General features: G+C 37.1%; 2 protein-coding genes across 2 annotated transcripts; one reads left to right on the forward strand and one right to left on the reverse strand.

Annotated features, from left to right (window-relative positions):
• Window positions 1-24,084: 24,084 nt before the first annotated feature.
• LOC133851881 (non-specific lipid transfer protein GPI-anchored 5) lies at window positions 24,085-25,561 on the reverse strand. The gene is made up of 3 exons (XM_062288492.1): window positions 25,146-25,561; window positions 24,503-24,610; window positions 24,085-24,391 (listed from the first exon to the last, which is right to left on the reverse strand). Exons 1-3 carry the CDS (start codon window positions 25,471-25,473, stop codon window positions 24,267-24,269), a joined length of 561 nt encoding a protein of 186 aa, XP_062144476.1. The 5' UTR covers window positions 25,474-25,561; the 3' UTR covers window positions 24,085-24,266.
• Window positions 25,562-26,364: 803 nt separating this feature from the next.
• Window positions 26,365-27,721, forward strand: LOC133851899 (non-specific lipid transfer protein GPI-anchored 16-like). The gene is made up of 4 exons (XM_062288524.1): window positions 26,365-26,769; window positions 26,893-26,919; window positions 27,048-27,113; window positions 27,332-27,721. Exons 1-4 carry the CDS (start codon window positions 26,427-26,429, stop codon window positions 27,547-27,549), a joined length of 654 nt encoding a protein of 217 aa, XP_062144508.1. The 5' UTR covers window positions 26,365-26,426; the 3' UTR covers window positions 27,550-27,721.
• Window positions 27,722-72,089: the final 44,368 nt, after the last annotated feature.

Consider the following 72,089-nt stretch of genomic DNA (forward strand, 5'->3'; position numbering starts at 1 on the left):
AACTCCCTCCGTTAGAGGGGGGCTGATGGTTCGAACGACTTCCCTCGTGTAACGACCCACCTTTTAAAAAAATGCGTAAGTGAAAAATTTTGATTTTTGCACATGCCGTTATGACGTCATTAGAGTTATAAAATGTCAGCAGAATATATTTTTACATAAAAGCTTTGGAATCATAACACATTGAGCTGACTGAAATACTTCTACACATTTATTAAAAGTCATTTAACTAAACACTAAACACATTTAAGCAAGTGTCATCAATGACACCAAAAACATACATGGGAAATCCTATTAAATATAATTATTCTTCTAAGTATATTACATATAAAATGACTTAAACACAAGTAATTACAACCAAATGCAATAAGCTATATTAACTTTATCTCTAACTCTTTAATGCTAGCGCAATTCAATCCTTGTCTCAAAAACCTGCACCAATAAGTATGTGATTGTGGGTACTTCCACAATCTCATACTGTGATGTGTGAGTCAACTGTTTTACATAATAAGATGCTTATAAATTTATTTAGAAAAGGGAAAGCACAATGAAAGATAACTTCATATTCATATGTATATGCAATTTATGGCCTATGGTTGCAAGTCATAGTTATAGATTGTTTATGCATATATCTATAAAGCAATGCATAATGATAGTTTTAAATTTAATATCTTAATTCTTCTTTTTTGCGCTCGTCTTGTAATAAATCCAACGGTCAGGATTAATGTGTTGTCTCGGGAGCCAAAGGTCCCTTCACTTAAAGGTTATTGGTTTGTTACTAGAAGCCAAAGGTCCCAACACCAGGTTATTTATTAAGTTAACACGGAATCCAAATGTCCCATTGGCCTATTCCCCTTCTACTTACTAGTTTTGTTATTAAACAGTTTAATTAAAAAAAAAAATATATGTAAATTCACATGCACAAACAATAAATAAATCTATAACTATGGTATTATGGAAAATTGGTATCATACTCAGCAAGTATTTTAGAAATACTTACAACCCTTTGGTGTAGTTTCTCAAGCATCATCTGCAATAAATACATTACACGTATACAGAATATTAATCTCATCACTCATGAATCAAAATCATATACACAGAGACACAATCATCGATTTACCTTGGAAAATCATTTACAAATATTTAGCCTATTTCACATATTAATTTCTAATGACAACCACTTATTTATTTTCCATAAATCATCATTTTTCATTTTATTTTACATACCCAGAATTCTTTTAAACAATCAAATCATAATAATCCTAAATCAGTCCACATCTTTACAACTAAATCCCAACAACATAGTTTATAATCAAAATCTAGAAATCATCAAACATAACACTCCGGCTTTCATTTCACTAACACATTGTCTGCATTAGCTCTAGAATACCACAAGTAACAGGAACCTAACCTCGACCGAATATACCAAAATTACATGACCAATAGTCAATAGGAACAGTGAATACATAAGACATGGAAATATTCCCAACTCACAATCCATTCAGAATAGAACTCCCTATCAAAACATATTTTGGTTTCCAAACCAACCTATTGGCCTAATCCACAAAACCAACAAAATATATATACGAAAATAATATGACATCTAATTAACCGTGTGTGTGTGAACAGTGTGCAACAAAATATTAAATACGGAATTTAAAGGAAACAAATATTTTGTTGACGAAGTGGAAACTCAGTTAAGAGAAAAACCACTTCGGGGCAGCCAAACCTAGGATATCCACTATTTAGAAGACAAAGCTAGTTACAAAGTAGTAGCACTCACATACCCTTGATGCAGTGGTCATACTTTGAACTTTGACGCATAAATCAATGCAAACGCCTTCCAACCAAGTCACCTACTTGAAAGGGTCTTCAATGGAATCCTTTACCTTAGGGCTCCTCCCTAAGATAGATTTCACAGCTGATCAAATCACACACTGGCAACAGCTAGAGAGCTAGCAGATCTTCAAATCTCCCTAAACACCCTCTTTAAGCTATAGAGAATTCAATACCGAATTCTGTACATAATATATGCCTAGATGCCTCTATTTATAGGCTACAGAAGACCTAAATCGAGTCTGAATCGATTTTCTCTAGGTGGCGTTTGGACGGTAGTTGAGAGCGTCCGAACGGCCAACTATGCAATCGGCTTTTCAAATTCGCTGATATTCTTTCCTAAATAGGGCCGTGTTCGGACGGTGTTGCTTTAGCATCCAGACGGTTGCACTTCAACTGCACGCAATTTCCATAACAAGGACTGGCATCCGGAAGGTGTTGCCCTAACGTTCGGACGATTGCAATTCTTCTCCATGTCTTACCTTATCAAGGATAGCGTCCGAATGGTTGCAACTGTCTTCCCATATCTGTGTCTGCGAAAGAAATCCTTTTACTTGTCGAACACTGAAAGGCATCCGGACGGTATTGCCATGTCATCAGGATGGATACACTTGAACTCTAGATTCTTCTGAAACTCTGAAGAGCGTCCGGACGTGTTAATGAGACGTTTGGACGGATACAACCTTGAACTATTCAAAACTTCTAGACACTTATGGGAGTTCGGACGGAATAACCACTTCGTCCGGACGGATGTTGTTGACTGATCAGAGTCCGAATGTTATACTGTTCCTTCCAGACGGAAGCTTGGGATCTGACTTCTTTAAGTTGGAATCTGCATAGAATTTTCCTTGAATTTCTGAAGTAGCCTTCTTGAAGCTTGTGACACTGCAACTGTCATAATAAAGCTCTTTCCATATCAGAGAAATAAACTCTGAATCTGAAGACTCTGAATCTGAAGACTCTGAAATATACGGCATCCCTGTGAAAGCAACAACATTATATGATAGTGATTTTGTCAACAGAATGCAGCCAATCAAAAACTAACAAGCTCCCCATTTGGCCATTCTGAGACAAAAATCACTTGACCAGTTTAAAAATACATTCACAGTCCAAAAACTAACATACTCCCCATTTTTTGTCTCAAAAGGACAAAGGGTAAATAGAGTAAAAAAACTACAGCAATAAAATACTCCCCCTTGATGTCTCAATAGGACAAGGCTAAACAGAGTATATAAAATTCACAGTTAGTACTAATATTCAACAAGGCATGAATAAAAGTAAACTGTCAGAAAGTAGCCCAAATAATCAGAAGTTTGTAAAACAACTGATAAAGAGATGAACAAGAATCCTTCAAATACCAAATCTTGTTGATCCACTGAAAGCAACTGACGGAGAGAAATCCGTACAAGAAGCGAGATTTGTGCTACTTTAGCTTCTAGCTCTTGAAGCCGGGTACCATAGACTAAAAAACTTTAGCCACTTGAGTTTGCAAAGGCTGAACCTGATTATCCCTAGATTGAAATCCTCTAGTCAACTAATCTGCAAGATAAAAGAGAAGATTCGCCACTGAAACTCTAACTGATGCAGATCTGAAGAAATATGTTGCGGAAGGCTTTGCATGAGCTGGGGAGAAAAGCACATCTAAGTCCTGAGACCTTTGGAAATTAAACACATGACTTCAACAACAGTCTTGTTTTCCAAAGAATCTATCTATCAAATATTGTGCTAAGAGTTGCTGGACAACATATTCCTGAAAATATTTAACAAAAATCTATCCAAAAATAACACCACAAGGAAATATTAGTTCCTATTAGTTCCAAAAAGAATGTGGTATTATAACAGCTTGCAATTTGGATGCATATGAATTACAAAAACAAATATAGCAATCCAAATAGCACGAATATATCAACATCCACCCAACACATAGACAGAAAAAGATTTTCATGCACAATATCTCGAGAAAATATTCCAGTCAACAAATTTTCCAATATTCTAAAAAGCACAATAACTTAAAAGAATAAGGAAGACACAACAAAAACATGGAATGAGAAGAGATGTACAAAGAATGCCCAAATCTCCAAAGAATTCTGCGAGAAAAACTCACAACATGACAAAAATAAGAGAACAATGCAGTGTAGTGTGAATGGCAAAGAAAGCAAGCAACAAAAAAAAAAAATACCTGTAAAGAACGCATCCGGACGTGGTACACACTCATCCAGACGGTCCATTGCCAGATTAGCAATCGGCAGGATCGCACGTGTCCAGAAGTGTCACTTAACCGTCCGGACGTTTGAGTTGCATGTGTCCGGACGCAAGAGTAGGTTTGTCCAGACACTTCACACAGAAAATCTGAAACTGGAAGAAAATTTGTAGAAAAAATATTTTCCCTAAAAATAGCTTCAGAACACGCATGTATAATCAACTAATAAAGCAGTCAAATAGCATTTCAAAAATATACAAAGATATAATTGAGAGTTAAGTATTCAATAAGCATAAATTTCTCTGCAGATAGAAATTTTTAAATAGATTACTTAATTCATGCAATGTGTGTGTGTGTGTGAAAGCTTTCTCAATAAGGTATGATGTTTGCTGCTATAATTTAAAGCAACTGGATTTTCTAAACAAGAGAGAAAATCAATGTTAGATCAGTCAAAAGTCAAACCTTATCTTACCAGGGCCTAGCCATCCTCATCTGATATACTCCCCCTAAGATGCAGCACTTTTCTTTTACTTAGTTCTTTAGTGACCGTCTATTTCTGCAATGATTTGGTCACTAACTGTTTCTATAGGGACAAGTTCAAGAACAGCTTTATAGCACAAAAGCAGTGGATCTTTTTATTTATCCATATTTATTCATTTTTTGAATGCCTTTTATCATTTGGTGCTGTAACCTAGAGATGATGCCAAAATTGTTAGGTTCTAGGTTCAACTAGCAAGTTGGTCAATTTGACCACTTTAACAAAAAAATAAAAATAAAAAATAAAAATCCCTCTTTTATCAGAATTTTCAGAAGCTAAAAATCAGACAGTAAAAAAAAAAAGTACCTTAGGGAAGCTTTAGATAGTGCACAAGTTTTCATCGTATGAGAAAAGCAACTATCTAGCATTAAGATGCATACTATTCACACACACACGGTTAAAAATACATTCTCAATTTAAAAATACATTCCTGGTCCTTTAAATTTCGCATTTAATATTTTGTTGCACACTCTTCACACATACGATTAATTAGAAGTCATATTTTATTTTCAATTGGTATCAGAGCAATAAATTATAAATTTCTGAAGACTCTGAAATATACGGCATCTCTGTGAAAGCAACAACATTATATGATAGTGATTTTGTCAACAGAATGTAGTCAATCAAAAACTAACAATATATATATCCAACACTAAATCTCACATAATCAGGACAGGGCTTCCTCACAACAAACCTACCAAAACACCACACAACTACTCACACACTCATCCAACTAACCGATTGAGTCTACACAAGAACACCACCAAAAACACTAATTGGCCGGAATAGAGTACAAGGCCAACACACACCCAAAACACCCACATGGCTAAAACAATCGGTACTCAAAATAGGAATCACACCTAACTCTATCAATAACCAAACTCATACCCAAAAAACACCCTACAAAACTGAATTCATCAAAACCTAACCCAAATCCACAATTAATTAAATTAAACTAAGAATACAAGATTCACTTAGTTATAATTCAAACAAAACAGGGGAAATCAATCCATTCTTCAAAACGTTTTCAACCGAAACAGGGAAGACAACCAAAAATAGGGGAATCGATTTTCAATGCTAAATTAGTTCGGCCAAGCAAATCAAATGGGAGACATCCTTTCAAAAACAACCAATTCCAATTTCAACAACAACAAACCAACTAAATCAAATAAATCACAAGAAATAACCTTGAGAATTTCTTAGAAATTCTACCGAAAATCTCCACTGATTTTCATCGAAAATTCCCCTTGGATCTACCAAAAATCACACCTCCTCTAACTTCACCGGCGAAGACTCACCGGAAGTCGAGTCCTCTAGCAACCCACCGAAGGATCGGGTCTTCTTCGATTCCTCACGGGTTTGATGGGTCACGGGTCATCTCTAGTTCACGGGCTAACCGGAAATCACACTGAAACTGCTTGAAATCGCAGAACTGGGGTCTCTAGCCGTGCTTTGGCTCGTTGGCATTGATCCACCGAAGATCGGACCTCACGGCTACCCACGGAAGATCGACCACCGATCTCCCTCTCTCTCGATTACTCTCTCTCTCTCCAATTCCATCTCTCTCGATCTCCTCTCTGCTTCCATCTCTCTCAACTCTCCGTTTGATCTCTCTCTCTCTCTCTCAACCTCCGTGTGTTTCAGATGAAGCAGAGGAAGAAAGAACAAGGGATGTTCGGGCAGGGAGAAGAAGAGGAGAAATAAAGGAAAGAAGAAGGGAAAAATAAGAAAGAAGAGGAACCGGGTATGCGTAAATTTCATAAGGTAGTGGGTTTGTTTTATAAGGATATTGAATGAGATATTTTCATACAAAATTTAGTAGTTAAGTTTTGTGAGATATTTCATATGAAACTTAATAGTTAAGTTTTGTAAGATATTTATTCAAAACTTACTAATTATGTTTTCACCGCAGATATTTTTACCTTGGGTCTTTACCATTTTAATCTAACTCCTTAAGATATAATTTTAAGTCCCTTTAAAGTCTAGTTCGTTACGTTGTAAATATTATTATCCCAATAATATTATATTTCTGACAATATTATTACACTAAAATATTGTGTCAATAATAAATATTATATACCAATAATATTATTAATTGGCTCACTTAAATATTCAGTCTTTCTATTTAATAATTCAGTAATATTTATTAGAGTCTAATAATATTCTTAGCTGCTGGGTGTGAGTCATTGCATGAGTCATAGCATGCAATGATTAATCACACAACTATTTAGGACAGGTGGCATGTGATTATGCTCTTATCAGAGCAATGTCGATAGAGCGACAAAAAGTGACTATCGATCGACATGTCGATCAAGCGATAGGTATTGTTGGTCGGGCCATTGGTCGAGCAATAAGTCGATCGATCGGTAGAAGTGGTTGATCGAGCGATTGGTCAATCGATCGACTAAAAGTGTGGAATATTTGCTACGAGTCTTAAATTCTATTTAAGACGTTATGTCTTAAAATCTGGGGCGTTACACCTTGTCTTAATGAAATCTGGCATGATGAAGGAGGTGAGGAAGTTCCCGAGGTGCCTCAAGAGTTGCCTTTCTTTTTATTCAGTCCGGGGCTTCGTTGAAGGCTCTCCTTAGCCTTCCTCCTGTCAGCTTTCCACTTCTTGGTCTAAAGAGGTTCGGCTACCGGAGACATGCCGCTAGGATCTCCTCCAGTAGCTCGGATTGCATCACCCATCAATTGCCCCTCATTAGATCGAGGCTCTATGGGAACTCCTTTGGTTGGTTGTGGAGCCTCCTCTTGTTGTGAAGAAAGTTTCGTCACCTGGGGCACCTAGGAAGCTTCACCGCCGGAGCCTGAGACAGAAGAAGGAACCTTCGGGGCCGGAGGAGTAGCTTTGGAGGATGCTATTGAAGCATCCTCCCTCGTTGGAGCCATCTTTTTTTCCTGCTCCTTTGTCAGTGCCCTTTTTGCAGGGGCCATCTTGGGAGTCTTCTGTTTTAAAGGCCCGAAAGCCTTGGTCTTAAAAGCCTTCTTTGGTTTCTCCCTTCTGTCTAGGAGAACTATTTTCTTAGGAATATCATAGTCGAAACTCTCCCAGAGAACAGCATAAGTGAAGATGGCGTCAAAATCCATCTTCATCACGTTCTCAGGGAGTAGAGAGAACCCGAGCATTGCCTTGACCCTTTTCCTCTGTTCCCGGGTCAAATCGGGATATTTTCCCCCTACAAATAGGGGGTGGGTATTGAGGGAATAGGTGACGGTAGTGGGTTTTCCGCCTACCGGCCCAACTTTGTTGGTGAAGTCAGTAATTTCACCAACTTCTTTCTGACTTGGTCTATTTCGACTGTTACTATCACCAGTTAACCAGTGACAATAACAATCGGTAATTAGTTAAAGAGTGAGGCTTTGCATCACAGTTACTTTGTTTTCAGACCGATGAGAAAAATGGCTTCCAATCTTCCACGTCCCTGGTTCATGAGGTGGCAAGGGTTATGGTTATGGTGGTGGTGGGAGTGGCGATGGGTTGGCAAATCGCAGAACTAAAAATCTAGATAATGTGTTTAGTGAAATGCAGCTATAACGTGGGTTTTGGTGTAGATGGGTTTGATGAAGTGCATGTAAGGTATTTGTTGAAATGCCATTGCGTGGCAAGGTGTTCAGGCCAACTAGCCAGACCCAACCAGCAAACCATTGTTGGTATCAGTGAGATTCAGTAGCCGTGTACCGATCAGTCAATTTGGTTAAACTAGAAAATGAGAAGTCACATCAGTAATGGTGGAAGGAATTTTCTAAGGCTTTTTTTGATGAGTTTTTCTCCTGAAGTATGAGTGGACTTGAAGAGAAGTTCACACCGAACGGATTTGTTTGAGTTTAATGTCGGTTTTGCTTTTCCAATCTACTCTGCCGCACCTGCCTGTTTCAGAGTTTTTATTGACTAAACAGTGTCGTGATGTGAATGAAGACATTTGAAAGCAACGCATGCTTGCCAAATCATCACCTCTCTCCAGGACATAACTTTATTAAAAATCATTGATGGCTCCTCAATACCCACTCCTTACAGAATACAGGCTGCTTGAATTAATTTTTTGTTTGGATTTTTTTGAAATATTATTTTATAGGCTTTAGAGTTTGATTAATTCTTTTTAAATACACTATTAAGGATATTGACAGAAGCTTACTAATGGGCGTTCCCTTACTGAGCATTGACTGCTAACTTTCATAATGAAAGCTAATAAATTATACATGGTTCCCATGCCTAAGACGTGTGTTTAGGAGAAAGTCTGCTGAGGTTAATAATTCAACCAAACCAATGTCTCCAAAAATGTGCATAATTAATAAACATCAATAGACAAATATATTTGAATAGAAAAACACATACATAAGGAATAAGGCATAAAACTAAGCACAGTTTACCCTTTTTGTTTTTTTGACAGAACAATGCAATGTTTGCCCTTAAAACTATATCACAGTTCAACAAGAGCGACTGAGAGAGAATGAATTCCAGTCTCAAAGTTTGATGGTGTTGGCAACAGCAAGAGAGACAGAGAAAATATGGGCTTCTTTTATTTTCAGAACGGCAACGGCAAAGATCGCTTTAAGCTTTTTATTTGCTGAGGTTAGGTTAGGTTCTTTTGGGTTTTTTTTTTTTTCCTAAAAAAAAAAAAAAAAAAAAAAAAAAAAAAAAAAAACCCAGTTTGGTTAGGTTAGGTTCTTGACTTCTTTCAAGAGTTATGAATATATAGGATGGACAAAAAGGTGTTGTTTTGATATATATATTTTAAATACCAGTTAGTTCGAGTCGGTGCGAAAACTGATTCCAAGGAATCCGTTTCGCCTACCGACCGAACCGAATGTCGGTAGAAGATTTTGTGTCGCCTCTACGACAGCCAATTTGCCCAGTGCAACCTACAAAGAAGAATGAGGAAAGTCATAAGAATAAAAGCATTTGAAATGACAAAGATAGGATAGACAAAATAGTGAATACTTACAGTCCTTTTTTAGCCGGCCCCACTCCTAAGGCACCCTATGATCTAAAGGCAAGGCCTCGAAAGAGGACGATTCCCATGAACCCGAGACATAGAATAACTTCGAGTGCCAATTCTTATTGTTGGAGTAGCTTTGCTTAAGCGTAATGAATTGAGTCTTTGCCTGGACTATGAAGGCCAGAAGCCCGTCCTTATAGTAAGATGACCAATAGATGGCAAAGAACTCCGGGATAGTCATTTGGTGCCCAGGATTCATCATCGGCCACAACATATGAGTAACGAGAAAGTACCTCCACCCATTGGGCATTATCTAGAACAAAGCCACTCGAAGGTAGCACAAACGATATCCTAGAATGGGAAGCACAGGCCGGTGAGAATCATCTGCTTATAGATGTAGATGTCCCTAAAGCTTGGATCCGGGATAGCGTTGGAGTCTGCGTTAGGGAAGTGGAGACGTACTGACGAAGGAATGTCATAGTTGTTCAGAAAAAGCGCTTTGTCTGCGGCCGTGAAGATGGACCGAAGTCTGCGGGCATAATCCAAGTTTGGTTGGGTTTATTCACCTGCGGGAACCTCGCTCGGGTTCTGGGCTTCAGCGCCTGAGTGGGTCTTAGCAGATTGAACCCTTTCGTTGTGGGCCGAAGAAGCAGGTGAGCTGTAATCGCCAGAGAGTTGGACGTCCTATCTAGAAGAACCGGCAGAAGAAGACATTTTTGTAAAAAGGAGGTTGGGTTACATAGAGGAGAGAAGAAGATTCAAGGACGAGGTCAAGTTTTTGAAGACGAAAGCAAGAATAAAAGGAAAGGTTGAGGTAGGTATTTATATGAGAAAGCCTTGGGAAGACTAATCGGTGCATTAAATCGGATGTGATGGATCGGAAGCTTTAACCGAGGCAATCTTTGATTGTCCCTCAAAAGGCATGCCCTGAGGAAAAATAGAATAGAGACACGTGTCTCGGACATAGCCATGCTTGCAACATTCTAGGGAAGTACAGAAGACGAATCACCAAGAAGGTGACACGTGGGTGATAGGACAGTGCAAAAATGGATAACAGACAAGTTTTATTGGTCCATCAAAAGAAGTCCTGGACTACCTAACCAATGGAGGACGCATGTTCCGGGCGTGCTCTGGTGTGAGACAGCCCCAAGAATTGCAAAGTACGAACCAAGCAAAAATGGATGCGTACAATAGATGTTGGAACCGAGAAGCTTTCTGCTTGGGGCACTAATGAAGGTTTTCACAATCAAAATATCTCTCAAACGGCGGAAATAATTGAAAGCTCCAAATGTTAAGTCCGAGACATTCTAAGGTCGGAGGCTAAGGTTCATTCAAGCCTCGGAGGAAGCTAGGCCTCGGTTTTCTCGAAACACAAAATTCTCATTATCCGAAAATGGCTTGGATAAGGGAATTAGAGGGTAACTGTTAAGAATAATCCCACTCCTACATGCCCATTTGAAAAGACTCGAGCCTCAAGGCCAGCACCGGCCCATTGGAAGAGTCTCGGCCCTCAAGGAGAGAACTGGCCCATGAAAAAGTGTGAGCCCCAAGCCAAGACAGCAAGAACCTCGAGTGGGCCTACCCAAGGGGATATGATTCCTGGCCGAAGTTGGATTCCTTACATCCCATTCTTAGGTCAAGTTGGAATAGAAGACCTAATTCGAGTCTGACTCTACTTCGTAACCTAAAAATACGCCTTATACCAGGTATGAACCCTAGATTAGATTGAATTATTGTGCTTTGGGAATATTTTTCTCTCAGAGACTTACTTAGGCATTGGAGTGAGATCTCGTCGGCAGTCCGGCGAGTTCTCTGTGATTTTAGTTGTTTTGCAGCGATCATGGGAATGTGAAAAACATCGAAGAACATGCTATTCATATCGTACCTAAAACTGTTCTAACATGTTTGATTTCATTCTTTTAAATATCTCTTTTGCAAATCCACTATTGAATCTATGAAACCCATCACAGATTCAAATGATAGATTTGCATATCTCTTGTACAAAAATTGATAAAAGATGTGCAAAAGAATGAAACTAAACATTTCTTGTAAATAAAAAGCAAAATACATTTAATTTAAAAAACAAAAAGAAAGAAGATTTTTAAAAGTTTGATTAATCATTTTACAAAAAAATTTAGGGTTAAAGACCAAACCACTCCCAAGGGCCAAAGAGCGAAGAAGAAAAAAAAATATTATCGGGTTTTGGCCCTTGAGGGTGGCCGAACCACCCCTAAGGGCCATGGGGGTGGTTTGGCCACCCCTAAACCAGCAGCCACCACACTTTTTTTTTTTTTTTTTTTTTTTTTTTATCAAATTTTCTTTTTAAAAGTTTTTAATACTTTAATTTTTTTAAGTTTTATTATTTTTAAATTTTCAGGTTTTTTTTTTTATTAATTTATTAATTTTTTATTTTTACATTATGACATATGTCTACTTTCAGGAGTTGACACGTGACATACAATTAATTTTTAGACGGGAAAACTAACAGAAGTACCAAGTTCATCTTTTTTCAAAACTAAAGTACCATTTGTGATGCGAATTGAAATTGTAGTACTAAAAATTAGAATTTTCAAACTAAATGTACCGGAAAGATCTTTATTCCAAAAATTTAAAATACATAACCATCAACTGATTCTATTAATTGGTGCAGGAAGTGGGTCCAACAACCATCAACCGACGATGACGAGGTGGAAAATCTACAAAACTGACATTAGCTCTGCTCCTCCTCCTCCTATACTACATTGAATCATAAATCATATGCCTTGACCTTCATCACCACCGTCAGATATATATTACTATGGATCTCTCTAATCTTTTTTCACATTTTACTAGTAATCTTCTCTAATCTTTTGTGACTTTCATTTCTTTCACATTTTCCGAAAAAATCTTTTGCAAGGCTTTGTAGCATACCTCGGCACGAAACGAAAGTTAATAATTATTAATTTTGTATTAAGAGTTCAAATTAGGTATTAAAAGAAACAATATCAAACTTACCGGGTTAAGAAAAAGGAATTAATTCAACCAAAAGAAAAAAGAAAAAAGAAATTCAATTATGAGAGATACATGAATTGATGTTAGCCAGAAGCTTCCAACAAAAGAGATAAATTAATCCATAAACATAAAATATGCAGCAGAAGAGCAGGAAAGTTTGACCCGCAAATCATTGGAGCTTACGGTGGCCTTCTAGACTAACTTCAATATTAATGCATTTTTTAGTCACACACGTGCAAAGTCTTTTTTTTTTTTTTTTTTTTTTTTTTTTTTAACGTAAAAACTTTCTTCATTACCGAAACAACATACTCCAAAGGGTTACAAAGACTAGAACCAAATACACAATCCAGAGTATCGAAGGCAATTACAATGCCTGTAGGCGAAACTAAACAAAGCCCGAAGGCTAAGGTAGCGACTAGAGGTAAAGAACCTCTACCCACTAAGCCAAGAAAATCCTAACTTAAAACAGCTACCGAAAACGGTAGGCTGTAATACAAGGTAAGAATATACATCAAACAATCAGAAAACCCAGGATACAAGCACTGAAAAAAAAAACAGCCGGAAAAGCCAGCTCGTACAGAACACGCGCCTTCTCCGAGAACCCCCCCATCGATAGATGACCTTCAGAAGTCCAGATCGGCACCTTACGAAGTCAGAAAATCAAGCCGTAACCTGCACACGCGAGGGCAGGAAGGAAGACCCCCGGCCTGTGCTAGTCACGCACCGAACAGGAGCGAGCTACACGGTCCCTCCAGGTGACCATCGTGACCGGAGAGGGCTGAAGACCGCAACAGGAAGGTTCTTATCGAAGAAAAACCAGTCAACGTTAATAGATCTAGCTTTGAACAACATCTCCACCGGCAATCCTCCAACACCCGCCTTTCTTCACAAGCTAAAAACCTGAAGTCCTCTGCTTGCACCAACAAAGACAAAGCAAAACAAAGAAAAAGAAAACAACAGCCTTCACCGGTGCTGCACTGGAAGGAAGAACTCCAACAGCCCTAAAAGTTTGGAGAAAACAGTCACCAATGAAAAACAAGCCAGGGGGAACAAAAACCCTAGCCCTAACGGCCAAGGAAAACAAAAAAAACTAAAACAAAGCTGGGAGGAGCCTCCTCCTCCCCTAATACAAGATTCACCCTTCCCCCTCTCTCTCTCAAGAAAACTCTAGAACGTTCTCTCTCTAAAAAGTCTTTTTGTTTGGCGACCCACACGTGCAAAGTCTAAGTTGTAGTCAAACGGAAATACCTTCCACACGTCTTCAAATTCTTTTTATGCAAAGTCCTTAAACCTGCCCCAACGCCAACGGTGAGTAGGTAACGTACAATAACTGCAAAGTTCCTTTTTATCTTCCACATAATACGTCATGTCTTCTAGGAAATGCAACATCTTATCAATGAGAATTTTAATTCTGTCCTCTGAAACAATCTGGACAAGTTTTTTTTTTTTACTCTTCATAAGTACAGTTTATTAAATAGAATAGTATACGCACTCCTTCAAATTATCATTTCTTTATTGAATTTTTTTTCAAACTTCTAATTATGTTAATCACTTTCCTAAACTTTCAATACAATAGAATAATTTTTTTTTCATTTTTTTTCTTTTTAAAAACTGATTTTATTTATTTTTTTTAAAAAAGAACAACAATAAAAAAAACCGAAAAAAGTGAAAGACTAAAGAGATCATTTTTTTTTCGGTTTTTAATTTTTTAAAACAATAAATTTTGTTTTTTTTTTTTTTTTTTTTTTTTTTTTTAATTTTTTTTTTAAAATTTGTAAGGATATTTTTGTCTTATTACATTTTTTTTAAAGTAATTTTTGTTGGCTTTGAGGGGAAGCATTGACATTGTTTTGGTAGTTCAAGGGGGAGATTAAGGAGAGCATATGTACTTTTTTCTTTATTAAACTAGCATGTGTTTTTAAAATATGTAATTCTATGTACATACATTTATAAAAAAATACATAAAAATCACATGATTTATTGAAAGTGCACATAAATAGTGACATGCTCTAAGGACACATAATGAATTGAGTGAATTTAGTCCCACCTATTATTTATTTATTTGTTCTTTTAAAATAAAAACTTTGTCCAAACCAAAAAGAGACAAAAAAAACAAAAACAAAAACAAAAAGACAAAGACCAAGACAAAGACAACACGCTATCCATTTTCATGCTCAGAAATGTTTGTTGCAAGTGATTTGGCAACCGAACATGAGACACCATGATTGAAAATTACAAATCTATTACTCGTTCAGACTCCATCTGAATATCTGATAGTCTGATGCTACTCATCACTTTTATTCTCAATTACCTGCATTGATATAAAGCCACTCTCACTCCTGTCACGACAAGATTTCTCTCAATTTTCAAAGGAAATTTGATAGTATTTATTTTATAGTTATAATTTAAAATTTGTGCATTTAATTGTTTTTAAAAACTTAAATGATGTGACATTATGTACACTGTAAAATGCATTAACTTTAAATTCTGACCATAAAATAGAGATAACTACATGAATTTACTTCGTCAACTTTAACTAACCTGGCAATGTGTGATACAAAGTAGTTTATATACGGCTAGGTCATTTAAAAATTTAATTTGGACCATGAAATAAATCATTTCCATTTCACTTCAACCTGTCTAACAATTTTAAATGATATGACATCACATATACTATTAAATGTAATAATATAATCCATAAAATGGTGATGATTTAGAGGCCTCACCTATTAAAAAAGAGTTTGAGCCTACACGTAAGAGTGAGTGTTGAAGTATTGATTAAATTTATCTCTTTCTATTAGCTTAAACTTTTAGGATAAGTGGTGATTTTTCATAGTATTAGAGCTATCGGCTAACGCCAATGTTTGATCCTAAAGTCCTATAATTTATTTTTTCTCCACAATATATTGCCATGTTCTCTATAGTCAGAACACCCCAAAGGTTTTACAATCTGTTCATCACATCATCCATCTGGTTCAATCAACGCCCTCTTTGTTTGTCTTCTTTCATATATATATATATATATTTTTTTTTTCGTCGAGCAATGGTGTGCGTGAGTTGGAGATAAACTTTCCTCCAACCCATGCCACTCGTGTCTTCTTTGTTGCAGTTCAATCAGAGGAGCACAGCAAAAAAGAAAAAAAAAACTTTTCAACACAAATGATGCAGCCCCAGATCTAAAAAGAGGCAGAAAAGCACGATGATGTCCTTTAAAGCGAAAAAAAAAGAAAAAGAAAAAAAGAAGAGAGACCACCATCGTACATGTTGATACTGGCGCCTTCGTAGCAGGTTCAGTTAAACCAGGCCCATCAACGGTCTCTGCCTCGCCGCTAAACCCTTGCTGGCATGCTGTGATTCCTTTTTGAAACCCTTGGGTTAGTATTGTAAATAAAAGTTGCCAAGTTGGTTTTAAACTTTTAATCTTTTAAAAAAAAAAAAATGATGAAGAAGAAGAAAATAGAGAAAAAAAAAATCGGTTGAAAAAAAGAAAAAGAAAATCAAACCCTTTTAGCCCACAGTTGGCTCTCATTTCAGCCCATAGTTGACTCTTATTTTGACTCATAGTTACCCACTTCTTTTGGCCTTTGTGGTATTGTATAAAACCCAGGTCTAACCTTTATGCTATAGTTTAAAACCCAAGTTCATTTCAGCCCATAATTGACTCTTATTTTGATCCATAGTTGGCTAATCTTTTTTGGCATTTGTGGTATTGTTTAAGATGCACATTTTAGCTTATATTTGGCTTTGATTTTGACCCATAGTTGGCCTATTGAAATTTAAGACGCATCTCCAATCATCGTCGCCTATCGCCTCCAGTCATCGACCTCGACCGTCTTCCATCGTTGTCATCTTTGACAGAAAAAAAAAAAAAGAAAAAGAAAAAAAAGAATTTATTGCAAACTCAACTTCCAGAATCCTTGCACCTTGAGTTTGAGGAGGGATATTAAAGTATATTTGGATTACCCTGAAGTTAGGAATTTGATGAGAATTGTATTGCCTTTAATAAATATTAGATTACCTTGAATTTAGAGATTTGATGATATTAAATCACCCTAAATTAAGGTATTTGATTATGATTATATTTCATCTGTAAGCTCTATAAATAGAGTATTTTGTCTTGTAAAGTTATTAAGAGAAATAAGAATATAAGTACCCCTTTGGTCTTTGAGAAATGATTTTTGTACATCACTTGTATATTTTTTGTACATTAGTTTTCTAAATCAACCATTGGATTTGTAAGACCCACAATGATTCACATGTGGATCCTACAAATCCAATGATTGATTTAAGAAAATGATGTACAAAAGATGTATAAGTAATGTACATATAACATGTCACTGTTTTTTCTATAAATATCAAATGGGGATTAGATTGTTTTAACATTATTTTCTTCAAACAAAATCGTTTTTCTTTTTCCTCGTGAATTTATACCATAATGGGAAAAATCCTTATGTTTCTTTTGTATTCAATCTTCATCAATTTCTAATAGTGGAATCAGAGCCAAGTTATGGAAGACAAAGAAAAAAAATTTAAAAAGTCAGAGATCATCTTACAAGAAGTTTACAAGACCATCAACAGGCAAGTGTTGAGTTTGGCATCATCAGTGACTTCACACGATCTCCATCAATCGATTGCCAAATCGGAAGAGAAGCCTTAATGGCCATTGTGGGTGGTCTAAAATTCATCGGGAACGTGGAGACGTTGAGGAGAAGGTACAAAATCGAAGAGGTTTTTTCCAAATAAAATTCTCTCACCAAAACCGAAGAAAAAACTCCTCCTCGGGGTTTTGAGAGTATTGGAGAGTCGTCCCCAATAAAAATTGATATCTTGGGATGGTTGGAAGAGGGAGAGTGGTCAAAAGTTGAGCTCTGCATCAAAAATAGAGCTGCTAGTATGAGTTTTTGTGTGAAAGAGGAAGAAGAAGAAATTGCTGGTCAAAACAGAGGTAGCCAATAAAAATGCGCCTTTTGCTCCCAGAGAAACGACGCTGTTTCACAGCTCACTGGAAAGGCTCCTTTCATGCCTAGTGAAGGTGGCAAGGTGCCTTCCAAAATCATCTCGAACTGGGTCATTTCAAAACTAATCTGAAACGATGCCGTTCTGCGGACTTTGGAGGCGGCTTGCAAGAAACGACACGACGTCATTTCAAGAAGCAAGCCAAATCCAATCCGTAGCTCGCCTTGACCTGACCCAAAGTGGAAGCACACGATCTGTAAAGTTTGTCCTGAAAGCCTAAGCCCAAGAACGAGCCCAAGCCCAAAGCCAAGGCCTAAGTCTATGTTAAGAATAGTTCTCTAAACTCCAATTAGTTTGTATATTGAATATAATTGTTTATTCACTAATTTATTTAATGAACATTAGACATATAATCTTCTTACATGTATTTCTTTTATGATCATTATTTATCATGCACATGTAAATACTTATAGAGTATATTGATTATGGTTTAAGGTGTGATTAATAAGATTATCACACAAAAGATCTTAAAATATAAACCTTGCAATTTATAAATTATTGTTCACACTTAGTAATGAAATTGGACATTCCATTTGTTAAGACTGTAACACATCAATCTTGATGATCTATCATGATCATGTGAAGTGGGAACTTCGGATTGATGTGTACATTGTGCAAATGCAACGCACTGAACGGAATAGATTTGTCATTCTTGTAAAACACTGTAAAAAAGAATGATGTGAAATTTTAAGACTTCTTGTAATATTGATTATAAATTAATCCTAACAAGATTGTGAATTCAACTGTGAAATAGAAGTCACTTTGATGCATTTAAAAGTAAGACCTTTACTTTATTTAGTCAACACACAACCTAGTCCAATTAATTTACTATAGCCCTAATGTTATTTCAAACATTATTTTGGCATATAAAATAAACATGCAAGATTACTACTATCTTTTAAGACACGTATTATTACAATATTCATTTTGAACACCTTTAAATTTAAGTGGGCATTATTCAAACTATTTTATATTTTGTACAAAGCAAAGTGAGTGTTATGACGACATTATTAAATTAATGCGTAAAATATTTTTAAATTAAAATGGGCATTATAACGGCATTATTATTGAAAGCATATACATACATTTGTATAAAATATGCATAATAACTTCATTAACATAAATAATGAGTTTTATGTTTCTAAAATAAATTGAGGACATAACGGCATAAATTAAAACAATCCTTATTTTAATTTATAAAATTTGGGTAGAGTAACGGCATTAATATAGCTAATGCCAACAATACCTTAAAATATTTGAGCAGCATAACGACGCTTTTAAAATAATTCAATTATCACAACAAATATACCATCTTTAAAAACATACATTGAGTATATATATATATAATAGAACCATGAGTTAAGGTCTAATATTTTAGAAGCTGTACTCGTACCAAAAATATCATCCCTGAGTTTAAAGCAATTAGAAGTTTACCAAGGGCTTTTAAAAACCAAATGAAAGGTGCACCACTTGTTGCCTAGCCAACTGAGAGACTGAGAGTGAGAGTGAGATTCTTTTGGTACTGTGACCGGTCGAGTGTGAGAGAAATACAGTGAGTTCATTACTAAAGAAAACAAACTGAAAAAAGAGAAGAGGAGCAGTGCTTAGCGAGAGTTTAAAAGAGACAGAGAGAGTTTCTATACTCTCTAAAAGAAAGGTACTGGCCAAATAAAGAGATCGAGGGAACTATTTTCTGAAACTTTTCTTTTGTATTTGAGTTCTTGGACGTGAAAACAAGGGAGTGATTGTTTTTGTTCTTGTTTCTTTATTTCTCTAGTTGCGAGCCGAATGAAAGAGGGAAGGGAAAACAATTTGGTCTCTCTCATAAGCACCGATTGGGAGATGAAAGGAGAGGAAAAACAGAGTTTTTATGCTCTGTTTTTCTGCTAGTCCGTAACACACAACAGGGAAGGGAAAATGGTGACTTTTCTGGGCTTCTTTCTATGTTCTGATTGGTGGAGAGATAAGAGAAGGAAGATTACTTCTTTGGTTTTCTACACTAACAAAAGAAAATGAGAGTTGCAAGAATTCTTTTACAAGAGAGGGAGCTTTGGCTTGGTTTTCTGAAACATGATCGATACTTGCCTTTCATTTATAGAGAGCTTGAAGGGTGGAGATCATTCAGCAAAACAATCTAAGGCTAGGGTAGAAGCAACTGTCTTGGTGATTTACCGCAGTAATTATCACTTCTCAAATATCTATTATCCTTAAGTAACTAGAATTAGGTTCTAACTAATTACTTACCAACCAAATTAACCTATTAGCTTTATTCTAGTTATGGACTTATTATTCACGTTCTGGGTTCATGCACAAACCGAAAATATCAACTGGGCAATGATGATAGAAAAAATCATCGACGTATTACGTGCGTTCAGGCGTCTCTGTGTCGCTATTGCACTCGAGCGCCAGATTCCTGGCGATCGAGCGCAATCAATCAGCCTAGAATCTCCTTTCTAGTGGTGGATTGATTCTGCTTGTACAATCCATATTGTTAAAACAATGCAGGTTTTTCTCAAAACAAAAAAAATCAGCAAGCAAAGAACAACAGGTTTATTTAGGAAATAAATTGTTTTCAAATGCGGAGGTAGTTGAGACTTTTAGATTAATTTTGAAAACTCGATATGTTTTGGATTTGGATAATGTATTTTTCATTCTCCTTTTTCTTTTTCTTTTTCTTTTTATATTTCTAGAAACTTGATTTCTGTTTCTAAATTGGATATTATTAGTTTTGGTTTTTTATTCATAAATTCTACCTTTAGTATTTTTTAAAGGTAAAAATTTTATTGGTGGTGGAATCAAAATTGATCTAGATCCCAACTTTGAAAACAACAATTTATCATTGCATACTAATGCTGGCATAAAGATGAGTCTTACGAATGAGAGCTCCGCTTTGTTATGGTATAGGAAATTGAGACATATCTCCATAAAGAGAATCAAAAGATTAGTAAATGATGGAATTTTAAAAACTTTTGAGTTTATTAATTTGGTAATTGTATGGATTGCATAAAGGGAAAACAAACCAACAAAACCATTAAAGATGCTAAAAGGAGTTATGAGATTTTTGAAATCATACACACAGATATCTGTGGACCTTTCCCTACTCCCTGCCTGAATGGTCAAAGATATTTTATATCTTTGATTGATGACTATACACGGTATATGTATCTCTATTTTCTAAATAACAAGGCTGAAGTACTAAATGCTTTCAAGACATATAAGGTAGAAGTAGAGAAATAAAAGGAAAAGAAAATGGACAAATGATAGGTTTCTTTGCACAATTTCTTGAAGAAGAATACTTGTTGCTCAATACACAATGCTTGACACACCTCAACAAAATGGTGTAGCAAAAATAAAGAATCGCACACTTATGGACATGGTTAGGAGCATGCTTAGTAATTCTCAGTTATCTTTATTTTTATGGAGTGAAGCCTTAAAAACTACTGTGTATGTATTAAACCGGGACCCATCTACGGTTGTCCCTAAGACGCCTTCTTTTGAATTATGGAATGGATGGAAACCAAATTTAAATCACTTACACATATGAGGTTGTCTTGCTAAAGTAAGGATTTACAATCCCAATATGAATAAATTAGACTCAAGGACAACCAGTTGTCATTTTATTGGCTATGCAGTAAACTTCGAAGGATTTAGGTTTTATTGTCCTTCTCATAGTACTAGAATTATTGAGTATATAAATGCAAAATTTCTAGAGGATTCTGAGTCTCTGACCATAGTGGGAGTGCTTATTCTTAAAAGATTGAATTAGAGGAAGCACAAGAGTTGACTGAAGCTTCTTCATCTAAAGGACATTTATTATGCTCAAAGAAATCTAAACTGATTATCTTGAACCACAATCAATTTCAAAATAGTCAACTCATGAAGAACAAGTTCAAAATGAACCTATTCAACCTTCTCCATTTGAAGGAAATATGATTAAGAGGATCTTCTAGAATAAGTAGACCAACAATCCCTAATGATTATGTTGTATACTTCAAGAAGTCCAATTTTGACATTGGGCTTAAGGATGATACAAAATCGTTTTCACAAGCCATGAGTGGAGATTAGTACTCCACATTATGTTTAAATGCCATGAAGGAAGAAATTGAATTCATGGCTAAAAATCAAGTTTAGGATGTCGTTAACTTATCGAAGGGACCTGTAGCCGTAGGCTACAAATGGGTTTACAAAATTAAGAAGGATGTTTTCGGTAATGTTGAACGATATAAAGTTTGACTTGTAGCCAAGGGTTTCACGCAAAAGGAAGGCATTGATTATCATGAAACCTTCTTTCTAGTATCAAAGAATGATTCATTTAGAAAAATCAAGGCATTAGTAGCTTATTTTGATCTAGAGTTATATCAAATGGATGTGAAAATAACATTTCTAAATGATGATCTTGGAGATGAGGTTTACATGAAACAACCTGAAGGTTTTGATGATAACACTCAGAAAGCTTGGAAGCCAAATAAATCTATTTATGGGCTAAAACAAGTCTCCTGTTAATGGTATATCAAATTTCACAAGATTATTACCTCATATAGTTTTATTGAGAACTTTATTGATCAATGTATATACTTTAAGGTTAGTGAGAGTAAAGTCATCTTTATAGTCCTATATGTAGATGATATTTTGCTTGTAAGTAATGATTTAGGTTTGCTAAACGAAATCAAACAGTTCATTTCTCAAAATTTTGAAATGAAGGATTTAGGTGAAACTTCTTATGTCATTGGCATAGAGATTCACAGAGACAGAAAACAAAGAATATTAAAACTATCTCAAAAGGCCTAAATTAAAAAGGTTTTAGAGAGATTCAGATTGAAGAACTGTTCGACTTCTATAGCACCTATCATTAAAGGGGATAAATTTAGTAATGATCAATGTTCCTGAAATGCATTATAACAAGAGCAGATGAAGAATATTCCATATGCATATGCAGTCGGCAGTTTATTGTATGCACATGTCTGCACTAGGCCTGAGATTGCAATGGCAGTTGAAATGCTGGGTCGATATCAAAGCAACACAAGATTAGAACATTGGAAAGCTGCAAAGAAAGTCAAGCGGTATTTGTAAGGAACCAATGACTACAACTTGACATACAGACACATTGACAATTTGGAGGTGGTTGGATATTCAGATTCAGATTTTGTTGGATGTGTAGATAGTAGGAAATCTACTTTAGGGCATATCTTTCTTCTTGCTGGAGGGGCTATATCCTAGAGAAGCAACAAACAAACTATAGTTGCTACATTTACAATGGATGCAGAATTTATTGTGTGCTATTAAGCCACAAAACGTGCACTATGGTTGAGAAATTTTGTTGATGGTCTCGAAATTGTCGATTCTATAGCAAGACCAATCAAGATCTTTTGTGATAATCGTGCTGCCATATTCTGCTCCAAGAATAATAAAAGTGGAAGAAGAAATAAGCATATCGACATCAAGTATCTTCGTGTGAGAGAGAACATCAAAAGGAATAAAGTTTTCATTGAACATAGTAGTATTGAATTGATGATTGCGGATCCTATGACTAAAGGCTTACCGGTAAAGCTGTTTAAAAGTCATGTGGAGTATATGGGCTCATTGATTCATTTTGTACTTGGTTCTTTCTAATTAGTCTATAGTTATCAAGTTATTGTTATAAAGTTTTATGCACATTTGTTATCTTATCTATGGAGATAAAATTAAAGTAGGACCTGAATAACTTATGAAAAGTTTATTCATAAAGTTTGATTACTCATATAGTACTCATTTAGAGAATATGATATATGTAATGCATGGAAGGAACGTTTTATTATATAAAGTTTTACCGCCATGATTCATGTGTAGTATTCCTTGTGTGAGTGGAAGGATTCCATAAATGGTTTTGAATAAATAAAATAATGGTTCTATTGTAGAATCGACTATCGTAAGGAATTATATGTGTCATAAGGGCTAAGAGAGAGAATGTAAGAAATTTAATATATGTCCCTATTTCACATATGTAATTATGGTATTCAATATGGCTTATTCCATATAAATGATTCATGGGAATTCATTAAGATATTATTCTGATAGAAAAATCAGCAATTAGTTTAACTATGTCGATTGAGGGTTCCTAACTTACTTATATATAAGAGTCCTGTGTAACCATCTATTGGTACGAGCAGGCATAGGTTAGAAGAACTTCTCTAAATTTTTATTTTTCAGACATTTTGATTGTTGTAAAAAAGTTTTCTTCACTTCGTTGAGCAAAACAATGGCTGAAGTTAATTATTCCGCTGCTCATTTACATTGGTAATTAGCATTTAATTATATATTGCTAATATGAAGAGCACATCGTAGCCCTTAGGGCAATTCCTTAGTGGTAGACTTAGGCCTCCAACGTCGAAGTACCCCAAAATTCTTGTCTCAATTTTCTCTTGCTTATGCTATTATCCCTGTATTTTCACATTTTATCACTGGAGTTTACATTAACATCTGGCTTCCATTTTTATTAATTTGTAATTTTCTTTTTTCGTACGTCCTTGTTGAGTTCGAGATGATGGCTAATATCTGCATGGTTAGTTAAGCTAATCTCCTTGAACGAATAATAGAAAGGCAAAGAGAAGTACTCCTTACTCAACTGTTGCATTAAACAATAAAAACGAAAAAAAATTAAATACAATCACATTTCTGCAAGTAACTTAATCTTCAACATCATAAAAGAAAAGACCAAAGAATCATTCATCTCAGACACTCTCCTAGCTAGAAATCTCGAAACAGAAGTGTCTCAGAATGAGGTGATGGTGGAAGCACAAGACATTATGAAGAGCCGGAAGAGCATAAACTGAAGAGGCGCTTTGACGATACTTCCATCAGAAGAACCTCCGTCTAATGATGGGACTGTTTTCGACCCTGTTCCAGCATTAATTTTTGACCAAGAACTGACCTTAATTAGAATCTTTTTACCAAAAGACTATGAAAATTTTAACGTTGTTTATCTCCGTTTATTAATTCTATGTATACCTGAAGGAGTAATTGCACCTTGAGGTGTTTCACTGGAAGAAGCGGCTGGAGTACTCGTTGGAGAACCTACTGGGGGAGGAGTTCCTGAAGTTGTTGGTCCATTGGCAGCTGCTTTACCATGGCATGCATATAAGTTTTCAAACAAACAAAAAATAAAAAAAAATAAAAAGACTTCGCTTACTATTTTTCATCATTTTTGCAATCGTAGTCATAAATTTTAACAAGTGTCAATTTAATGCATTAATCTTTCAATTTTTTTTTCAATTTAACTCATCCTTTAGGATTTTCCATCAAAATTCCAAAATACCTTTTTTTTTTAAAAAAATAATAATAAAAAAAAAAGACTGTACATGAATATTTTTTCAAATTCCATTAAATCTTAACCCATCTGTTAAGATTTAACGAAAAATTTTAACGATCGAATGAAATTGAAAGATGAATACATGTACACTGAATTGAAACTTTTTATAGTTTATGAATATGATTTCAAAAATAAGAAAAGATGAAGACTGCTAAGTGAAGTTTTATTCAAAAAAAAGAAAAGAAAAAGGGACAGGTATGTAATTTTCAAGGACCAAAATTACATGTAATCGCTTTGATTCAATAATGAATAAGGATAATTATATGTTAAACTTGGGCTCACCTTTACACTGGCTAATGGGTGGAGTTCGCATTTTACAAGCACTGGGTAGTGATAGAGCTAGAGTTTGATTTATAGTAATACCCAGAGAGGCAGCGCCACCATTTAGGACGGAGCAAAGGCACTGCGGTGATGTTTGAACAACTTTAGAGAGCTGTGAGCAGCATGAAGACGATGGGGTCGATGAATTTCCCGTTATGTAGTTCAGGCATGGTGCCAAATTCGTGAGCACAGTAGTGCAACCCGACTGGGCCTTGGCTCCAGCCGATAGCATGGCCACAAGGACCAGTACGTGTACTACTACACCCATTTCAATCCCTTTAGAAGCCATTTACTGATGTTTGAAACTATTGGCTGCCTGAAAAAGTCGACGGACTTTGATGGTCAATGTTAATTTGTTTCAGTTTGGAGTTCGAGCAAAAAAGCTGTATGAGATTTATGTAGGAAAATTATGTGGAAGCAGGGACAAACAAATTGGTATATTTCGGTGGCCAACTTCTACTAAACCAGGGGTGGTTGTGATAACTAAAAGATCTTCTAGACATTAAAGAAAACAAATAATAATAATTATGTAATCAAATTAAAAACAAACAGTTGAATTGGTCAAAACTTCAATTATTTTCCCATTTTTAATTTGTGGATTGTCGTCTGTCGCTATTATATATATCTAGAGATTCTAGACGTATGGACTAATGTATCAATCTCTGATAATCGATCTGGCCCGTGTTATATTTTAAGAAAGCTGCTCAACTAATGGCAGAAATTGGATGACATGGGCCATTCATAGCTAGGTAGCTTTTTTGCTTCACTTTAATTGCATGATAAGGATTTCATAGAAAGTTGAGTAATGCTTGTAGAATGTTATATGATTACCTTACAATTTGACGAAGTAATAATGAAAATTAGTTTTTAGATTAGTCACGTCATTCTAATTATATGATAGTAGTATAACAGTAGATTAAATAACATCATTCGGAATTATTAACAAAATTTAAATATAAAAAAGAAATCCCAAGCTATAACTTTTGGTGTTGGCCAAATGAATTAAAAAGAAAAGAAGCTATAGCTAACACGCCAAACATACCTAACTAGAACAAAAAGGAATATTGCTTCAAACAATGCATGGACGTTAGTTAAAAGTCGTTCAACTCCAAAACCCTCTTCAAATCTACCTGTTTTTTTTTTCCCCTTCAAATTCCTTAAACCCAATATATAAATCGCTTCTTCATCATGAACCAAACCGATCGAGCCTAATTCTTAGCCTTTTTCCACCACGAAGAACTCATGGATCCTGTCAAGGGTTCTAGACTTATTGCAATATTAGCAACTCTTTTAGTCATTTCTGCAATATTAGTTAACGGGCAGATTAGCACACCATGCACAGCGTCAATGATCAGCAGCTTTACCCCATGTTTTAACTTTATTACTGGAAGCACCAGTAACGGTTCATATTCATCACCGACAACGGGCTGTTGTAGTTCATTGCAGTCGCTCTTGAGCACTAGTATGGACTGTGGTTGTCTTCTAATAACTGCTAACGTCCCTGTTCAACTGCCCATTAACCGAACTCTTGCACTCTCCCTCCCACGAGCCTGTAACATTGCTGGCGCGCCCGCACTGTGCAAAGGTGATCAGACTCGTAGTATCTATAATAATTAACTTTTGAATATATATATATTATATGCCTCTTACTGCTCAACTGAAATTAATGCGAAAGAAATCTCATTGTACGTTTCATTTCATTTGGCAGCTTCTGGAACACCTTTACCTTCTCCAGGTACTGAAAAAATCCTATGATTTGATTACATTACTATAAATAGAAATATCCAAGGGCAAATAAACATGTGAAACACAAATTTATCTACATTGAGCAATGTTTTCACAATATACAACTTTATTTGACAGGTCCTGCCTCACTTGGACCGGCTCTGCCACCTGCAACTATAGCTGCTTCTCCTTTTAGTCCGCGGGGTAATTTTGAATCTCAGTAATGGCTTTTTTTAAGAGTATTGTTCCAATACAACGGGGTAACGTAGCAGACAAAATCAGCTCTCAAACCAACAAATAAGATTTAATTTTTATTATTACATTATCTAGTTGAATGACAGTTAAACAGTACACTCTTACTAAGGTGGATGAGATAGTCTTTCACTGATTTTATTTTATTTTTATCTTTTGCTGTCGGACAGTCTCTAAAGCAGTGGCACTAGCTCTAGAACTAGAATCTGAAACAACTACGGAATTGACACCAGCGTCTCCACCAGTGGAAACAGAAGTCCCTGCAAGAAGTACTTCAGGGATAGCGCGGCCAACGCTGAATCCATCGGCATCTGCTCCATCTTATGCATACCCAGCACCTCTCCTACTACTTCTTGTAGGAGTACTTGCGATTTTTAAGTCATACTAAGTAACTTCCTTTATTTGTGTCCCATCCTCTTATATTTATTTGATTTTGTTTCTTTCTCTGGATTGGGATTATATTTGTTTGGAGCTTTGGTGTAATAGTACTGTAATAGATCATATCAGCTTATTCACGATCGACATATTAGTATCGAATGGCACATCAGATTTTCCATATATATCTAATTGAGTTATTCACATAACTTTATATCTCGTCATTCAAATTTATTTACTTTCAGACCACTACCATCTACAATCAGTTACTCTCGATCCATTAAATTTTTTTTTTTTTTTTCCTCTCATCCTTTTCCATTGACGTGACATTGTCAATCTACTATTGATTTTTTTATTTTTTCTTTAAATTAATATTTATCTAAGAGTGAATTGACAATAACACGTTATACACAGAGAAATATAAGAGAATGATAATGGAATACAAAATAGCATTTCATATATATATATATATATATATAGAGTAATATTTTTTACATAACTCTAAGAAATTTTTTTTAAGATCAACTATTGAATATTTAGAGCCCACATATAGAAAAATAAATCCAATAGTTGATCATAAAAAAAAGTTAACGAGTTGTACAAAAATTGTGTAAGAGTTATACAAAAAACATTAGTCATATATATATATATATACACACACGAGAGATGTTATTCATGCACACAATATGTATACAAATATCATTAGCATATATATTAACACACATCAGGAGTCGTAGGAAGTCGAAACTCATACATAACTTTATTCAATTATTCAATTTTAAAAGTTTAATTTTTAGAACACTTTTACCATGTAATTAAACCGTACCACTTACTTTTAATTAAATATTTCAGAATTTTGCCGATCTGGATTTATTACCTCTAGAGAACTTTTAATTTTCTTTCATAATATCATTTTTTAAGTCAAATTCCAGGCTTTCATTAACGAATGTCAAATCATACAACTCTTTGAGCTTACAATAGTATAAAGGTACACGTGATAGTCTTCCATCCAAATTTCCTCCATGGATTGTTGGAGAGTCGTCTTCGCCATTAGATGGGTTGCCATGTTTGCTTCGCTCCTTGTATTCATCACTTGTCATGATTGAAAACGGTGCAAAATAATCTTTTAGTCATCAATCAAATTACCATACATGCTCTAATTAAGATTTGTCATCCTTCCAAAGTGCATGTACTATCTCCAGGGCATCACCTTCCCGTATGATATTGCATAGACCAAGATCTCTACCAAAAAGCATAACCTTCCATGTCGCAGAAGCCTCCATCACTGTTGGATCAGTGATGTACATCTTGGGAGAGCACAATGTTGCCATGGCCTTTCCCTCACAATTTGATCCCCCCCCAAAAAAAAACTTTAACATATTCGACAATCGTGCTTTATAAACCAACACCCATGTTTTAATTAACAATAAAATAATTTCAATAAATGCTATAAATCAAATTTCCCCAAAAAACAAGTTTGATATTTTCACCATTCTCCAATTCCGAATGTTTGACATTCCACTAGAACGTTCGAGATCTTCCTTAGCCAAACATTCGACATCCCACTAGAACGATCAAGTTGTCCTTTTTCCGAACATTCAAGTTTCCTCTTGAACAATAGAGTTGTCTTTTGCTTGAACATTCGGAGTATACCCTGATCGTTTGATCCTACCTAAGAACAATTTTATCTTTTAGCCACCTCAGCCCTTGAGCGTGCAAGACTCTTATAAAACCATCCTTATCCTTAGACAATCCCATTCTCACCATTTCTTCACACTAGCAACCCTAGAGGAGAGAGAGACTGAGAGAAAATTGATTTTTGGTGGAGCTTCATCCTCAAGCGGAGGTAAAACCTTATGCCTCAACCTTGTTTTTATATTAACATATACCTCTTCGTTATAATCTATTGTTTCTGTTTTTTTCAAGAACACTCAAGCGTATTACGTCTTGATTTTTCATAAGCATGCATGGGTTAGCTAAACTTTTCAAAAAAGCTCTACATTTGACCGTACTTTTCAAGTTATATCAGGTTGTTACATATTTCTATAGTTGTTAGGGGCCTTAGTTAAGTCAGGTAATGAGTTTTATAATTAGTTTTAAGTTGTGCATGCATTCTGGTAGTCATCGAATGTTCCACTGTACCACTGAACGTTTGATCCTTGTTGATCGAACAATCGATGTGGAAGTCGAACGTTAGATCCTTGCTAACTGAACAATTGACCTTGACACAAAACGTTCGATGAAGGTTGTAATCAGCATAATTATGGTTTTATAACGTAATTACGTGCAAGATTAAAATTTCTAGTGTGATGGTGTGTGACTTTAGAGTGTGATTTTCAATATCTGCGATTTTGAGATGTCTAAGAGTGCGAAGGATCACCCAAGATAAGTAAATGCATATAGAAATATTTTTAATCTAACGTGCGATATGTTAATGGACTGAGCATGCTTTACTTTCCAAAAGAATATGTCTTGAGCCTATTGATTTTATACAATGTTTATAACCCTTCCAAAAGAATATTTGCTCATCTATGGTTTACAATAAATGAACAATAATTGCATCGTATGACATGGTACATCGGTATGTACGGTATAACGACTATGGGCTTACCATTATCTAATGATTCTTTGTAACAGGCGTACTATATAAGGATGGGTCACCATTACGGCTTCACTAGTAGCATGGGCCACCCGAGTTTGGATTTGGTCGGGTTGTTAGTATATGATGGTACGCTGGCAATATCTAGGGCACCGATATTGTACTACAAGTCCCACAGGACAGCGATAACCCGATTGGGAAGGGGTTAAGGGCCCGAATAGACCATATAGAGGAAAACTATGACTATTAATACTTATCTATATATGAATAATGCATGATTCCTTGCATTAAAATATAAGTGACTTGTTACCGGAATTATGCCATTCCTCTTCAAAATAAACCTCACTTTTTAGATAGCGTAATAATGGAGACAACATGTACCATTTTGTGAACACCTTACATTTAATAATTGAAGGTTACGAACTATTACTTAAAGGCTCATTACATAGACCAGTTTCATAATATTTTACTTACTAATTTGTGGACTCTCTACCTAAACACCCTCTCTTAGTACAATGAAATTTAGTACCGAATTCTTACAAATAAGCAACCTAAGAACCTCTTTAAATAGGCTTCAGAAATCCTAAATCTACTCAAACTCGAATTTGCATAGGCGGCATCCGGACTTGGCTTTTGGTGTTCGGACCTACAACTAAAACTTCGAGTAAACACTGAAGCGCGTCCGAACTTGCAACCCTAGCGTCTAGACGGTTGCATAAGGTACTTCCAGCGTCCACTGTCAACGCATTTGCGTCCGGACCTTCATGCAAACTTTTGCTCCTTGTGGCTCGCGTCTGCTGGGTTGTCCGGACCTTCAATAGGACTTTTGCTCTCTGTGGCTCATGTCTACTGAGCCATCTAGACCTTCATAGGACTTTGACTCTCGATGGCTCGCGTTGTAACGCCCAGTAATTTCAAGCTCTTAAGAAATCATTGATATTGTTGAGGAAACAATATCCATAGGTTTTTATAAGCAAAACTAAAAGTGGTTTTGAAAAATTAAAGATTAAGTTCTAAAACCCTTAAAAACCTAAAAGTAACATTTAAGCTTTAAACTTTGATTTAAACCGAAAACAGGTCAAACAGACTCATATTTAGTTGATTCAAAAACCGTTGTGCTTACAAAAGAAAGATTTATACTATGGCAAAAGTTTGTAAAAAGTCCAGTTGTTGACTTTTGACCTTGAGGATTGACCATTTAGCGACAAGTGGCACTTTTGATCGAACTTTGACTTATAAATTTAGACTTGATAAATATGTTTTTGTGGCTTATAATTACTCTATATTGTAGATATAAAGTTTATACTTCAATTCTGTGAAGTCAGAATTCAATTTGGCGACAGTTGACTTTTTGGCCAAAACCGGTGCCTTATTAATCCAACTGTCGAAATTGTTAGCATAAATGATTTTTAGTACACTACCAGCCATCCCTAACCGTCCCATAGACTGAATTATTTACCTTCCAACAAGTGCTGGAATTTTAGTGGGAAGCAAAGTCCAAGTGATTGGCAAATGGATTATTCAAGTAGAAAAGCATGGAAAGGAAGGTGGTAGAAATCTTCCCTTGTTTCCTGATTTTTTCAGCAGCCCTCCAGCACTCATGCACGAATTCCTTTCATTTCCCTGATGTTCTAAGACTCCTATAAATATGAGACAAGCCTTGCCTTCCATTTTACCTTATGACAAGTGAAAATTTCATACAAAAACAATCTAGTCTTTCCTTTTTACATTACTTAGCCTAGGTGAGGATTGAGTGAAACTTTTCTATTTCTCTCTTTTGATTTTCTGTCCAGCAGCCTTAGGGGAGCTAGATATACCTCTTACCTTGCTATTTCATGGCCTAGATTTATAGAACCAAGATCTGAAACCAAAACAGCACTAGCAACTCCAAAACCGATCACTAAAGGCTTAAAATGGACTTTTGTTTCAGAATTTGTTTGGTAAGTTTTCTATGTGTTCAAGTGTTTCATAAGTGATTTCTAAGATGTATTTTATGTTAATTTACTGCATAAAATACAGATCACATAAGAGATAAGGTTGAAAAGGAAAGAATTCAAGAAAAGGACCTAAAAGAACACATATAACTCTATCCGATCTTATTTGATATTATTGTGAACTTTATGAAATTGTGGATATATATATATATATATATATATGTGTGTGTGTGTGTGTGTGTGTGTGTGTGTGTGTGTGTGTGTGTGTGTGTGTACATGTATATTATTCTAGTTGTAATTTAACCTTGTGATGGTCTTGGATCATCATAGGTAATTTTTATTACTTGTGTATTTATCTTAGCATTTGTATTCCTGTAAGGAGGCTCAGCCACCTGATTACCCTACCCCTTGCATCATAATATCATTATACATATACCCTGTTAGGATTCATGAGCAAGCGTTATGTCACCAAGAGCTACGCTGTGTTTTGGTGCTTAAACATGAATCGTTATAGTATTTATATTTACTTTTATGTTCTTATAATATATTTTAATCATTCAAGTTTATATTTGGTGGTATTGGTCATATAGCCTCGTCACCAAATCATGAACCAAGGTTTTAAGATTGTTATAAGTAATCGTTTCAAACATAATGAAGTGATGGATAATAATAAAAATAAAGAGATGAGAGTCTATAAACAATATTTTGTTTGATAGATAATTGATATATATTTCATTGTGTGGATTGATTTATATGCAGAAAAATGAGCTAAATTACACCAAGGAGAGTAAGTATGGATGTACTTACTAAGCAATGATTCTATGTTTCATTAGGATTGTGTGGTGTGTGTTCATTGCATGTGGTTGTTCATGCATTGCATGTTGTGTCCAATTAATATAACGGTTGACGAGATAGCCATCAACAAGCTGATGTAGTAGCAAGTGGAAGAAAGGCTAGTCAGTGGACCCAGGGGGTTCATAGTGACCCAGGGTGTGTCCGAAGTTCTAATATATAACTAATGCTGGGACCAGTAGGATTCCAGTAAAAACAAGTAAGACTTTAAGTGTGAGGCAAAGGACATGAACGGGTTCAGATAACCTAGAACGAGAGGTTTGAAGAAAGATGATCATAAAACACCAAACTAAATGGTTACTACGATGCATATTCATACAACCCTTGCATTTACATTCTTTATGAACTGTTATTAGTTTGATGGTAACTTAGATATGAAAATAGATGACTTACTTGTTTGTCTATGCAAATATGATAACGCCATATTTGCATAATTACTGTTGTAGATTTGGAAGATGAAGGCATGGACCCATATGCCAGTTTCGATGGTTTTTGAAACCATTATCGGATTATTATGTACTAACCTTGAAATAGCTAGTTGTATTTATGTGTGTTTTCTTTTATGGCATGTAAATGCTTATAACAATGTTACGCTTGGCATGTTTTATGTTATATGCTTATGTGCCGTCTGTGGCACTAATTTTGATGCACCTAGTGTGCAAATGACATGTAAAGATGAAACTAAGTAACTTTTAATAAACGTATCAAGGTATTTAGTCAGCTCCAACGTGTTATGCTATCAATTCCTAAGACTTTAGAAAAGAAAAAATATATTCAGCTGCGAGAGTTTATCTCTGATGTAGTAATGTCACGTGGAAACCGAAGGTTTCTGCTTACGAATTTGCTGACTCAAATTTGGGGCGTTACACGCGTCCGGACTCTGGCATCTGGGCGTCCAGATCGGCTGTAGGGAAAACCGACTTTCTGAGCTATAAAGTCTCCAAAATATTTCCTTCAATAGGAAATTGCCTTTTTAGCGATATTTTGTGCAAATATCATGTTTTTATCAATCAATTCCACATTTGGAATTCATATTCTGTAATATTTTTCTGGAAGACTTTGAATTACGGTGTCCTTGTTATAGTAGTCCCTAAAATGGAAGTCCCTGCTATGGAAGCGTTTTTGTCAATCAAAATGTAGGCAATAAAAATAAACCAACAAACGCCCCTTTTGACTATTTTGGGACAAGGGTAAATAGAGTGAAAACAAACCACATAAAATATAGTACTAAAGACCAAATAACAGGAAAGTAGTAAACTGTAAACAAAAAGCCCAAAAATAAAGAACAACTTGCTGAAAAGACAGAGAAAGAAAACAAGGTTAGACTTTCACAAGTATCGCAACACATATGTATCTAAAACTGAGAAATCAGTTAAATGGCAAATAAAAAATATACAATTATATAATTGAGAGTCAAGTAAGATAAAAAGCACAAATTTACCTGCAGATAGAAATATTAAACAGTGTACTCAACTCATGCTATGCATGTGTGTGTGTGTGTGTGTGTGTGTGAAAGCTTTCTCAATAAGGCAAGATGTTTACTGATAAGGTTTAAAGACAATTGAATTTTCTTTAATGAGAGAAATATTCATGTTAGATCAGTCAAAAAAGTCAAACCTTATCTTAGTAGGGCCTAACCACTCTCATATGATATACTCCCCCTAAGTTACTACACTTCTTTAACTTAGTCCATTAGTGATCGTCAATTTCCGCAATGATTTGGTCACTGACTCTTTCTATAGGGACAAGTGTAAAGACAGATTTTTCAGCACAATAAGCAGTGGATCTATTTGCTTATCCATATTTTTTGAAAATTAAATGCTTTTTATCACTTGGTGCTGCAACCTAGAAAGAATGCTAAAATTTATGAGTTCTAGGTCCAACTAGCGAGTTGGTCAATTTGACCATCTTAAAAAAAATCTCTCTCACAAGAATTTTTAGAAGTTAGAAACCAGAGAGAAAAAAAAAAAAATCCTTAGGGGAGCTTTGGATAATGCACAATGACATTGCATGAAAGGAAGACACTATCTAGCTTTTAAGATGTAGCTGAGAAATTTAGCAGATATCAAACTTAAAATCTCAATCATATGACAGCATATTCTATCAAAGCATAATGAACTGAGATATCAAGTAAAGATACATATGATCGTTGAAAAACTAATAAAAGACAACCTGCATCGAACCCCTCCCCCCCCCCCCCCCTCCCCCTTTTAAGCATATGAAATCATGCTCTCAGAGGAAAAGACAAAAAAAAAAAAAAAATTATTAAAGTCTAATCCTTGCATGAAGAAAGACATGTCACAAACACCAATGTCTTGTTTAAGAGACTCAAACCTACTTCCATCAAGAGGTTTGGTAAGAATATCAGTTAATTGGTTGTCAGTGGTCACAAAAGACAGATACTACCCGGGATTCCACAAGATCACGGATGAAATGATGCTTGATGTCTATATGCTTGATACGAGAATGCTGAACAAGATTCTTGGAAATATTAATTGCACTTGTGTTGTCATAGTGGATGGCCATGGTGTCCTAAGTGAAACCATAGTCAAACAGAAGTTTCTTCATCCAGATCAACTGAGTGCAACAGCTTCCAACAACAATGTACTCGGCCTCAGCAATTGAGAGGGAAATAGACGACTATTTCCTACTCATCCAGGCCACTAGATTAGTACCAACATAGAAACATCCTCCTGATGTACTCTTTCTATCATCCGCATTGCCAGCCTAATCTGCATCAGAGTAACCTGCAAGCACAAGGTTTGTTTATCTAGAATACCAAATACCATGGTTAATAGTATCATTGACATACCTGATGATACGGTTGACTGCAGTGAGGTCAGATTCCTTAGGATTGGCTTGAAATCGTGCACACATTCCCACTGAAGGCAATATTTGGTCTGCTAGCTGTGAGGTAGAGAATACTTCCAATCATACTTCTGTAGAGAGTAGGATCCACTCCTTTACCTATAAGATCAGCACTGATCTTGTAATACCCCGTATTTTAAGATATTTTTAAGATATTGAATAAAATATCTTAAAATAGAGTTTTAGGCCTAATAAACTAAATATGAATATTTATTCATAAATATTCATCAATTTAAGTTTAAAGGAATCAAATACTTAGTGACAATATATTTGGAGTTTAAATGGATTAGAATTCTTGCCGAGTGTAATCGATCGATCGATTATAGAATCCATCGAGCGATTATATATTAACTTAGAATCGATCGTTCAAGGTTAGAATCGACCAATTGATAGAACTAGAAATAGATCGATTGATTATTTCATTGTGTAAAAATGGATCGATCGAAATGCAATCAATCGATTATAAATTGGATCGATCAAAATGTGATTGATCGATTATTGTTTTGTGTAAAAATGCGATTGATCATCTTTATGCAAAAATGCAGAATCTCATCTGAATCAGCTGCCCCTTGATTTTTATCAAATTCTCATCATTTCTTTTGATGAGTCATGGCCCAGCTCGACATGTTCTTGACCATTGATCAACTTGTGATCAATCTTAGCCATCCAAAACAAATTATCTTAGATTAGATAAGATTTGGATAGATTTGAGAATATTTTAAGAGAATATTGATGATTACTTAGATGAGTCACTAAAACTTGCACTTCAAGTTGATTTTCCAACCCTTGGATGAGTTCTTGGTGGAGCAATCTCAACCTTTGATTTTACTATAAAAGGATGGTTCTTCACTTCAAACAATTCACTCAAAATTCTCTCAACACTCTCACGATTGCTCTCTCTCTCTCCTTCTTTCTCTCTCTAGTTTTTCCTCTTTTCTTGTTGGTTTTTGGTTGTATTAAAGAGGATAGAAACTCTCCTTTTCCTTCTTCTTCTCTGGTTTCCTCTCTCTCAAAAGGTGGGTGCAAAAACAAGGAAGGATCTTCTCTTTGGTAAGTTTCTTTCTCTTCCTTTTCTTCATCTCCTTAGCTTTGTGTTTTAGTTTCACTAGCAGAATGAAAAGAGAAAAGGAAGATGATGGAAGAATGAGTATATGTGTGTGGTTTGCTAGAATCATGTTATATATATATATAGGTGTGTATGTGTTTAATGGTGTGGTGAGTGAGTGTATGATAAATGAGATATGTGTGTGAGTGAAGGTTATTTTAAAGGGATATATGTATATATGTAATATAGATGTAATATATATATATATATATATATATATATATATATATATATATATATATATATATATATATATATATATATATATATATATATATATAGTTTTGATAAGATATGTATATATATGTATAAAGATGTTTTTAAGAGAAAAAAGTATATATTTTGTTGGAAAAGGAATATTGTTTTTAGTAAGTTTTACAAAATATCCTAGAAGATATTTTGAGATATTTTACAAAAATATCCTAAAGATATTTTGGATAAGATTCTTATCCTTTGATATTATAAATTATGTTTTAAAATGAAAAAATGAATTTGACTTCTAAAAGTAAAAGGCAAGTGTGTGCACATAGTGTCAACAAAAATAACAATGCGGAAAATAAAAGACACAAGGATTTTTGTTAACGAAGTGGAAACTCAAGATGAGAAAAACCACTCCGGGGCAGCCAAACCCAGGATATCCACTATTCAGAAGACAAAGTTAGATACAAAGCAGTAACACTTACATACCCTTGATGCAGTGGTCGTACCTTGCTCTCTAACGTGTAACCCAACACGAATGCTTCCCAACCAGGTCTCCTACCTGAAGGGGTCTTCAATGGAATCCTTTACTTTAGGGTCAACCCCTAAGATAGACTTCAGTTATAGCTCAGCAACATCACACTTGCAATGGCTTCAGAGGAAACTTAATCAGCTCAACGATCTCTCAAAATAACTTCTCTGAGCACTTGTGGAATTCAATATCGAATTCTTGCAGTTCTCAATGCCCAGGGGCCTCTATTTATAGGCTGAGGTATAGAATGGGCGACTGTAGTGATATATGCTGGTGCCGTCCGGACGGTGGGCATGGGCCGTCCGAACGGACAACTGTGCGACAGATTTTTCCAAAAATTTCGTTGAGAAATCTTTCCTATTTAAGAGCTACGTCCAGACGGTGAGACACTATCTTCCGGATGGTCGCACGTCTGCTGCAAGTAATTTCCATATAAGGCTTTCGCTCGTCCGGACCATGGGGGATGAGCGTCCGGACGGCTAATCTTCAACACGCAATTTCCATATCTGCTATGCACGCGTCTGGACCATGATAGGCAGTCGTCCGGACAGTTGAAGTCGAATCGGCAATTTCCTTAAATGTTAAACGCGCGTCTGGACCAAGGCTGACTGTCGTCCGGACGGTGATATTTAAATTGCGATTCTTGCCTTATGTATGAGCACGTCCGGACGGGAATCCACGTCGTCCGGACGGTTGAAGCAATCTTCCCTTAAATTGAACTTGGAAAGAATCTGAAGCTGATCTATCACTGAGAGGCGTCCGGACGGGCTGCAGAAACGTCTGGACGGATGCAAGCTGGAACAGTAGCTTCTCGAAACAGTTTAGGTTCGAACGGGAATGCACGTCGTCCAGACAGATGATGCTTGATCTGTCGTGGCGTCCAGACAGTGTGACATGTCGTCCGGACGGATGGAACAGTGGACAGATAGGCGTCCGGACAGGATGACACGTAGTTCGGACGGCTGACAGGGAACCGAAATCTTCTAACTTGTAAGCAGTGCAGAATCTTCTGACATCACTCTGAATAGTGGGATCCCTGATAAAGCATCTTTACATATAAGTGATTTTGTTAATCAGAATGTAGCCAATCAAAACCTAACAAACTCTCCCTTTGGCCATTTTGGGACAAAAATCACTTGACCGGTTTTGAAATACATTCCCGGTCCAAAAGGAAAAATTACTCCCCCTTTTTGTCACAAAGGGACAAAGGGTAAAACATAGTAATAAAACAACACACCCCAATAAAAATTACTCCCCCTAACGGTCTCAGAAGGACCAGGGTAAACAGAGTAATATAAGTCAAATAGTTTAGCAAAACATAGACAAGAAGAAAAATTTGCTGACAAGAGAGAAAGCAACAAGGTTAGATTCTTCACAAGTATAGTAGCTCACGCATGTATATCCGTCTGAAAAAATCAGTCAAGGAGCAAGTCAAAATTATGCAAACATGGAGTTGATAGATAAGTATAGCATATACAAAGATTACCCGGCCAACAGAATAATGAAAATAGCTTGCTCAACTCATGCAATGTGGGTGTGTGTGTGAAGACTCTATTCCCACAAGGTTTGATTTTGAAAAATATGGCAAGAAGCAACCAGATTTTCTAGATGAGAGAGAGAATCAATGCAAGATTAGTCAAAAGTCAAACCTTATAACTTACTAGGGCCTTGCCACCCTCATCTGATACACTCCCCCTGAGATGCAGCCCCTAATTGTTTTACTTGTACCATGAAGGACAAAGTAAATGTTTTACTTGCACGTAGAGGGCAAGGCATAAAGTGAATTTAGTACATAAGCAGTGAATAATTAACGCACAGAATTCATATGATGCACTGCTTGATTCTTATGATGCTGCAACCTAAAGGAAATGCCAGAGTTTTTAGGTGCTAGGTTCAACTAGCCTGTGGTCAATTTGACTATCTTATCAAAAACTTCTTCTCTTATTCAGAATTTCCAGGAGTAAAAAGTCAGAGAAGGAAAAATACGCACCTTTGGGGGGAGTCGTGGATAGTGCACATTTTTCAACGCATGAGACAAGCAACTATCAAACATAACAATGAGCAGGAACAACTTTGCATATGTTAAACTTATGTTCTTAGCCACATGTAAGCATAATACATCAAAGCTCAATGAACTAGTAAACCAGAAGGGATACATGAGATAGCTGACATACCTTATGAAAGACTACCCTGCTACAAACACCCCATTTTTTTTTTTTTTTTTTTTTTTTTTTTTTTTTTTTTTTTTTTAACATCATGCTATCAAAGGACAAGACAAGGAGCTCATCCTAGCATGGAACATCATGTCTAGGACATGGCACAAACACCAATGGCTTTCCGAAGGGACTCAAACCTACCACCATCTAGAGGTTTGGTAAGAATGTCAACCAATTGGTTTTCAGTGGGGATGAACGAGAGAGAAACTACCTCGGATTCCACAAGATCACGTAAGAAATGATGTATGATGTCGATGTGCTTGGTCCGAAAGTGCTGAATGGGATTCTTGGAGATATTGATGGCACTAGTATTATCACAGTTGATAACCATAGTATCTTGAGAGAATCCGTAGTCGCCTAGTAGTGTCTTCATCCACAGTAATTGGGTACAACAGCTACCTGCAGCAATATACTCAGACTCAATAGTGGAGAGAGATATAGAAGCTTGTTTTTTGCTCGTCCACGCTACAAGATTGTTCCCCACATAGAAACATCCTCCCGAGGTGCTCTTTCTGTCATTAGCATTTCCAGCCCAATCTGCATCAGAGTATCCTATAACAATAAGATTTGTTTCTCTAGAATACCAAATGCCATAATGAAGGGTATCATTTACATACCTGATGATACGCTTGACTGCAGTGAGGTAAGATTCCTTAGGATTTGCCTGAAAGCGAGCACAAACTCCCACACTAAAGGCAATGTCTGGTCGGCTGGCTGTAAGATACAGGAGACTTCTTATCATACTTCTGTACAGGGATGGATCAACAAATTTTCCTACAAGATCACTACTGATCTTGACGCTGGTGCTCATGGGAGTTCGGGCACGACTCTTTCCATCCAAACCAAACCTTTTGACCAGATCCTTAGCATACTTGGACTGAGAGAAGAAGATGCCTTCAGTAGTTTGCTTGACTCGAAGGCCAAGGAAATAGTTCAGCTCACCAATCATGCTCATCTCAAATTCCTGCTTCATTTCTTCAGAGAACTCATGGGCAAGAGAATCTAAGGTAGCTCCAAAAATGATGTCATCAACATAGATCTGAGCAATGAGTTTGTGAGTACCTTGATTTCTGATGAACAAGGTCCGGTCAGCTTGTCCCCTTGTAAATCCCTTAGCCAAGAGATAAGTGGTGAGACACTCATACCATGCCCGAGGAGCCTGCTTAAGCCCATATAAAGCTTTCTTCAGCTTGTACACATGATGGGGATGATGAGGATCTTGAAAACCCTTCGGCTGTTCTACATAAACTTCTTCTCGAAGAACACTGTTCAGAAAGGCACTCTTTACATCCATCTGGTATAGCTTGAACCCAAGATGACAAGCAATAGAGAGAAGAATTATGATGGATTCTAACCTGGCAACTGGAGCAAAGGTTTCATCAAAGTCTACTCCCTTTATCGGAGTGTATCCCTGGGCAACAAGGCGAGCTTTATTCCGAATCATAGTGCCATGCTTATCTGTTTTATTCTTGAAAATCCACTTAGTACCAATGATATTATGTTCTGCAGGAAGGGGAACCAAGGTCCAAACATCATTTCTAGTGAATTGATGGAGCTCATCATGCATGGCAAACACCCAGCCTTCATCCTGTAGGGCTTCATCAACTTTCTTGGGTTCTGACTGAGCAAGGTAGCAGCGATAGGAGACTTGATTGGCTACTTCACTGTTAGGCTGAATGACTCTACTTCTTAGCCTATGCCCTTCATCTATGGTTCCAAGGAGCTGCTGTGGAGGATGGTTGTGCTACACCCATGACCGCTTGGGAGGATTTGTAAGAGCATCTTCATCTTCATCTTCAGAAGTACTGGATGTTGTATCTGAAACCATGAGAGGGAAAGAGGCTCATCCAGAGACATACTTGGAGATGCCTTGTCATTATCAGTTGTTTCACTAGTAACTTCCATTGGAGCAAGCTGATTTTCTTCCCCACTACTTGGTCTATCAACTTCTTCATCATCAATGACGACATTTATGGATTCCATCACAGTCTCTGTTCTTTTATTGAAAACTCTGTAAGCACTACTGGTAGAGGAATATTCCAAAAATATGCCTTCATCGCTCTTTGGATAAAATTTCCCAAGATTCTCCCTGTCACGAAGGATATAGCATGTACTTCCAAAGGTTCTGAAATACTTTACTGTGGGCTATTTACCTCGCCAGATTTCATAGGGAGTCTTGCTTGTTTGAGGCCTCAAATAGACTCTGTTGATAATATGACATGCAGTGTTTACAGCTTCTCCCCAGAAATGTTGAGCAAGATTCTTAGAGTGGATCATCATACGAGCCATCTCCTGAATTATACTGTTCTTTCTTTCAACTACTCCATTCTGCTGAGGAGTGATAGGAGAAGAAAATTCCTGCTTGATTCCATATGAGAGACAGAATTCTTCGAACTTGGAATTTTTGAATTCTCTTCCATGATCACTACGGATTCTCATGATTTGGCAGTTTTGCTCAACCTAAATCTTCTTGAAGAAATGCTGAGCTGCATCAAAAGCATCAGATTTTTCCCGAATAGGAATAGCCCATGTATATTGAGAGAAATCATCCACAATTACCAGAATATACCTTTTCCCACCTAGACTAGCAGTTCTAGTGGGACCCATGAGATCCATGTGCAGTAATTCTAAATTTTTGGAAGTTTGAATACCTAAGGTCTTCTTATGAGCTACTCGAGTCTGTTTCCCTAGTTGACAAGAACCACAGATTCCTTTTCCAGTCTTTTCCATTTTGGGCAGGCCTTTAACAATGTCTCTGCCTGCAATTTTCATCATATCAGTGAAATTCAGATGCCCTAACCTTTGGTGCCACAGCTCACTGTCATCTATGGTTGCCTTGTTGCAGAAAATCTGAGGATTAGTAGTAAGGCCAGGAAGACCATAGCAATTGTCAGCAATTCTTTTTCCCCCCATAAGCCATTTGCCACTGCTGTCAAATATGTTACATTCCTTCTTGGAGAATTGCACCACCAAATCATTGTCGCAGAATTGGCTGATGCTGAGGAGATTTGCCTTGAGCCCTTCTACATATAGAGCTTCCTAAGATGTTCCGAGGCCTGGAATGTCGATGATTCCTTTTTCCGATTACTTTGGATTAGCTTCCATCTCCATAGGTGATCCATCCACCTTCGCCCATCTGAACTTCTTTTAGTAAGGTCTTGTCACCTGTCATGTGTTTGGAACAACCACTATCCAAATACCACAAACAAGTATCAAGAATTTTCAGTGCAGTATGAGAAACTAAACACAGATTATCTTCCTTTTTGACCCAAACTTGTTTGGAAGATTTTTTATGATTATTAACCAGGACAGATCTTCGCTCATCAGGGGTGAGGTATGCTAACTTCTCACTAATGAGCTTAACTTGATCACTTAACATTTCAACTTGTTCTTCAAACCTGGTTCATCTTTTCTAGGGACAAGAGTTTTGTTCTAGGGTTTTTGAGACCTAATCTGGAAACAATTTGGGCGAATATGACCAGTAATACCACAGTGGTGACATGTAGGTATAGACTGATTTACCCATTTACCCCCACAAATAGATTGAGTATGATTATCAGACATAATAGGCTTAATGAACATGGTTCTATGAACAGACATATCATGAGAAATAGAAGCAACTTTCTCCATACTCAATTTAGACATGATAGAAGTCAAACAAAATAACACTCAAGAAATTAATCTTCTCAGAGTGTACCAAGCTCTAATACCAATTGAAAAAATGAAATTGACTTCTAAAAGTAAAAGGCAAGTGTGTGCACACAGTGTCAACAAAAATAACAATGCAGAAAATAAAAGACATAAGGATTTTTGTTAACGAAGTGGAAACGCAAGATGAGAAAAACCACTCCGGGGCAGCCAAACCCAGGATATCCACTATTCAGAAGACAAAGCTAGATACAAAACAGTAACACTCACATACCCCTGATCCAGTGGTCGTACCTTGCTCTCTAACGTGTAACCCAACACAAATGCTTCCCAACCAGGTCTCCTACCTGAAGGGGTCTTCAATGGAATCCTTTACCTTAGAACCAACCCCTAAGATAGACTTTAGTTGTAGCGCAGCAACAACACACTTGTAATGGCTTCAGAGGAAACTTAATCAGCTGAACGATCTCTCAAAATAACTTCTCTGAGCACTTGTGGAATTCAATACCGAATTCTTGCAGTTCTCAATGCCCAGGGGCCTCTATTTATAGGCTGAGGTACAGAATGGGCGACTGCAGTGATATATGCGGGTGCCATCCGGAACGGTGGATGTGGGCCGTCTGGACGGACAACTGTGCGATAGATTTTTCCAAAAATTTTGCTGAGAAATCTTTCCTGTTTAAGAGCTATGTCCGGACGGTGAGACACTGTCTTCTGGACGGTCTCATGTCCGCTGTAAGTAATTTCCATATAAGGCTTACGCGCGTCCGGACCATGGGGGATGAGCGTCCGGACGGCTAATCTTCAATACGCAATTTCCATATCTGCTATGCACGCGTCCGGACCATGATAGGCAGTCGTCCGGAAGGTTGAAGTCGAATCGGCAATTTCCTTAACTGTTGAACGCGCGTCTGGACCAAGGCTGGCTGTCGTCCGTACGGTGATATTTAAATTGCAATTCTTGCCTTATGTATGAGCATGTCTGGACGGGGAATCCACGCCCTCCGGACGGTTGAAGCAATCTTCCCTTAAATTGAACTTGGAAAGAATTTGAAGCTGATCGATCACTGATAGGTGTCCAGATGGGTTGCTGAAACGTCCGGACGGATGCAAGCTGGAACAGTAGCTTCTCGAAATAGTGAAGGTCCGGATGGGAATGCACGTCGTCCAGACAGATGATGCTTGATCTGTCGTGGCGTCCGGACGGTGTGACACGTAGTCCGGATAGATGAAATAGTGGACAGATGGGCGTTCAGACGGGATGACACGTCATCTGGACGACTGACAGGGAACCGAAATCTTTAACTTGTAAGCAGTGCAGAATCTTTTGACATCACTCTGAATAGTGGAATCCCTGATAAAGCATATTTACATACAAGTGATTTGGTCAATCAGAATGTAGCCAATCAAAACCTAACATAAAATAAGGGTTTAAAATGCGGAGTATTAGAAATATAAATCATGTCGTTGTGATGCTCGAATAAAAAGAATCATATTTAGTAAAATGGGTATTTTGGTAATTTTGATAGAAAATGGCATTTTGGTTATTTTAATAAATGTTGTCATAATGCCCGTATTAAATATATGGCATTATACTGAACTGATTTTATATGCTGTTACTATGTCAAAATGATAATAGGATTAAGAAATTAGAGATGAGTATAAGGTTAAATTGTATGTTTGGTGGATAATACTAATTCACTATTATTTGGATATAATTATATTGCAGTGAACATTTATCTGTGAACACTTTCTGTAGCAGGGAAGAACTGTAAGTATTTCTAAAATACTTACTGAGTGATCTTGTTTTGATAATGTGATGATTTCTGCTTTTATTTAATTGTATGCATAGGGATAGTATATTGCATATTGTTAATAATTCTAATGCAGGGTTAATAATAAGTTGGTTGTTGGGATGACCATTGGATAGGCATACTGCCTGTGCGAAAAACAATAATAAGTACAAGTTGGCTGTTGGGATGGTCAATGTGCTAGGCAAGTTATGGCTACTTAATTGACTGTAGGGATGGTCAATGTACTTGGTTGTCGGGACGACCAATGTACTAAGTATGCTACTTTGACTACTAGTGCGGAAAAGTTAATAAGACATGGTAAGGGAGTTTGTGCTCCAATATATAGCCGCTTAAATGAACAGGGATTTAATGGGCCTAGTGTGAGAGGAGTGCATAAGAAAGTAACTAAGATTGTACATATAAAACTGTCATCACATCATATGTTGCATTGTATATAGTTAAGTAAATCAGTATGTCATTATATTATTGAAAACAAAATGACTCACTTGATTACACAAATTTGGATTTCAGAAGACACTAATTGGGAAGGTTCTGCCAGACGTCCAGATGACGTGGCAACACGTCTGAACGCTACCCAGTGTTCTACAATATTCCAGGTCTCCTTTAAGGATGCAGAAAGGAGTAACAGCGTTGACCGTCTGGAAGCTTGGTCAAGTTGTTCGGACGCAGTCCTGGTTTGGGAAGAATTGCGCTATTCTGGAAAGGCGGTCGCAGAAGACCGTCCGAGTGCAGCTAAATGACCATTCGAACGTTACTTGCCAGAGTCCAAATTTGATCAGAATTAGGTTTTTTGAAAGCCTATAAATAGATGGTTCTAGGCTTGTATTGTAAAATGAATTCAGTATAGAATTCCATAATGCTTAGAGAGGGTGTTTAGGGAGATTTGAAGATCTGCTAGCTCTCTAGCTGTTGCTAGTGTGTACTCAACTGTTCATGTGAAGTCTATCTTAGGGAGGAGCCCTAAGATAAATGATTCCATTGAAGACCCCTTCAAGTAGGAGACTTGGTTGGGAAGCGTTTACGATGAGTTTCGTGTCAGAGTAATAGGAACGATCGCTGCATCGGGGTATGTGAGTGTTACTTTCTATGTACTAGCTTTGTCTTCTGAATAGTGGAAATCCTAGGTTTGGCTGTCTCGGAGTGGTTTTTCTCTTAACTGAGTTTCCACTTCGTCAACAAAATATTTGTCTCTTTTTAAATTTCGCAATTTAAATATTTTGTTGCACACTATCACACATTTGGTAAATTAGACGTCAATTTTATTTTTCATTTGGTATCAAGGTTTGGTACACTCTGTTAAGATTTAAGTGTGATCTCTTGACTTCTACTTTTCTCCTTTCATTTTTATCATGTCTCAAAATCTTAATTTTGTTCCGCTCTTTGATGAGACGAACTATGGCTATTGGAAAGCCCACATATGCCTCTTTTTAAAATCAATTGACATCTGGAAAATTGTTGAAATTGGTTGGATTAAACCAAAGGATGTAGTAGACGAAATTACTATAGCCCAAACAAGCACACGGCTCTCCAATGATAAAGCCCTCCATGTTTTATGTCAAACACTTTCACCATCTGAATTCGCAAGAATTTCAAATTGTGAATCTGCTAAAGACGCATGGCAAATTCTAGAAACAACATATGAAGGCAGAAAACTTGTTAAATCTGCCAAGCTTCAAATGTTGATTTCTAAATTTGAAGAAATTAAGATGCTCGAAGAAGAGACATTCGGAGAGTTTTACACCAAGATTAGCGACCTAATGGTGTGTTTGGGTGTTGGATTTTTGAAATTAGAATTCAATTCTTATTTGGTGCGTGAATTTCAAGGTTTGACTTTAAAAAGTTGAATAAAATATGATTTATTTTTTTAAAAAGGAAAATCAGAATCATATTCATTTTTTAGAATTCTGTTACCAAACACACTAAGAAACTCGATAGTCAGTCTTCGGAAGTCAATCTCGGATGTAAAACTCATCCGAAAGATACTAAGATCTTTACCTGAGCGTTTCAGGATTAAGGTGACTACCATAGAAGAAAACAAAGATCTGGATGAGATAAAGATTGAAGAGTTGGTAGGATCTCTTCAAACATATGAATATTCCATGCCTCTAGTCAGAAAGGCAAAGACCATTGCTCTTAAGGCATCCAAGAAGAAGACCAGAGTCTCATCTGATGGAGACTCTGACATTGATGAAGATGTTGTGGCAATGTTAGCCAAGAACTTTGAGCGATTCATGAAGAATGATAAGTTCAAGAAGAGGTTTTTTGACAGATTGAAAAAGGCTCTCCAAACAGATGAGCTGAAAAAAGCTGAGAAGAAAGATCCAAGGGGTCCCAAATGCTATGAATGCTTAGGCTTCGGGCACATTAAGTCTAAATGTACAAATCTGAAGAAAGTAAAGGGGAAGGCCTTTAATGCTACTCTCAGCGATGAGTCTTAGAAAGAAGAAGAAACTCCTGAGGAAGAAAAGTTCCTAGCCTTCGTGGCCCCTTATGAAGAAAATGAGGATTCTCAATCCTATTACTCGGTGCCTAGTGATGAAGAAGATATGAAGGCCACCTATGAGCTTCAATACATAGAATTCTTAAAGTTGAGGGAAAAGTACAAATAGCAAGTGCAAGAGCTAACAACCTAAGGATTGAGAAGACCACTATGCTGATAAAGATAAATGATCTAGAAGAGAAGCTTTTTGAAACACAGTTGCAACTAAAGAGAGTCATTGACGAGAAGTTGACTCACATGCTCTCCATTTAGAAGTGCCCAACCGACAAGACCGAACTCGGTTACGTTCCTCCTTCTACTTCTGATACTCCTTCTACTTCCAAAACTACATTTGTGAAGCCAGCTATTCCCGAGTCTCCACCCTCATGTGTGGATAAGGGAAAAACTGTTATGAAAGGAGAAGTCCCAAATATCCCTTAGCCTTTGGCCAAGCCTCCTATTAGAAGAAAGCCTCCCACATGCCATCATTGTGGTGAGCTTGGGCATATCAGACCTAGGTGCCCCTATCAACAAGCTCAGAGGAAGTTATACTGGCAGGCTCCTAAAACTCCCATGTGTCACCAATGTGGAGTTAGCTGTCATGTCCGGCCTAGGGGTCTTCCACCTCAGAAGAAGTTGCCCAGGCATTATGGACCTCCTCCCAAAAATCCTATTCCAAGGCATCAGTAGAAGCAGAGGCCTTCTCCAACAAAGAAGGCTTGGGTCCCCAAGAAACCTCATGTAGAGAGACCAAAGATTCCAGAAAAGGAAACCTTCTATGAAGGAACACCCTTTGTCAGCTCTTTCATGCGAGATCTGGTTAGATATCTGGAGCTGCAGCTAAAGAAGGGAGGACATGACAAGGAAGAAGACGCCCACTCCACGAGGGGGAGCATACCTACCTAGTAGGTGAGGTCACACATGCCTAGGATTCTGGTTCCTAAATCCTAGAACATGCTAGATACACTTGCATAGCATTTTGTTATTGTCATATGTTGTGAGTGCTTCTGCATAGTTGTTATACCATCTTTTTCTATCCTTATATTCTCTCTTGTTTGTCTTGAGATATCTCTGCAGGTATTAAATAGGGATGATAAAAAAAACATGTCGGGCAGCTGCTTTTCTATCTTGGTATAGTCAAACCTCTCTCCCTGAGGTCAAGTTTGCCCTTACCTACATGCTTGGACTAGATGTATTTTCTCTTCCTTATTAGCATTTTTTTTTCCTCTTATTTTTCATCAAAAATGGGGGGGGGGGGGGGGGGGGGGAGAGATGCAGAATTTTATTCCCTTATTTAGCTTTTCAGATATCCTATGTATTTTTACCTGATGTCTCAGTTCTTAGTCATTAATTATGTTGGCTTTTATACAATTTAGAGTTCATGTTTGATATCTGCAAAGTTTCCCTGCTGCATCTTTTTGATAGATAGTTGCTTTCCTCATGCGATGAAAATGTGCACTATCCAAGGCTCCCCTAAGGTACATTTTTTTTTTTTTTTTTTTTTTATCTCTGATTTTTTGCTTCTGAAAATTCTTTTAGCGAGACTTTTTATGTGCTAAGATGGTCAAATTGGCCAACTCGCTTGTTGAACCTAGACCCCTGAAATTCTGGCTTCCTCTCTAGGTTGTAGCACCAAAAAGAAACAAGTAGTTATACTTCTAAGCTCATTGTTTTATGAATAAATTCACTGCTTCTGTGCTGACTCAGCTATATATCTTGTCCTTCATGGTGCAAGTAAAAATTAAAAATAGTGCTACTTCTTAGGGGGAGAGTTTCAGATGAGGGTGACTAGGCCCTAGTAAGATAAGGTTTAACTTTTTACTGATCTAACTGTGAACGTCTCTTTTTAGAAAATTCAGTTGCTTTAAATCATATCAACGAAGATTATACCTTATTGAGAAAGTCTTCACACACACACGCATTGCATGAGTTAAGTTTGCTATTGAAAAATTTCTATCTATAGGGAAATTTTTGTGTTTATTGACTCTTAACTCTCAATTATATCTTGGTATATTTTTGAAATGTTATTGAACTGCTTTATCAATTATTTATACATGCGTATTCTGAAGCTAACGTTAGGGAAAATATTTTTCTGCTAATTCTCCTCTAGTTTATGCTTCCTATGTGAAATGTCTGGACAGACCTACTTCTATGTTCGAACGTATATGGCTTTCATGTCCGAACGATGTTGTGCTATGTCCGGTCGCATGCATTTTTTTTCCCCAAATGTTGTTCTTACAGCAGACGTTCGGATGGGATCTTTTCTGGGTAAATATTTGCGTTCCTTTTACTTCTTGCCTTTAGTACAACATTGCATTGTTCGTTTATTTTTTTCATGTTGTGTTTTTCTCGTAGTTTTATCCCGAGATTTTGGCATTCTCTGCACATATCTTCTCATTCCCAGTTATTTTCTTTGACTTCTCTTATTCTTTTAAGCTTTGGTCATTTTTAGAATATTGGAATAATCGTTGTTTGGGATGTTGATTTGAGATATTGTGCATGATTATTCTGTCTTTGTACTTGATGGATATTGATATATCTGTGTCTTTTGGATTGCTCTATTTTTGCATTCATTTGTGCATCCAATTGATAGTCGTCTTTATACCACATACTTTTTGAACTAATAGGATCTAATAAATCTTGTCAGGAATATGTCATTCTGCGGCTTCCAGCATAGTGTCAGACAGAGGGCTCTTTGGAAAACTGGCTAATGTTGAAGTCGTATGTTCAAAATTCCAAAGGTCTTAAATTTTAGATGAGCTCATTCCCCCCCGTTCATACAAAGTCTTCCGTAATTTCTTCTTCTAGATCTACACCAGCTAGAGATTCAGTGGTGAATCTTCTTTATTGTCTTGCAGACCACTTGTTTAGAGGATTTAAATTTTCAGGTTTAGGAGATGTGATATCTTGAGGTTTTGGTTTTTCTATTATGTTGATTTGAGCTTTTGATGAGACACTTTACTATTATTCTTGTTGTTTTGAATTTTAGTAATTGTGGCTTTTCTCTAATACTCTGTTTACCCTTTGTCCTTTTAAGACAAAAAGTGGGAGTATTTTTTATTTTTGGACCGGGAATGTATTTTCAAACCGGTCAAATGATTTTTGTCCCTGAATGGCCAAAGTGGGAGTTTGTTAGTATTTTATATTGGCAACATTTTGGTTGACAAAAACACTTTATGTAAAGGTTCCTTTTTAACAGGAATATCGGTTCAATTCAGAGTCTTCAAGTAATATGGACAATGTCTTATTTCATGCCATGTGTCTGGTTACAAGCTTCTAGAAGATATCTATGAAGATTCCATGCAATTTCCAAGTCAAAACAGCCGATTCCGATGCAATTGTCCGAACGGGCCTTTGAAGGCGTCTGGACACCCCTCAATGCCTAGAAGCTTCAGTCGTTGCAGCTGTTCAGACGATAGAGCTACACCGTCCGGACACAAGGTCAAGCTACTTCGAGTTTTACATGGATTTGGATTTCAGAAGACACTAATTGGGAAGGTTCAGCCAGACGTCTGGATGACGTGGCAACACGTTCGGACGTTACCCAGTGTTATAGAATATTCTGGGTCTCCTTAATGGATGGGGAAAGGATTGACAGCATTGACCGTCCGGACGCTCGGTCAAGCCATCCGGACGCGGTCCTGTTTCGGAAAGAATTGGACTATTCTAGAAAGGCGGTCGCAGAAGACCGTCAGGAAGCAGCTATGTGACTGTCCGAACGTTACTTGCTAGAGTCCGAATTTGATCAGAATTAGGTTTTCTGTAAGCCTATAAATAGATGGCTCTAGGCTTGTATTTTAAAATGAATTCAGTATAGAATTCCATAGTGCTTAGAGGAAGTGTTTAGGGAGATTTGAAGATCCGCTAGCTCTCTAGCTGTTGCCAATGTGTGCTCAACTGTTCGTGTGAAGTCTATCTTAGGGAGGCGCCCTAAGGTAGAGGATTCCATTGAAAACCCCTTCAAGTAGGAGTCTTGGTTGGGAAGTGTTCACGATGGGTTTCGTGTTAGAGTAATAGGAATGATCGCTGCATCGAGGTATGTGAGTGTTACTTTCTATGCACTAGCTTTGTCTTCTGAATAGTGAAAACCCTGGGTTTGGTTGCCCCGTAGTGGTTTTTCTCTTAACTGAGTTTCCACTTCGTCAACAAAGTATTTGTCTCTTTTAAATTCCGCAATTTAAATATTTTGTTGCACACTATCACACACTTTGTAAATTAGAAGTCAATTTTATTTTTCAATGGGCTTAGGAATCAAGTGTAGCATCGAAGATGACATCATCTACATAGATTTGAGCAATGAGTTTGTGCTTACCTTGATTTCGAATGAATAATGTTCAGTCAGCTTGACCTCTTGTGAATCCTTTAGCCAAAAGATAAGTAGTCAGACGTTCATACCATGCCCGAGGAGCTTGCTTAAGACTGTACAAGGCTTTCTTTAATTTGTAGACATGCTGGGAATGATGAGGATCTTGAAACCTTTTTGGTTGTTCAACATACACCTCTTCTTGAAGTATGCCATTTAGAAAGGCACTCTTGGCATCCATCTGATAGAGTTTGAACCTGATATGGCAGGCAATGGACAGCGATATTCGGATGGACTCTAAGCGAGACCGGAGCAAATGTTTCATCAAAATCCACCCCTTCAATTTGAGTATATCCCTGAGCAACAAGACGAGCCCTGTTTCCAATCACCATGCCATGCTCATCTGATTTGTTTTTGAAGACCCATTTGGTACTGATAACATTATGATCTAGAGGTCTAGGAACAAGAGTCATACATCTTTTCTGGTAAACTGATGTAACTCCTCATGCATTGCAGTGAAATATTAAATGTGGAATTTAAAAGAGACAATTATTTTGGTGACGAAGTGAAAACTCTTATCAAGAGAAAAACCACTCCGGGGCAGCCAAACCCAGGAAATCCACTATTCATAAGACAAAGCTAGTTACAAGGAAGTAATACTCACATAACGCTATGCAGTAGTCGTACCTCTAACTCTGACACATAACCTACGCTTCCCAACCAGAGCTCCTGTATGAAGGGGTCTTCAATGGACTCCTTTAGCTTAGGGCTCCTCCCTAAGCTAGACTTCAATTGATCAAATCACACAACATAAAAACTCTAACAGAGCTAGCAAATCTAACAATCTCTACCTAAATACCCTATCTTAGCACAATGGAATTCAGTACCGAATTCTTACAAATAAGCAGCCTAAGAGCCTCTTTAAATAGGCTTCAAAAATCCTAATTCTACTCAAACTCGAATTTTCATAGGCGACATCCGGACCTGGCTTCTAGCATTTGGACCTGCAACTAAAACTTTGAGTAAACACTAAAGTGCGTCCGGACTTGCAACCCTAGCTTCCGGACAGTTGCATAAGGTACTTCCAACGTCCATTGTCAACGCATTTGCGTTCGGACCTTCATGCAGACTTTTGCTCCCTGTGACTCGCGTCTGCTAAGCCGTTCGGACCTTCATAGGATTTTTGCTCTTTGTGGCTCGCGTCTGCTGAGCTGTCCAGAGCTTCATAGGACTTCGACTCACGGTGGCTCATGTCCGGACTCTGGCATCTGGGTGTTCAGACAGGCTGTAGGGAAAACTGACTTTCTGAGCTAAAGTCTTCAGAATGTTTCCTTCAATAGGAAATTGCCTTTTTAGGGATATTTTGTGCAGATATCATGTCTTGATCAATCGATTCCATATTTGGAATTAATATTCTGCAATATTTTTCTAGAAGACTCTGAATTACGATGTCCCTGTTATAGTAGTCCCTGTTATGGAAGCGTTTTTGTCAACCAGAATGTAGCCAATAAAAATAAACCAATAAGAGACATAAAGAAGGCCCAAAAAACTAAAATAGGCCCAATACCTAACATGCAGATAGTGGATAATAACCGCGATAACCACGCGGATGTGGTTGCGGTTACAGATATCTAAAACTAATATATACACTTTGTGGATGCGGTTGTGGATATTACAAATAATCACATTCGTATCCACATCCGCGTATACACCCATACGCTACACAATGATTTCCAAATGCATCGTGAGTCTTATGTAGCACTTATAAGTCAAAAATGTAGCTGACATAAAATGGAAATTAGATTTAGCTCATAATATTAAAAACTTCAATAGATTTAATAATAAAATGAAAGTTTAAAATGCAAAGGAAACAAAAATACTTGTTGTTACAATTATAGAATATGATCGTGTGAAAAAAATAAAGAAAATAAATGCGAGAAAGTAAATAATAAAGAATAGCAATTAAATAAACAAATATTTTCTTTGAGCCTCAAAAAAAGAAAAAGAAAAATGGTATGGAAATTTGAAGACCCAGAAACCAGATTATATGCGCTCATCTAGTTTGGAGAATAAGGCTCAAAAGTCAAACCCTATTATCTAAAAAAAGTCTTGCGAACTGCAAGAACCACACCAAATGACCAAATGCAACACTTGAAGCTTTGGGTCTTTCACTCTTTAAGGATATATGAACCTTCTAAAATTTCATGACCATTCCAATAGGATCGAAATTTCCTACATTTTCTTTTTCTTTTTCTTTTTCTTTTCTTTATTTAGTTTAAACTAAACCGATTATTATCTGATTTGATGTGAGGATAACACTTTTATTTTGCTTAAGGGTGTAAACCTAGAGCCGGTTCCCAGTTATTGGCCAATAACTGGGAACCGGCTCCATGGACTCCAATGTAAGAACTAATAATTATTTAAAGAGAGAAAGGAAATAGAGGAAACACAGATTTTAGGTGGTTCAGCCTATGGCCTACATCCACACGTCAAAGCCTTTTGTTGGCTATATCTTTCCTTGATATATTTGATTGTATACAAGGCTCTATTTATAGAGAAAGAATCTGAACATTACAAGTCTCTTCTACTTCTACACAAACAATAATTTATCATCTTGTAACTCTTGTCTCTTGAGTGTATGTAACTTTTGTCTCTTGAGTTCTTGTAACTCTTGTCTCAATACGCCCCCACAAACCCAACGGTATAATGCAGACATTGAGGTTTAATCTTGAATTTCAAAGGGCTAGAAAAGAAAAAATGGCGATTATGGCCTGAATTGGAAAATCGGTTTGTATGACTGAAGCTTGGACTTCGGTGACTATGGCCAAGACTTGGACATCGGCGAATTTGGCCAGCATCGGCTATTATGCCCAAAATTTGGACATCGGCAACTTTGGCCAGAAGTGGCTACTATTGCCAGAATTGAGCCAACTATGAGCATGAAACCTCTTTGGGCACATTTGTTTTCAACAAGAGAGAATTGGGTGGTGGTATTTGCTAGTAAAGGAAACTATGGCAATGCGGTATGTTATCTTAACAAAGAGAGAGACCCACATGGGTGTGGGAAGAGAAATATCTCGGGCACAAGATTAGAAAATGTGGAAGGATGAGAAAACTAAAAAAAAAAAAAAAAAAAAAATGGTACACGATGGATATTTGTGGACATTTTGATTTTGGTTATGATTGAAGATGCAAAAGGATGAGAGAAAAAAAAAATAATAAAAAAAAAATAATAATAAAATAAAATAAATAAATAAATAAATAAATAAATAATAAATAAATAAATAAATTTGCACAAGATCGAATACTGGCGTTAGCCTATGGCTTTAATATCATGTAAGAACTAATAATTATTTAAAGAGAGATAAAGGAAATAGAGGAAACACATATTTTAGGTGATTCGGCCTATGGCCTATGTTGGGAATATGCTTATTAGGGCCAAGGGCTAGCCCATTACAAAAAGCCTTAGGATTGGCCCATCATGAGAAGGTAAAAAGAGATGGGCCTCAAACTAAGAGGCTCGGATCCGGACTTCAGGTTAAAGGCCCAAATCCAGTGACATAGGTGGAAAGGTTCTCTGAAAGGGACACGAATACCTAGGCATTTAAGAGAAAGGTGATGTGACTTGTTCTCATCAGATGGGATACTGGCGCCTACAAAGAACGATTAGACAATGGCAGCTCAGGAGAGGTACCGCCCCTACATCCTTAGAGTTCCCTGAGTATGTGCAATAGAGGCGCTGAAATGCCTCCCCTATGAAGTAACAGATTGGATAGCCCTATCACAGCCGAGATGCCGGGCATGCACAGGGAAGTGACGACAGCTGACATGGAGGTGCTTATGCGGATACAGAGTAATGATGACAAATGGAGATATGTTCCTTAGGAGGGAAGGAAAGTATGTCAGAGAAATAATCTGAACGTTACAAGTCTCTTCTACTTCTACTCTAACAATAATTTATCATCTTGTAACTCTTGTCTCTTGAGTTCTTGTAACTCTTGTCTTAATACTTGTTATTAAAAATACCCTAACCGGCTTCAGAACCAGAGCATAAAATAGAAATTTTACCTTTTTTTTTTTTACTTTCCTAGCAAAAAACAAACAAACAAACAAAAAAGTAAGAATCAACATTCGAATTCATTGCAAAACCAATATATATATATATATATATAAAACAATGTTGTAAGAAGGGCAAGCAAAGACAAACCCAAATCACCAGAATTCCTAAAATCTAGTGCAGATAAGAAGTTCAACAACAATATAATGACAAACTCAGATCAACATCCAAGGGAACAATTGTAGCATTATCAAGCTAGACGATGCAACTAATACTAGCATAACTCACCCCGGAATTATCATCGTCAAACATAATAATCTTTTTTCGGCACTCCGCTGGAGAAAATTGCCTTATACTAGGCACAATAACGAATCTGCATGCCCAGAACAAAGGAATAATTGCTGAATGTTTCTCAAATGGTCTGTGGAAGTGTTTCTTAAGTGAAGAGACAAAAGAGGAAGAAGGGTACTAAGGAACAAAAGGGAAAGAAGAAACGTGAAGAATAAAGGTTAGAAAGATCCAGAAGTCAACGTGGCAGCAAATTAGGTGAGGATTCACTGAGGAAGGCATCTCGAGGCAGTTAATGGCTTACAGTTGTAAGCCATTATCTTAGCCAAAATGATGCGTTTTGGCTGAGTGTTTTTGGGCTTGCATTTCGCCTGGAATTATGGGCTGAATCTATTAGTTCATCTCTATTCTCTATCCATTCCTATATATATGTCCATCAGTATATTCTCACAATCCACAAATACAAGGAAAGAATAAAAAAAAGGTTCTTTACAGGTAATACCCGGAGCCGGTTACTAGGTTATAACCGGCTTTTTAAGAACGTTGTTAGTTTGTGATTGGCCTCATTCTGTTTGGACAAAATCACTTGTATGTAAAGATGTTGTTTTACAAGGGATTCCGCTATTCAGAAGAGTTTTAGAAGATTCTGCAATCAGAAAAGTCGGTTCCCTGTCAGCCGTCCTAACGATCGTGCCATCCCGTCCGGACGCCCATCCGTCCACTGTTCCATCCGTTTGGACGACGAGCCATACCTTCCGGACACCCAGACAGACCTAGCATCATTCATCAGGACGACGTAGACTTCTGTCCGGACCCTCCACTGTATCGAGAAGCTTCTGTTCCAGTTTGCATCAATCCGGATGTCTCAGTAGCCCGTCCAGACGCCTCTCAGTATTCGATCAAGCTTCAGATTCTTTCCAAGTTCATTTATGGGAAGATTGATGCAACCGTCCAGACGACGTGGATTCCCATCCGGACGCGTTTCTCCTTAAGGCAAGAATCGCAATTCAAATTCAACCATCCGGACTCTAGTCTGCCATCGTCCGGACGCGCGTGCATCTGATATGGAAATTGTGGATTCGAATTCAACCATCCGGATGCCTGCCTTTTATGGTCCGGACGTGCGCACAGTAAATATGGAAATTGCGTGTTGAAGATCAACCGTCCGGACGGCCATCCCCCTTGGTCCGGACGCGCTAAAGCCTTATATGGAAATTACTTGCAGCGGACATGCGACCATCCGGACAACAGTGTCTCACCGTCCGGACGCGGCTCTCAAACAAGAAAGATTTTCAGCGAAAATCTCAAAAATTCTGGTCGCACAGTTGTCCGAAAGGACGGCTCAGGTTCATCGTCCGGAAGGCGTCCGTACATATTACTGTAGTTGCCTATTTGAACCCTCAACCTATAAATAGAGGCCCCTAAGCATTGAGAATTGTAAGAATTCGGTATTGAATTCCTTCAGAGCTTAGAGAGTTATTTTGTAAGATTATTGGAGCTTATCTGTCTCTCAAGCCATTGCAAGTGTGCTGTTGCTGCGCTATAACTGAAGTCTATCTTAAGGGACGGCCCTAAGATAAAGGATTCCATTGAAGACCCCTTCAGGTAGGAGACCTGGTTGGGAAGCGTTCGTGTTGGGTTACACGTTAAAGAACAAGGTACGACCACTGCATCAGGGGTATGTGAGTGTTACTACTTTGTATCTAGCTTTTTTTTGAATAGTGGAAATCCTGGGTTTGGCTGCCCCGGAGTGGTTTTTCTCTTAATTGAGTTTCCACTTCGTCAACAAAATATTTGTCTCCTTTAATTTCCGCATTTAATATTTTGTTGCACACTGTTCACACACACTTGCCTTTTATTTTTAGAAGTCAATTTTATTTTTTCAAACTTAATAACCAGAACCAGCTCCGGGAACTCCGTTACTCAGTTATAAATAACTGGGTACCAAACTGGTTTTCCGGTTTACCCGTTACCTGAAGCCGATTTCCCTGCCGGTTATAAATGGTCCGGAATTACACCCCTAATTTTGCTAACCAAAAAGTAAAATTGGATATTTTTATATGATTAAAAATCTAAAGTTTTGGTTGTTGCTTTTGTTGTTAAATATATATGCTAAGTCATACATATATACATGTAATGTAATTGTGATCTGATATCACGTAGATTACAATTTACATGTGTAACTTAGGAAACTTTCACGAAAATCTATTTGAGCGAAGCAAAAAATGAATCTGTGGCTGTTTTAATGTCACTTTTCGCAATTAAAAACCTAAAAACTCGTTGTTAATTAGTGGTTTATTGTATGAGTATACAACATTTTTCTCCCACAATACATAAACCTAACATCTTCTAATGGTGCTTAGAACCTAAGGATATGTGTTAGAATAGAGAGACAATCTCATGGATCATTTCACTACCATTTCGTCTCTATTTGTATTTACTTTTGTACATATCAAAACATGAGTCCTAAAACGTTTCCTAATATGGCGTTTGGTTATGGAAATCCAATATTTCCCTAGTATTCATATTCTCATAAATGTGACACCTAAGAATATGAATCCTCTGGGATTGTGACTAAACTCACGTTCAGAAATGATTAGGAATCTGATAAGATTCTCGAAAATATGAGATTCTCCTATTTGATTCCTTCCTTGGCATCGTAGGAGTTGTTTATGTTTATCAAAATATCCTTATTGTATCTCTTCAAGCCCATAAGGTTGTTTGATACAAAAGTATTTGAAAATTAAATTGAAAATGACAAGGAAGAAAAAAAAAATTGTATATAAATTGTTTTTTTTCTTTTTTTCTTTTTTTAGTTTCTCAAAATATAAATCGTATATATGGTTTGATTTATTTTCTTTACTTTTCCATTTTTGATCAACATAAGCCAAAGCCCATAGTATTGGCGACGTCTTCGCATAAATGCAAGGAGGACGTATAGCTTATATAGGATATTGTGGAACGGGTTTTGATTCTGCAAACGGTTTTGTAGGAATGAAGAAATTTCGAACAAAATCTCTAACCAAATAAGACTGGTTAATTTTTATTTTTTATGGAATAAAATAGTTTTTTTACTTTTATATACAACTTTTGAGGTAATAGTAAGTATTTGGCATTCTGCATTCAACATTATATAAAAATTTGGCATTGTAGAATGCATAGATCCAGAGTTAGATCATAACCTTAAAATTTCAAACCAAAACTAGTTCTGATAGGAGCATCTTTAGAAATGTTACATTCTCTCTCTTCACCAAACATTATAATATGAGGGAAAAGATGACAATCACTCATTATTCTATAAAGTCCTATCTTTGTTCAATCAGTCATTCCAAGTAAATTACCAAGAAAGGTGTTTAGTACGCTTATTAAAAACAATATGAGCATTTTTGTCTGTTTAGGGGAAAAAAAAAAAAACTTTCCCAGCGTTAGGGAAATGCGGATTTCTCACATCGATCTTTATAAGGGAAACTACATTCTTAGCAAATTAAAGGAGATTGGGACCATCAATGACCAACTATGGTAGTCTGTCTATCCATCATTCAAAAAAATAAAAAATGGGATCCACGACCATATGCCACCTTATCAATTTTGTGAAAAGGAAGTTTGATGACAATTATGTATGCCATGCTAACTAAATGTAGCAAGACAAATGCCATAGAAGCTATATATATATATATATATATATATATATATATCTCACCAAGAACCTCTTTAGGTTTGATGAAAAACTTGTAAGCTAGCTAGGCACATCATTAATTATCTAAAAGACGAACATATGTGGGAGTATTATGATTTTAGTTTTCCTACCTAAATTTGTTGGACCAAATTGAAAAGGACAAGAATGAAGCATTATAAACTACAAACATGCGCATCAAAGAGAGGGAGAGAGCTTTCTTTTATGTGAAGCTTGTTTTGCGAAGAAAGATGTCTAAATTAAGGACCTTTTCCCATGATTTTAGGAGCAAAAGCAAAAATTGGACAAAATTGAATCATTCAAAAACCCAATTTTTTAGCATATCTTATAGACATCAATCAAGCTGAATGTAAACCACAAACCTTCCCGTCGTTGGAGGTAGAACCTTAGAAAAAGAAAAACAACCTTACAAGAACCCTATATATATACCTACCGCGACGCATATATCCATCCCCACCGAGCACCGAAACAAAGAAAAACCATTAGCCAAATACACACCAGCCAAAGACAAATGGACAACAAGCAGCTCGTAGCAGGATTTCTCATGTGCATTATGGTCATTGCAGCATTCAGCCTCCATGAGTCTAAGGCCGCCCAGGATGACAAGTTCAAGTTATGCTTTACCAACTGCAAAGAAGGTTGCACTAAAGATGGAAATGGTAACAGTTTCTGTGAAATGAAGTGTGACAATGAATGTGGGGCTAAAGAGCTTGCTGGTAATTAAGTTTTTCTTCTTCTTCTTTTTTATTTATTTATTTTTTTTATCAAAATCCAACTAATCCTATGAATTTTTTGTGAACACCAACTACTGCAAACTAGTATTAATTGATAATATTGTTTATTTTTATGCAGACAAACTTAACGTCAATTTGCATTGAGCAAGCAGGGGCATAAAGTCTTATTCCAGATGAATACCTGGAGATAAAAAAAAAATACAATAATGTTGTGGAAGAGTTCCAAAATTTCTTTCACTCGTAATGTATTAATTTGCAAAATGTAACAGGAACTTGCTAAAAGATTTTGGTATTAAAAAGTATCGACAATATTAACCCGATTCATACGTGCAACCATTTAACATTTTATGTCATTTCATAATATATAGTTCATTTTTTGTAGTATGGTATCGTCTCAAAATTTTTGAGTTGGAACGTTGTTTTTGTAATTCATCTTTCATTTCTATTAAATATTTCATGTGTTGAGCCTCACTTATTAAAAGAATTTAATTTTGCATATGAGTAAAGTCTTAGAATAGAAAGTAAATGATTGAATTCATCTCTTCCTAACAACTTAAGCTCCGATCTGTTGCTATATATTTATCCTGTGATAATTTTCTGATGATTAGCTGCTACTTGATCATTATCTAAATGAGCATCAACTTTAGCATTATCAGCTGCTTGAAAGTTATTTGATCCAATAGGTATCAAGCCGAGGAATGAATTATCAAATGAGATAAAGTAATGTGACTATATTTTTTTTTATCTTGAGTTGTAACAATGTGCTTGCAACTATATTACTGCAAAACTAGTTTTCATTTATGATTTGTTTGTATTTCATTAATAACAATGTGAGACTTGTAGGCATACGGGTCATAACTTTTAAAATTATAGTTCATGTCCTTCTTAAACTTTAAGAATCTAAATATTTCATATACATGCATCATTTAGGATTTGTAAAATCTCAATATGTGTTTTTTTTTTCTTGGGAGTACAATCTCAATAGATACAAAAAATATGAGCCCATAAATATAACTAGTATAGTATCTAATTTATATAGCTGAAAAACAATTGTGCTAGTTGTAATTATAAGTCATTGGACATATTTGCAATGAGAAATGCTATTTAGTATACTCTTATGCGACTGACATACAACTGGGATGATATGATTGTGAAAATCAACATTTTGATCAATAAGGACTTGTAAAAAAGAAAAATATGGATTGAGTTATAGAAAGTCATTGCTTGTTGAGTTCCAAACCTACCCTTCTCGTCCGAGAGGGAAGGAGAGCACTAAGCCACTGACAAATAGGGCATATTCAGTGCCCAAAATAACTTCTACGTATTGATCAAAATGTTGATTTTCACTACCACATCATCTTAGTTGTATGGCAGTCGTATAGCAGTTTACTAAATAGCATTTCTCAGTTACAATAATAAAACAAATACATAAATGGAAAAATTAAAAATTATTTCTTAGATTTTAATAGGATTTAAAATTATTATTCTAATTTCTTAAAAAACAAATCATTGTCTGAGATTTCAAATCTTTATGAATCATTCCATTCCTCACACAAAATTGTTGCCTTATAAGCATGACACATATAGGGGTACAGTGTTCAGGTGGGCAATTAAAATCCACTCTGTACCCGTTATCTGGCCGTTCGCATGGGTAACAGGATTTTAAACCACCATATTCGCTATTAGCACATATGCGGGTGGATGTCGAAATATGGGTAGGAGGAGGCGGATATTCTGTATACCTATATATATATATTAAAAAAAAAATAGTTTTGTTTTATTAACAAAAACAACTTCGTTTAAGGGAAAATAGTAGGGCTATCAGTGGGTATTATTAACAAATTGAAACTGCATGTGTACAACATAGAGGTTTAAAGGTGTTATAGTTTTTTTTTTTCAATTTACTTGTATTGCCCAAAGTTTATAAATGTTAGTATTCAATTTTCATATTATAATCCAATTTATAAATATTTGTATTCTCACTGTTTACAATTCAATTTGTATTTTCATATTACAATTTGCAAGTGTTTTAGTTCAAAAATTGGAGTAAACCCAATGTCATATAAATTAAGTTCATAGATTTTTTTTTTTTTTTTTTTTTTTTTTTTTTTTTTTTTTAAAAAAAAAAGAAGCTAAAAAAAGAGGGCCCAAAATGCAAAGCAGATGTCACAGGCGGTTAGTACAAAAAAGTCACCCGCATGTGTGTGGTAATGGACGAACTTCAAAAAGTGTGGATGCAAAATAAGGGTATTATCACCCATATAGTGTGGTTTACACTCCAGTCACATATACAGATCAACATGTTACACTCACTACAACTCAACATGTCACTACACCCTTTGTCTACTCTCCACCCCATAAAGGAGGGGTGATAGCCACCATGACCTCCAACTTGAAAGAAAAGATAATCAAATAGAAAAATAAAGATAAAGTGGAATAAAGAAAATAAAACACAAGAAATTTTACGTGGTTTAGTGTATGACCTACGTCCACAGGATTAAGCCCAAAGAGCTACATTTTGCTTTTTATAATACATGAACTTCCTATGTATAGGAGAATTCTGGTAGATAAGTATGGTAATGAAATCAATGTGATTTGATTACCATTAAATATGATTACAATCAAATCAATCAGATTTGATTACCATCAAATCTGATTATAGGAGATTCCAATCAATTACAACAAATCTCCTAATATACTATAACACAACTCTTCTGTAAGGAGGTGGGTGATAGCAACCCACCTCCTTTACGAATGGGTGGAGACCTCCTCCATCACTTTGTAAGGAGGTAGGTAGGCGCGCTCTACACCCTTTTGCGAGTGTTGAGAATAAAATTACATATTTAATCACACATAATACTGTACAAGAGAAGTCTATATATATAGAATTGTAATAGAGATACACACACCAATAACTAATGTGGGACAAGGTACATATAGTACAATATATAATATAACAGCCCCCATCAAACTCAAGGTGGAGTGCGAGAGACCAACTTGAGTTTGGAGACAAGATTGCAAACCGCACTAAAGGATATGACTTTGTGAAAACATCCATGAGCTAATGGAATGAAGCTGCAATAAGTCCTCAAGAAGATGATGATGGACAAAGTGATTATCAATCTGCATATTTTTTGCCATTTCATGAAAATATCATTACAAGTAATTTGAATAGCACTCATGTTGTCGCAGTAGACATGAGTAGTATAGGAGAGAGAGAGAGAGAGAGAGATCCTATAATAGCCATCGCAACCAAAGAAACTTTGAGGTGGTGTCAGCGAGAGCACGATATTCTGTCTTAGTGCTAGATCAAGCAACAACAATTTGTTTTTAACTTCACCAAGAAATAAGAGAGGTGCTAAGTAGGAAACAATAACAAATAGTAGTTGGTGATCTGTAGGATCACCAGCCCAATCAGCATTAGTATAGGCACTCAACTGAGGAAGGGGTCGAGAGGAGAAAGAAGACCATGAAATAATGTCCCCTTGAGGTAACGAAGGATGTGAAGCACAATAGAAAAATGAGTGAAGCATGGAGCATCCATAAATTGACTCACCTAATGGACAACATATAAGATATCAAGTCGAGTGATAGTAAGATAGACAAGACTACCAACCCAATGCCGATACAAAGTAAGATCAAGAAGAGGTTTTCCATAATGTGGATTGAGACGAGCATTAAGCTCAATTGGTTGGTAGTTTCCATCATGTGTAACACCCGGTCTAAAACACATAGTAGTTTTCATAATAATAAACATTAATTTATCAAAACCTGAAATCTTTTAAATATTTGGGTATAACTTCACTTATAACTCATAATCTTTTATCACTTTTGAAAAAAGGTATCTAAACTTTAAAAAGTGTCAATTTAAAGTATCAATCTTTTAATTTCAACCCTTTGTTAGAATTTTCCGTTAAATCCTATCAGAATTCCCAAAATACCACTGGGTTTATTATTTTTTTTTTAAAAAAAAATTATAAATTTTTTCAAAGATTCAGGCATAGGGATTTTTGCGAATTCCGTTAAATTCTGAACAACACCTAAATCCTAGCAATTTTTTCTCTTTCTTTTTTCCTAAAAAAAATGAGGGGTATTTTGAAAATTTTGGCAGGATTTAATGAAAAATTCTAACGGAGGGTTGAAATTGAAAAAAAAAATAAAATAAAAAATAAAATAAAATTAAAGATTAATACCCTAAATTGGCACTTTTTAAAGTTTGGGTACCTTTTTCAAAAGTGATTAAAGATTAGGGATTAAAAACGAAGTTTGCCCTAAATATTTTAACAAACATATTTGAAAGATAGCTCACTTGAGCAAAAATTCCTAGTAATTAAATGTGCAAAGTATTCAAAGTTATGTTTCCTTCGAACATTCGAGATCCAACCTTGTGGTAAGAAGCTACATCCAACCTATCTATTCATTTTAAGCATGATTTCTCTATTTTTTACTTCATGTCTTGACATGCTTAACCATGTTTCTTGTTTCATCACATTAAAGATAGTATTTTTTTAAAGTGCTAGTTTGTGATTGGCTACATTCTGTTGAACAAAATCACTTCTGTTTTGAAGACTCTGTACAGAATTCAAAAGCAGTTAGTACAGTTCCCTTGCAACCGTCTGGACGACTTGTTACACCATCCGGACGCACAACTGTCCAAGCATCATCCGTCTGGACGATGAGAACTTTCCGTCTGGGCCTTCCTCTATGTCGAGAAGCTTTGAACTGCTTCAGCTTGCATCCGTATGGACATCTCAGCAACACTTCCGAACGCCATCCAGTGTTCGATCAACTATGGGATTTTTTTTCCAAAACATAGATATAGGAAGACAGTTGCAACCGTCCGTCCAGACACGTTCATTCATAAGGCAAGTCGTGCATTCAAAATCCAGACGTCTGGACGTTAGTCTTCATGGTCCGGATGCTCAAGCTTCATATATGGAAATTGCGTGCATCAGATCAATTGTCTGGACGACAAATGTTATGGTCCGGACGCGCCAAGCCTTGATATGGAAATCGTGTGCAGCTAAAGTGCGACCGTCCGGACGCGGCTCAATTCAAGAAAGAATTTCAGTGAAATTTGGAAAGCCGATGGCACATTTGTCCATCCGGACGCCTTATGTCTACTGTCCGGATGGCGCTTAGGTATTTTAAGTTAGACGCTCATTTGAACCTGTAGCCTATAAATAGAGGCCCCTAGGCTTGAGAATTGTAAGAATTCGGTATTGAATTCTGTAGTGCTTAGAGAGTTATATTTGTTAGTATTTTGGTCTCATTCTGTGTTTGTACAAAATCACTTATGTGTAAAGATGTTGTAAACAGGGACTCCACTTGTCAGAGCATTTTCAGAAGACTCCGCACTACGAAAAAGATAGAAGATTTCAGATTCCCTGTCAGCCGTCCAACGACGTGTCATCCCGTCCGGACATCCATCTGTCCACTGTTCCATCCGTCCGGACGACGTGTTTATCCCGACCGGACGCCATACAGATCAGCATCATCCGTCCGGATGACGTATCTTTCCATCCAGACTCTCCACTATATCGAGAAGCTTCTGTTCCAGCTTGCATCCGTCCGGACCTCTCAGCAGCCCGTCCGGACGTCCATCAGTGATCGATCAGCTTCAGATTCTTTTCAAGTTTAGAATATGGGAAGATTGATACACCGTCCGGAAGATGTGGTTTCCCGTCCGGACGCACTCATAAATAAGGCAAGAATCGCAATTCAAATATAACCGTCCGGACGTCAGTCAGCATTGGTCTGGACGCGCGCTCATCAGTTAAGGAAATTGCCGATTCGACTTCAACTGTCCGGACGTCTGCCTCTCATGGTCCGAACACACGCATAGCAGATATGGAAATTGCGTGTTGAAGAATTGCCGTCCGGACGTTCATCCCCCTTGGTCCAGATGCGAGAAGCCTTATATGGAAATTACTTGCAGCGGACGTGCGACCGTCCGGACGTCAGTGTCTCACCATCCGGACACGGCTCTTAAACAGAAAGATTTTCAACGAAATTTTTGGAAAATCCTATCGCATAGTTGTCCGTCTGGACGGCTCAGGTTCACCGTCCAGACGGCGTCCGTACATATTACAGCAGTCGCCCATTCCACAAGAGCTCACAGAAGTTCAAGATCCCTCTGAAACTGTTACAAGTGTGCTGCGCTACATCTGAAATCTATCTTAGGGGTTGGCCCTAAGGTAAAGGATTCCATTGAAGACCCCTTCAGGTAGGAGACCTGGTAGGGAAGCGTTTGTGTTGGGTTACACGTCAGAGAGCAAGGTACGACCACTGCATCGGGTTAATGTGAGTGTTACTATCTTGTATCTAGCTTTGTCTTCTGAATAGTGGAATTCCTGGGTTTGGCTGCCCCGGAGTGGTTTTTCTCTTGATTGAGTTTCCACTTCGTCAACAAAAATCTGTGTGTCTTTTATTTTCCGCTGTGCTTAATTTTTTTTGACACTTATGCACACACTTTACTTTTAGAAGTCAATTTTGATTTTCAATATTTTAGAGTTATTGTGCTGAGTTAGCCTCTCTCAAGCAGTTGCCAAGTGTTGTTGCTGTGCTGAACTGAAGTCTATCTTAGGGGTTGGCTCTAAGGTAAATGATTCTATTGAAGACCCCTTAAGTAGGAGACTTGATTGGGAAGCATTTGTGTTGGGTTACACGTCAGAGTTCAAGGTACGACCACTGCATAAGGGTATGTGAGTGCTACTGCTTTGTAACTAGCTTTGTCTTCTTAATAGTGGATATCTTGGGTTTGGCTGCCCCAAAGTGGTTTTTCTCATCTTGAGTTTTCACTTCGTTAACAAAAATCCTTGTGTCTTTAATTTCTGCATTGTGATATTTTGTTGCACACTTTTGTACACACTTGTAAAAATTAGAAGTCATCTATTTTTCATAGAGGAAGGATAAATCTATGCACATGAGTTTTAGATCTAAAAATCTAGTTTTCTTTTGTAATGCCCCGCATAATTAATACTCATTTTTTAATAATAAAATAAAGGGGTAATTACCTTTTTCCCTCATGAAATACCAACTTTTGCGCAAAGCTCCCACAAACTATCAACTTGACCGAAATAGAGCATTCAACAATCAAAGACAACTATTTTTCCCCCTTCCGTCAGTCAAAGGGGTTAAAACAAACGGTCAACGGGTCACGTGACCGTCACGTGACCGTCACGTGCCGTTTTACATGGGAGCATGTTGGAAGATGGTGGTAGTTCATGGGGGCATGTTGGAAGATGGTGGTAGTTCATGAGGGGAAAATAGGAAGAAAATGAGGGTAAAACAGCATGTGACGGTCACGTAACTCGTTGACCGTTTGTTTTAACCCCTTTGACTGACGAAAGGGGGGAAAATGGTTGTCTTTGGTAGTTGAATTCTCTATTTTGGTTGAGTTGGTAGTTTGTGAGGGCTTTGTGCAAAAGTTGATAGTTCATGGGGGGAAAAGGTAATTACCCCTAAAATAAAACAATGAGAGTAGCCTACCATTTAACCTCTTGCACGTTTTAGCACTACAAATACACTACTAAAACGAATTTTAAAAATAATTTTAAAAGACTCTCTTCATTATTAAAATTTATTTTAAACTTGCCATATTTGAATGATCGTACTCGAACGGTTGAAGTTTCCAACGAACATTCAATTTGTTCAAATGGTTTTTTTTTTTTTAAAAAAAAAGAAGGGGACAGCACAACCGTCCTTATCCTTCCAGCTTGCCTACATAAAAGATATTACATCCATTAACCTCCATTTTCACCCCTACAATCTAGAAAAAAAAAAAAAACTAGACCTAAAGAGAGAGAGGCATTCATAAGGCTGGCAATCTTGACACGACTCGACAACCCGACACGAACAAGACATGAAATTAGCGGGACCCGTTTATTTCAGTCTGGCGGGTCGTGTCGGGTGACCTGCCAGACACGGTTATGTTTTTATTTTTTTTTTTAGAAATGGGATTATGTAGCACCATAGGAGTTTAGGACTGGACAGAAGAGGAAAAAGAAAAAAAAATGGAGGAGTCATGCATGCAGAAGAGAAAACAAAACAAAAAAATTAACTTTAACTTTAACTTTTTTTTCCTTCAGGCTTCACTCTTCAATGTCGTCCTTCACGGTTCACTCTTCACTCAATCTTTAGCCAATCAACCCCTTCTTCTTCCTCCATTGATTTTCATTTTTCCACTCTCTCCCGCTCGACGCTCTCTCTCTACTCTCCGCTCGCTGCCGACATCGCAGCCGCTCTCCCCCTCTCTTTGCTACGCCACCAACGTCGCTCTGCCGCTCTCTCTCTCTCTCTCTCTCTCTCTCTCTTCCGCCGATGTCGCATCCAGTACCGGTATGTTAATCTTTGTTTATTTGTTAATCTTTGAAAAAATTGTTTATGTTAGTTTGTGATTGGCCTCACTCTGATTGGATAAAATCACTTATTTGTAAAGATGTTTTTCACAGGGATTCCACTATTCAGAAGTATTCCAGAGATTTTGCACTGTTTGCAAGACAGAGAAGTCGGTTCCCTGCCAGTCGTCCGGACGACGTGTCATCCCGTTCGGACGCTCATCTGTCCATAGTTCCAGCCGTCCAGATGACGTGCCATACCGTCTGGACGCCTGACAGACCAAAGCATCATCTGTTCAGACGACGTGGATTTCCGTCTGGACACTCATCTGTATCGAGAAGCTTCTAATCCAGCTTGCATCCATTCGGACGACTCAGCAGCCCGTCCAGACGATTCTCAGTGATTGAGCTTCAGATTTTCTTTCCAAGTTCAAATAAGGGAAGATTGTTGCTACAGTCCAGACGACGTGGATTCTCGTCCGGACGCGCTCATCCATAAGGCAAGAATCACGATTCAAATTCAACCGTCCGGACTTCAGTCTGCCATCGTACGAACGCGCGCTCAATAGATATGGAAATTGCGTGTAGAAGATCAACCGTCTAGATGGCCATCCCCTTGGTCCAGTTGGCGACTGTCCGAACGATAGTGCCTCACCGTCCGGACGCGGGTCGCAAACAGGAAAGATTTTCAGCGAAAATCTCAGAATTTTGGTCGCACAGTTGTCCGTCCAGACGGCCCATGTCCACCGTCTGGACGGCTCCCATCTTTATCAAAGCAGTCTCCCATTTGAACCCTCAGCCTATAAATAGAGGCCCCTAGGCACTGAGAACTGCAAGAATTCGGTATTGAATTCCACTAGAGCTTAGAGAGTTATTTGTGAGGTTATTGAGCTGATTTGTTCTCTCTAGAGCCATTGTTGTGTGTGCTATTGCTGCGCTTAAACTAAAGTCTATCTTAGGGGTCGGCCCTAAGGTAAATGATTCCATTGAAGACCCCTTCAGGTAGGAGACCCGGTTGGGAGACGTTCATGTTGGGTTACACGTTAGAGAGTAAGGTACAACCACTGCATCAGGGGTATGTGAGTGTTACTATCTTGTATCTAGTCTTGTCTTCTGAATAGTGGATATTCTAGGTTTGGCTGCCCTAGAGTGGTTTTTCTCATCTTGAGTTTCCACTTCGTTAACAAAAATCATTGTGTTATTTATTTTCCGCATTGTTAATTTTTGTTAACACTTTGTGCACACACACACTTGTATTTATTTTAGAAGTCAATCTCAATTTTTCAATTGGTATCAGAGCTTGGTACACTCTGAGAAGATTTGTTTCTTGAGTGTTATTGTTGACTTCTAATCTTTAATATGTCTCAAACTCTTAATTTTGTTCCTGCCTTTGATGGCTCGAACTATGGCTATTGGAAAGCTCTCATGCGGTTCTTTTTAAAATCTATTGACTGTTGGAGTATTGTTGAAACCGGTTGGACTAAACCAGAGGATACAACGCTTGAACTAGTCCCTCAGAAAAACGCACGACTTTCTAATGACAAAGCCCTCCATGCTCTATGCCAAGCACTGTCACCATCTAAATTTGCAAAAATTTCAAATTGCGAATCAGCCAAAGAAGCATGGCAAATTTTGGAAACAACATATGAAGGTACTAAGCTTGTAAAATTTGCCAAACATCAAATGTTGATTTCAAAATTTGAAGAGATTAAGATGTTGGAAGATGAGACATTTGGAGAGTTTTACTCCAAGATGAGTGACCTGAGAAACTCCATGGTGATTCTTGGAAAACCTATCTCGGAGTTTTAAGATCTTTGCCTGAGCGTTTCAAGATTAAGGTAACGACGATCGAAGAAAGCAAAGATCTAGAAGAGATGAAGATTGAAGAGTTGGTGGAATCTCTTCAAACGTATGAGCTGTCCCTACCCCCGGTCAAGAAGCTGAAGACCATTGCCCTAAAGGCTTCCAAGAAGAAGGTAGAAGCTTCATCTGAAGATGACTCTGAGGAGGAATAAAAAGTTGTGGCTATGTTATCCAAGAATTTTAGAAGACTTATGAGAGACGACCGATTCAAAAAGAAGTTTTCTGTAAAGGTGAAGAAAGGTCCCAGAGAAGCTGAACCTGAGGAAGAAGAAAAGAAGGATCCCAAAGGGCCCAGATGTTTTGAATGCTCAGGTTTTGGGCATATCCGAGCCAATTGCAGGAATCTTAAGAAGGGCAAGGGGAAGGCATACAATGTGACTCTCAGTGATGAGTCAGAAGAAAAAGCTCCAGAGTTTGAGAAGTTTATGGCATTTGTAGCCCCACATGCTGAGGAAGAAGACTCTTATTATTCGGAGCATAGTGATAATGGGGAAGAGCACAAGGAGGCTTACAAGACACTCTACATAAAGTATGAGAAGCTGAGGGAAGGCCGTAAGCAGCATCTCTATGATCTGAACAGTTTGCAGACTGAGAAGAGTTCATTGTTGCTTAGAATACAAGAGTTCGAGGAAAAGCTTCTAGAGACACAGCTCCAGTTAGAAAGAGTCACTGATGAGAAGTTGACTCGTATGCTATCGATCTAGAAGAGCCCTACTAATAAGACCGGTCTCGGGTATGTAGCTCCCTCTTCTGATGCTCCCTCTACTTCAAAGACTGTATTTGTGAAACCTGCAGTCTTAGAGCCTCCTCCCATTGCTGAAGATAAAGGGAAGGACAAGATCAATGATGATGTTCCAAGCACTCAGAAGCCTCATTCCATCAGAAGATCTCCCATATGCCATCACTGTGGTCTAAGTGGGCATGTTCGTCCTCAATGCTTCCTCCTGAAAGCATAGAAAGCCAAGGCCAAGAAAGAAGTGCCTAAACAGGTTAATCATGGCACCAGACATATGGCCCAGTTTCAGACTCC

Source organism: Alnus glutinosa, chromosome 12, assembly GCF_958979055.1.
Source record: "Alnus glutinosa chromosome 12, dhAlnGlut1.1, whole genome shotgun sequence".
Taxonomy (NCBI): domain Eukaryota; kingdom Viridiplantae; phylum Streptophyta; class Magnoliopsida; order Fagales; family Betulaceae; genus Alnus; species Alnus glutinosa.

Bases quoted from the DNA above. Each gene is read 5' to 3' on its own strand.
- LOC133851881 (XM_062288492.1), bottom strand. From the start codon at position 25,473: ATGGCTTCTAAAGGGATTGAAATGGGTGTAGTAGTACACGTACTGGTC. The intron at 24,611-25,145 runs GTGAGCCCAAGT...ATGGTAAAGCAG, and splicing joins ACCCATTAGCCAGTGTAAAG to CTGCCAATGGACCAACAACT. The intron at 24,392-24,502 runs GTATACATAGAA...ATGCTGGAACAG, and splicing joins AGGTGCAATTACTCCTTCAG to GGTCGAAAACAGTCCCATCA.
- LOC133851899 (XM_062288524.1), top strand. From the start codon at position 26,427: ATGGATCCTGTCAAGGGTTCTAGACTTATTGCAATATTAGCAACTCTT. The intron at 26,920-27,047 runs GTACTGAAAAAA...TTTATTTGACAG, and splicing joins AACACCTTTACCTTCTCCAG to GTCCTGCCTCACTTGGACCG. The intron at 27,114-27,331 runs GTAATTTTGAAT...GCTGTCGGACAG, and splicing joins TTCTCCTTTTAGTCCGCGGG to TCTCTAAAGCAGTGGCACTA.